At 35.0% G+C, this 59,082-nt stretch overlaps 1 protein-coding gene across 2 annotated transcripts; it reads left to right on the top strand.

Annotated features, from left to right (window-relative positions):
• The first annotated feature begins 14,697 nt into the window (after positions 1-14,697).
• LOC149414230 (mediator of RNA polymerase II transcription subunit 28-like) lies at positions 14,698-56,237 on the top strand. 2 transcript variants are annotated; one of them, XM_089644259.1, is made up of 8 exons: positions 14,698-14,787; positions 19,061-19,137; positions 20,782-20,974; positions 26,900-27,034; positions 30,736-30,876; positions 51,331-51,439; positions 53,231-53,314; positions 54,648-56,237. In XM_089644259.1, the coding sequence occupies exons 1-7, from the start codon at positions 14,704-14,706 to the stop codon at positions 53,260-53,262; spliced, it is 771 nt and encodes a 256-aa protein (XP_089500385.1). In that variant the 5' UTR covers positions 14,698-14,703; the 3' UTR covers positions 53,263-53,314; positions 54,648-56,237. The 2 variants fall into 2 exon arrangements, with proteins under 2 accessions (XP_089500385.1, XP_089500386.1); XM_089644260.1 differs by lacking the exon at positions 30,736-30,876.
• Positions 56,238-59,082: the final 2,845 nt, after the last annotated feature.

The following is a 59,082-nucleotide window of genomic DNA, read 5'->3' as shown; positions in this document are numbered from 1 at the left end:
GCAACGTCCCTATATATACACTTATACATGCGCCACGATACACCCTACCTACATAGACAACAATCCTACATCACACATACTTGCAGCCTCTCAGAGTCGATCGATCGGAATCTAATAATATTGAGGTAGATCGCCAGCAGTTCAAGTTTGAGCACCCCTGAATTCTAGTCAATCAACATTATGTAAGTGCATTATTTAAGCAAAATAAATACAAAACAATACAAGAACAACACGTCAACTCACTAGAGATCAAATGGGAAAATAATTCACCGACTCCAGATATTTTCATATCAGAGGGTTCGGCTCGGTAGAACTTCTAACAGGGCCTATAAATCCTACTGATCCCTCAACATAAATATTCAAAAAATCTTTTGTTATCCTACATGTATTCAAAATGACCGACTTTTGCATCTTTATATATAATTTTATTGATAGATCTAATACGCCTAAATTTTTAATTAGAGAGCTAGGTATAATGCCAGTAGCCGAAATAACGAATGGTAATATTTTTATAGTCTGAGAATGCCAAATTCTTTTTATTTCATTTCCTAAATCTGTGTATTTTCTTATTTTTTCACTAACAGATTTTTGATTTTTTTTTTTTTTTTTAAACATCCGATTTTGTTGTCCGGGTTAAATCTTCCCCAAAGGAAAAACTTAACCCTTCCACTCACTTTTCCACAAATGATCATCTAGTCAATCAACATTATGTAAGTGCATTATATAAGCAAAATAAATACAAAACAATACAAGAACAACACGTCAACTCACCAGAGATCAAATGGGAAAATAATTCACCGACTCCAGATATTTTCATATCAGAGGGTTCGGCTCGGTAGAACTTCTAACAGGGCCTATAAATCCTACTGATCCCTCAACATAAATATTCAAAAAATCTTTTGTTATCCTACATGTATTCAAAATGACCGACTTTTGCATCTTTATATATAATTTTTTTGATAGATCTAATACGCCTAAATTTTTAATTAGAGAGCTAGGTATAATGCCAGTAGCCGAAATAACGAATGGTAATATTTTTATAGTCTGAGAATGCCAAATTCTTTTTATTTCATTTCCTAAATCTGTGTATTTTCTTATTTTTTCACTAACAGATTTTTGAATTTTTTTTTTTTTTTAAACATCCGATTTTGTTGTCCGGGTTAAATCTTCCCCAAAGGAAAAACTTAACTCTTCCACTCACTTTTCCACAAATGATCATCTAGTCAATCAACATTATGTAAGTGCATTATATAAGCAAAATAAATACAAAACAATACAAGAACAACACGTCAACTCACCAGAGATCAAATGGGAAAATAATTCACCGACTCCAGATATTTTCATATCAGAGGGTTCGGCTCGGTAGAACTTCTAACAGGGCCTATAAATCCTACTGATCCCTCAACATAAATATTCAAAAAATCTTTTGTTATCCTACATGTATTCAAAATGACCGACTTTTGCATCTTTATATATAATTTTTTTGATAGATCTAATACGCCTAAATTTTTAATTAGAGAGCTAGGTATAATGCCAGTAGCCGAAATAACGAATGGTAATATTTTTATAGTCTGAGAATGCCAAATTCTTTTTATTTCATTTCCTAAATCTGTGTATTTTCTTATTTTTTCACTAACAGATTTTTGAATTTTTTTTTTTTTTTAAACATCCGATTTTGTTGTCCGGGTTAAATCTTCCCCAAAGGAAAAACTTAACCCTTCCACTCACTTTTCCACAAATGATCATCTAGTCAATCAACATTATGTAAGTGCATTATATAAGCAAAATAAATACAAAACAATACAAGAACAACACGTCAACTCATCAGAGATCAAATGGGAAAATAATTCACCGTCTCCAGATATTTTCATATCAGAGGGTTCGGCTCGGTAGAACTTCTAACATGGCCTATAAATCCTACTGATTCCTCAACATAAATATTTAAAAAATCTTTTGTTATTTTTTTTTAACCCTAGAATGCTAAACATCGCCTGTGAGGCGAAGCAATTTTTTTTTGGAGTGATATCTCCTGATCGCTCACTCGTATCAAAGCATGCGCTCGCGCCAACTCAGTTGAGTGTTGTACGAGCTAGCGCACAGACGTTTTTTGGATTTGCTCGGCTGCGTTGTTGAGATACAGACACGTGTGGCGCCTGTGAGGCGAAGTTTAGCATTAAAGGTAATTTTTTTGTACATATATGTTTGTGGTTTTTTTTTTGATTTTTTGCTAAAAATTAAAGTTTGAGTATAATTTTTATAGTTTTATGAAATGGCAACGTCTGAAGCGCAGCTACTTAAATGGCTGGAGGAAATATCGGTAGATGGAAGTGAAGAGGACGACGATTTAGGAGCGGATTTTGATTCAGATGACAGTGTGGATGACCCCAATTACGTCACTGAGTTAGACGATGACTTGCAGAATATTCATGTATCAAATCAAATTCATGTCGATGTACAATCCACACCGACTCATGTTCAGGAAGCTTTAGCCACGGCGCAAAATAGGGAGCAGCCGGCTTGTGAGAATCGGATAATTACGCCATCGGCATCGATTATGAGGGGAAAGAACAAATATATTTGGTCCTCAGAACCTTCTTCGTCACAACAAAAATCGAACAGAACTCCTTCGAGAAACATAGTCCATATTGTGCCAGGCCCAAAAGAAGGCGCCAAGGGCATTGTTGATCCCATGAAATGTTTTGAACTGTTTTTTACTTCGGAGTTGATGGACGAAGTACTTTTGCGGACTAATGAATATATTATACAAACAGCTACCAAGTATAAAATTCAGAATACTACTACATCACAGGTCAGAATAGAAGAGCTTCGTGCGCTTCTTGGCATATTTATCTTGAGCGGAGCGTTGAAAAATAATCACTTGACAACAAATGAGCTGTTTGATCCTACGATTTGTGGATCCCAAAATTTAGCTGCAATGAGCTGTGAACGGTTTGAGTTCCTTGTAAAGTGTCTGCGTTTCGATGATCGTAACACTCGAGACGACAGAAAAAAAACTGATAAGTTTGCGCCTATCCGAAATATTTGGGAAATTTTTATCAAGCAATGTAGAGATCTGTATAAACCAAGCTCATACGTGACAATAGATGAACAACTTTTGGCATTCAGGGGACGATGTCCATTCCGTATGTATATTCCTAATAAGCCGGCCAAATACGGAATAAAGATTGTTTTAGTGTGCGATGTTAGATCAAAATATATGTTTGATGCCTCACCGTATTTGGGAAAAAACCTCGGTACAGCTATAAACGAACCATTAGGCTCTTACTATTGTAAGCTGCTTACAAATACTATACATGGCACAAATCGTAATTTAACTGCCGATAACTGGTTTACTTCTATACCGCTAGCTGAGCAATTGCTTCGACCACCATACAACCTTACTCTTATTGGAACAATTCGAAATAATAAGCAAGAAATTCCACCAGAGTTCAAACATAATTCATCACGCCCTGTTGGGACATCTCTTTTTGGATTCCACGAAAAGCTCACTCTTGTTAGCTACAAGCCAAAACCTCAAAAGACCGTTCTTTTGCTCTCTACGATGCACGACAAGCCTTCTGTTGACTCCGTTTCCGGTAAGCCGACAATAATTCATTCTTATAACGAAACAAAAGGTGCTGTGGATACTTTTGACCAGATGTGTGGTCACTCAAGCTGTAGCCGTAAAACTAGGCGTTGGCCACTTTGCATGTTCTATGGAATGTTGAATATGGCTCTACTCAATAGCTTTGTAATTTATGTATCCAATTGCGAAGCTTTGAAAATAAAGCCAATGTCAAGAAGAGAATTTCTCAAGATATTAAGCAAGAACCTATGCAGCGACTGGTGCGCCATCCGTTTGGAAGAAAGGCCACGTATGCAGAAAAGAGTCCGTTCTGCAATTCATGACGTGGTTGGTCATAATACTGACACTGATTCAGATGAACCATGCATAAAAAAGGGAAAAAGATCAATGTGTGACTTCTGCCCCCCGAAATTGAGGCGTATGAGTATTTATTTCTGCGCAAAATGCAAGTTAACATACTGCTTAGAACACCGGTCTCCAAACTGTTGCAAATGCGACAAAAAAAAGTAGGTGGAAAAAACCGAAACTTTATTTTGGTCTCAATGAATATTTTTAAGTTGTAAGCTGTGAAATATATTTTTATAGACTTAGTACATCTCAGGTCTATAAGACCCAGAAGTTTTTTTTTTTATTTCCAATTGTGAATTTTTTTGATTTTTTTTTTGTAAAAGATCTCTGTATACCACGAAACAAAATATATGATCTTAAAATAAGCTTTTAATATATTTAATGTATTTAAAAAATGAATTGTGTTATTTTTTTTTTGTTACCCAATATGTAATAAAAGTGTTTTTGTTTTTGTTTTAATATATTGTATTTTTTTTAAGTAAAATATGTTTTTTTTTTATAAAAGTCGCCTCACAGGCGAAGTTTAGCATTAATGGGCTAAAAAATATGTTTAGTATTCTAGGGTTAAACATCCGATTTTGTTGTCCGGGTTAAATCTTCCCCAAAGGAAAAACTTAACCCTTCCACTCACTTTTCCACAAATGATCATCTAGTCAATCAACATTATGTAAGTGCATTATATAAGCAAAATAAATACAAAACTATACAAGAACAACACGTCAACTCACCAGAGATCAAATGGGAAAATAATTCACCGTCTCCAGATATTTTCATATCAGAGGATTCGGCTCGGTAGAACTTCTAACAGGGCCTATAAATCCTACTGATTCCTCAAAATTTAAAAAATCTTTTGTTATCCTACATGTATTCAAAATGACCGACTTTTGCATCTTTATATATCATTTTTTTGATAGATCTAATACGCCTAAATTTTTAATTAGAGAGCTAGGTATAATGCCAGTAGCCGAAATAACGGATGGTAATATTTTTATAGTCTGAGAATGCCAAATTCTTTTTATTTCATTTCCTAAATCTGTGTATTTTCTTATTTTTTCACTAACAGATTTTTGAATATTACAGGAATTTGGAATAGCGACATCAATGATATAAGTTATTTTTTTAAATTTTGTCATGTAATACTATATCGGGTCTATTATGACTAATCGCTCGGTCTGTTAGTATAGTTTTATCATAATATATTTTATAAAATTCGTTTTCTAAAAATGAATTTGGTTCGTATTCATAATATGGTACTACATTACGGCAGTCAATCAATTTATTTTTAATTACCAAATTTTGTTAAATTATTTTTAAAACTTTATTGTGCCTAAATGTATACTCGGACGGTGCTAATATAGAACATCCCGATATAATATGTTCTATATTTTCCGGAAAAGCCAAACATTTTCTACACAAATCATCAATTTGATTTGTATCTTTGATTATATGCTTTCTATAATTTTTAGTATTAATGACTCTATCCTGAATGGCAAGCATAAATCCTTCTATTTCTGCGCTCAACTCTCCAATACTCCACCTTTTTTTTAACAAATTTTGTCAACATACGTTTGGTTGAGATAATTGAAGTGTTTTGCGTGTAAAATTTTATTTGACCAGGAATCTAATAATTCCTGGTTGGGATTTATAAAAATGTTGGCATTCTCATCGTATAAATTTAAAGGTGTAATATTTATATCTGCCTTGCAAATTATTTTGTGGATTTCTGAGCTATGAGCTTTCCTATGGAAAAAAGTTCTTAGCATTTCTACCTGATTATGTTTCAAAGAAGTTATTTTGACTATACCTCTACCTCCTAAATTTCTAGGTTAATTAACTCGTTCTATAGCTGAATTTGGATGATGGCAATTAAACTTTGTTAGCGTAGTTCTAATTAATCTTTCTAAGTTATCTAAATCTGTATTAGACCATTTAATTATGCCAAATGAGTACGTTAATAGAGGTATTGCCCAAGTATTTATTGCTTTTACTAAATTTTTAGTAGATAGATTGCATTTTAAAATTTTCCTGATCCTAGTTTGAAATTTAATCCTAATATCATTTTTAATACTACTATGGTCTAATCTATTTGATTGTGGGTATCCTAAATATGTATTTAGGATATTTATGTTTATATATATATATTTATTTTTATATATATTTATATTTATTTATTTATATTTATTTATATTTATATATTTATCCTTATAAATTTATTATTATTTTTATTATTATTATTATTATTGACACTCGTGTTTATACACACCCTAACACCGAGGGAAACGTTGCAAAATAGTGCAGTATGGTGGCGACATATTACGCTATTCGCATTAAAGTTTTAAACACTATATGGCTCGCCAAATCCCATACAGACCTGTCACACCTGACATTGAAGGTACACCCACCCTGTCCCACCCCGGTATAGGTGACTTATGGTCACCCCTTCGGAGCTCTCGCATGAATCTAATTTTTTTGAATAAACGGCTCTACAATTTATATAAATGAAGCTAGGCCTTCAATGTCCCCGCATACGGTGTTATGAAGCGGTATGCAAGCGCTTACAAGTACTAAACTAAGGACAACACAGAAAAATAAACAACAAAACAATCAAGTTCAAGTGTCAGGCAGATAGTTGGTGGAGGGGACCCACACTCCAGTACCTGTAAACACATAAAAGTAAAGAAAACAATAGAGTGACGGGGGAGTTTCGCCGAACCACGACTGGCAGTCCTGTTGAGAAATTGGTGGTGGTTGGGGCGACTGGTGCAGGTCAGGACTTCCACACCCCTTAGCCGACCACCCGGTGGTGCCCTGACATATGATGTGTTATAAGTGTAGGCGTGACAATGATGATATGCCTTGATCTGCTAGCCAGGCGATATTTATAGTATGGCGTAATGTGTCGCCACCCTTAGGCTTTACACGATGATGTCAACACAGGGCAGGCCTTACGCAAGCGCAATTGGAGCAGTCATTTCCGTACGCTGATTCGCTAAGGAGTCAAGATGCTGAACTGTTGATATGACATTTTTCTTATTATTTACAAGCTGTACCCCGCTACGAGTTGCTTTGGCTCAGTCTGTCTGTGAAGATAGAGAAACAATAGCGCGTGTTGCTTTTTCAAGTCCAACAGACAATGCGTTTTGCTATTACGTCCAACAGATGGAGCTGTGGACCCTTTCTCCTGCCGCACAGTCGGCTGAAAATCGCCTTTCATAGACATAGAAACTTGAATTTTCAAGGGTATTTTTTTTAGGCTAGAAATGGATTCTGCTGATCTGCTGGTCTGATTTGGTATGCTTTGTCTAGTTTACAATATTTTATTTACACTGCAAGCCTACTCATATGTAAAGCATAAAGAATTAAAATGAAACATTAAAAAGTGTTTTTTTCAACTTTGAGGATTTAAAAAAAAAATCGCAAGTTGCGCCACAATACGAAGTATGTCAAAAAAATACAAATAAATAGTAGTATATCTGTGTGTAAGGATAGAATGGCCAATCTTATGATTCCAGAGATAGCCTAATTTTTAATGTCAGTGCCATACAAATTTTTCTTAAAAAAATGATAACTCCTTCATTTGTACACGCAATTGATTCGTACGAAATTTTATAGCATAGTAATGATCAGCAGAATCCATTTCTAGCCAAAAAAAATACCCTTGAAAATTCAAGTCTCTATGTCTATGAAAGGTGATTTTCAGCTCACTGTGTGCCGAACAGGAAAAGGGGTCAGAACAGTTTACGAAGTGCCGTAATTCCGCGGCTGTCATTTGTCAAAGTGACAGATCCCATACAAATAAATGATATTCGACGGCAGTTTCCCAATTGATCCGACCTCCTCTCCTGAGGAAGATTTTAGCTTAGTGTGCCAACATATAATACGTATAAATTTTTAAATTCTTTATTTAGGTACAATATCTTACATTTCTTAGTAAAATTTAGTAATTTTGGCCTCACTGGGTAACTTACCCGTGCTGAGGCCTCCATTTTAAAATACAAAAAATATTCATAATATTTAAGGAAAATAATATAAAATGTTGGTGAAGAATAAAAAACATAAAATTAAGATAAATTTAAACTAAAAATATAATATTTTTTGTGTTTTATATTGGTTTTGTGTGTTACGTGTAGGTTTTATTATTTTATGTTTTGAAATTTTGGTAATATTGTTATTTTGTTCTTTAATACATTTTGTAATTTTGTGTCTGAATTTATTTTTGTTTTCCTCAATTTTATTTCAAGTTTTAGACCGTTGAAAGCTTATATAGCATGGTATTGATAGTGTCATTGTCCAAAGCTTGTATTTACCGTCGGAGTTTTTTTTTATGTTTTCTTTGTACGCCATATTTATATGCCATAATATAGCGTAATATTTCTAAGCCTTTATTGTATTGCTTTCGATTTCGTAGTTTTAGTACCAAGTACTGCCACGCGTCTCGTAAGGTCGTGTGCTACCTCTAAGAAAAATACACTGTGTAATGAGAAATTATTTTCATGTCCTGGCAAACACTAGTAAAAGCCAATAAATAAGATTTCATTCGTAAATGCACCTAAATTAATTTATTATTACAATAATTAATTTGTTCCCCGAATATTTTCAGCGCCATTACAAAAAGTATGATTAGGTTAGTTATTGGCCAGGTACAACAGTTGATTTGTTTGTATGGAAAAAATAATATTACTCTATGCAAAAATATTTTTATATGAAAAAAAAACAACAGAATGTAGCGACACACAAATATAAGAAAGACAACCTAATAGCAGTAGTCTCATACAGTATTCCGTGTTCGTCTTATAGTGGAAGCGAGTAAGCGTACCTATCTAGTTATCTCAGTCACACACGTGATGTTTGTTTTGTTCATTTGCACATAAACAACGTTTGCATTAAAAATTTACTGAAAACATAAGTGTGTCTCTTACTTGCCACATTTTATCTTGTGTTTCTGAGACAATAACAAGTAGATGTATTGTAAAGTCATTGATGGTAACAGGATAAACACCTTTGTACGACAATATAACTAATGTAGACCCGTGAAAAATCACAAGATATTATAAGGGTCATTCCGCCGTTTCGTTCAAATCGCATGTTCTTGCAAAAAAGTCATATGAAAAATAATGTTTTTCAAGAAAGTTTTATTGGAAAATGTAGTTATTTAAAAAAGGAAAAAGTAGTATTTACCGGATTAGGCATTTGTTACTTAATAACTTTATGGTATACAAAAAACATGCTAAAATCTCATTACCTTCCCCGTGTAAATGAGGGACCGGTAAATTGATCAATAAATAAGAAAATTTTACACTAGTAAAATCACTACATTCATTAATCGACCTGAATGTACAACTAATTTTGCATATTTATTTGTGTTTAATTTATTTTTAAAGTTACTGTATCATAGAAAAAATTGAGATTTTGTTTTTGTCCAGAAAAAATCGCTGTCGTCTTCCGCCAAAGCGGTAATTAAAATTGTGACCGTGTTTGTCTCTGTTCGTCAGCTGTACCCCACCCCGCGCCTCCGTTACTAATCAGTGTACCGCTATATCTGGATGGGGGAGGACGTGCGTCGCTGAATAAAGAAATATCTGCGATCTCCGTGCTCGAAAACGACTTTGTCACCGACCAGGCATCATTACCTTCCAGCATTTTTTAAAGTAAGTACATGTTTTAAAAATTCGAATCATGAACCTATAAACTATAATTAGTCGGACTATTTTTTATTGAAACATAAAGATTTGTAATGTCATTATTAAGCGAGTTATTAAGGAAAGATTGTCAAAACCTCATTACCCTCCGTCTCATTACCTTCCGTATCGTAAATTTTTTTGCCGGATGGTAATTTAGAGGTGTGGAGGGTAATGATAAATTTGTAAGGGTTATTTTTACGTGCATCTGGGACCATGTTTGGGGGTTCATAAAAGTTAATATTATCAATAAAAGCAGTTTCTTGCGTTCTAGCGTCGGACAATTTCAGTTTTGGTGAAATACATATTTTCGTTTTATCTATTTACTGATATGGAAAAACAATCTGTTAAAATTTACCCTGCGAATTTTTATTTGAAAATCGATTTTTTTATTCAATGATATAATTATAATTATTCAAATGTAAACGAATAATATATTAAACAAATGGTTTAACTATTCCCCTACAGTCACAATTATTTTCATTACTTATCTTCATTACTTCAGTTGTCTATTAAAACAGATGAATTTTTACAAAATTTCAAGTTTCTAAACAAATCCAGATTTGAACAAAAATCTATATAAAGGGCATTATTAAGAGTCCAACGCAAATTTCTTGATTAAAAAACCATATCATTACTGTTAGATTTTAAATCATTTAGGGAAAAAAAATATTAAACAAAGATATAAAAGTAGTGTAACAATTTTTGGGCTCTCCTGTAAAAGTAACGAAATTGAAATTATCCATATTTGTCATTCAACTTCTCACTTGATCCGATACTTATGATAATTTTTCTTTATTATTTGTTACAGGCTAAACACCATAATCCACAATGGCAAAGTTAAATAAAAAACTGAAAAAAGAAGAAAAGTTATCCAAGGACAGGCTGCGTAAGCAACAAAAATATGCTGAGATTAAAAACAATCCGGAACTGTACAGTCTTCAGAAAGCGAAAGAAAAAAAAAGATACTTAATGCGAAAAGCGCAAAAAAAGATTTGCAGCATTGAAGATATGAGTGAAAGAGCCCAGAGAGAGCAAAGACGAAGATGGCGAAAGAACTCTGTAAATTATTGGAAGAAAAAAGAGGAGCAGCGTAAAATAGAAACGATTACAGTAGAAAATTTGCCTCCAATTCATGAAAATGTCAAGGAAGTACCCAATAATGTGCAAAATACTCTAGATCCTGACCCTCTCGCAGTCGAGAATGAACAACAAATCATTAAAAAAAATGTGCGTGGTCTAACGAATGTTAGAAAATTGAGGTATAGATCATTGAAAATCATTAAGACGTTACAGGACCAGATAAGCAAACTCAGGAACGAGAAAAGAAACGAACAAAAGAAATTGAAGGCGTTGCAGCTACAAAACGTAAATAGACCAATCGAAGATATAGTAGAGAAAAAAGTAAGTAATAGTACGCAAGAATTCAATCCTTTCGATCAATGTGAGTTCGAGAAGTTCATCCGATCCCTAAGAGTAGAATATCCTGATTTCGATGAATCAAAACAGCAGTCCGCCAAAACTGTGGAACTCCCACACATGGACATTAACGAGGAAACCAACAAAGAGGATAAGGAGGCGCCATTCAAATACTACTTAGATGACTGGATAATGGTTCAATATAAAATAACTAACACGACAAATCATTTCATTGGGAAAATTATTGGAAAACATGAGTACACACTAGAGTACAAAGTAATTTTTTTGAAAAAAGCTCAAGGGAATTCCAAAAAATTTGTCTGGCCAACAATTAGTGACGACGATTTCATTTTGGAATCACAAATTCTTCAGCGCTTGCAAGATCCAGATGAGAATGAAAGAGGACAATTCACTTTCAAAAATTTGCCGAACTTTGATTTGAAATAGTTTTCCAGCAAAAACTTTCACAAGAATGATCTCAAGTTCCATATTATGTTCCTATTTAGATGTAAGACCTTTATCTTGTACTTATTAGTTACATATGTTGTGTTTGTTTTAAGTATCTCTGATTTTATTTTAAACTGCATTTCAATTGACTTCTGATTTTTTCTTATTTTTAATTATTATTTTTATTATTTCTATTTTTCAAATATTACAATGTTTGCTTAGGAATGTGAAAATTTTGTATTTCTTGTGTACAAACCTACTTATAAAACGTAATTATAAAGAATTTGACTATTCCTTATAATTTCTGGGTAAGTAGTATAATAGGAAAATTTTAGTTGTGTTGGGTTTGATGTTCCAGCTGCCTTTTCTTAATTTGTATTTTGATATTTTTTTCCATTATTTTTTAACAATTCATACAGATATTGCAAAAGCATAAGTAAGCAGAACTGATTACGTATGAAAAAATGTATTTCTTGTCTCCAATGTTCAAAAGTCTGAATAAAGCATTTAGTTTTTCACTATAATAGGTTTTTCTTCTTTTTCCTAATCCGCTCACCACGTCAAATGATACTTAGCATGATTTGAAATCTATTTTATTATTCAATTTCTATTCAAATTTCATTATTCACAGACATTTTAAGAACCTTAAACATGTTCACTACCATCTATTAATATTTCATTACCAAACTTCATTTCCATCCAAATGTTTAAATGACCATCCAACAGTTTTTCATTACCATCCACACCTTCATTACCTTCCATCAATTTTCTTCGAATCCAAGTGTCGCACAAAGGTGCCCTTTTCACTTTTATACATCTGATAGGTACGGGAACCCATTTCTATAAAAATATATAGTAAAAAGGCAAAAAAAAAAAAATCCGCGGAAACAGGCAAATTTGAACGAAACGGCGGAATGACCCATAACCATGAGATTTGTGAGGCTGAAAGCATTTATTAACCCTAGAAGCCTTATCTATTTTATAGGTACATAAAGCCTTAACATACGTCTCAGAGGCGTACACATGTAAATGACAACTAGTAGGCCAAAATGTACCTACTTGTGCCTTATTTTTGGATGGAAAGTTAAGGTTGGTATGTAAACTAATAATAAAACAAGTTTTATCGATGAGAACTACTATCACAGGTATTTATTACAACGAATCAAAACATTATGCTTATATTCAAACAAAAAATCATCTTCTTTAAAATCAACTTTAACATATGTTTTTTTTTAATTATCACATATTTTTTTAAGATTAATTTCTTATTCTTAGGGCAAACATTAAAATTAATCATGCTTTTAATTACTAGCTATAATTTTAGAGCAATCTACACAGACATCAACTTTGTGCTCAGAAAATACTGACTTTTTGCACTTACAGCACACTAATTTCGACATTCTCTTTTTTTAGCAGCAAAAAGCTGAGTATTTACGTTTTTTGGGCTCTGGTTCTCCTGCCGGAAGTTCATTACACGAATCAGTAGGTTTTCCGAGAATTTGGCTTATATTTTTAAGTCGGAGCTTCAAGTTTGAATCCAAGGCTTGACCGAATCTGTGCTGAGTTTTTAATGAATTCTCTGTTGTTTGAGAGTTTATTTGATCATGTTGTGGCTATAAATTACAGCAGAATTGACAAAAGCCATGTTTCCGAGATCCCATAGAAAACAGCCATTGACCATCTATTAGTTTTGCGGCTGCACGACATTTAGGCACACATTTGATCAAATGAATCCACTCCTCCTTTTGCTTGGTTCTAAAGATAAATCATGTCTGGTTTGCCACTTGAATCATTAATTATTGCATTTTCATCACAAAAAAATAAAAGGTAAACCATATTTGCAGGTTTTGGCTTGTACGACAGAAGTGTCAGAGAGCCATCAAAACAAAACGTAGAACTGCCAACAGGTCTAGATCTCGAGTTCTTTTTTTTGCATTTCCCGCTTATTTGATCGAATAGTGCCCAATAGATTTAATTTGTGATTTGAGCTGGTCCTCGAGAGGTGCGGATTTTATTCATAGCTGAAGTTCTGTGAGATGATTGACTTTTATTTGTTGACCAAACATCCCGCGTCCATTCTTACCGCGAAGAGTATTTCCAGGAACAAGATAAATTCACCCTGATTTGCAGATTGCGAAGCATGAGCAGAATCAGATGCTAGGTCAGCTTTTGAAATTTTGAGTCGGCTTCTTCAGTGGGAGAAGATTCAAGTAAAGGGAAAGAGTTACATAGTAACATAGTTATTCTCATCTTCGCTTTAAATTTCGTCCAAACTGGCTGTCCTCGTCTTCAGAAGCTGATTCTCCCAGAGAAAGACTATCTTCATGATCTAAGATTTTCAAAATATTGTTACTGTTTAATATATTAGGCCATGACATGTTGGTATCTGAAACAATGCCAAAATAAACATAAAATGGACGAAAAATTAACGAAAGTAAAAACAAAAAACTTAGTTAAAAATTACACAAAGCCTAAATATACGTCTCGCAGGCGTACTATACCTTAAAAATGGCTGGACTTACCTTTATAATACAGGTACCATCGGTGAGCTCTCGTCGGTCACTGGGTTGGTTAAAGAGCACGAGGCGCTAACTTCAACCGTTAAAAAGAGAAATAGAATTTAAGATTGTGTGTACGCCTTGCAGGCGTAGATAAGACTGCTAGGGTTAAATATTGTCCTCAGTTTCATTGCCAATCAAAAATAAATATTTTCAATTTTATTTAAAGATTTTTTTTTTTTTTTTTTTTTTTTTTTTTTAAACATACAACAAACAATTAATAATGTTTTTGTTGAAAAATAATTAAAGAGTCGAACAGAACCGTTCGAATAAACATCGTCAATAAAATAATAATAAAATAAAAATATAATATAAAATTATAATAATAAAATAAAAATATAATAATATAATAAAATAATAACAATAAAATAATTTTGGTACCTACTTTATCGCCTGCCAGATAAAATAAAATGTAGTTAAATAAAAGTTAATTGCAGTTGAAAAATATAACGCATTACGCAAGAATATTTCACATTGCTTATCCATGCACCAACAACCGAAATTAGTATTATAATAATTTATAATAGTTAAGAAATACGGGCATCTCAATTAACTGCAGTAAATTCTGTAGTCATAAATTCTTCTCTTTTACTTACTGGCAATGCGGCAGAAAAAATGTTGTGTCAAAAAAAATCTCCATAGACAAATCAGAAGCAATCAGGAAGCGATGCAGTCAACAACTCTACCAAATATGGCGGCTCCGTCTAACGACGCCGGGAACTTGGTGGAGGAATTCGAGGAATCCTTTCAGGTAACTAACACTTTTTCTCATCTCAAAATCTTGTTTATAGTTTGAAGCTACTATTTATCGAAAATCTGTCTTTTTTTGAGTCGTCTCGACCGTATGCCGCGTCTTTGAACATGTGACATTTTCTTTGTTGATGTCGTCTGCTATCGATCTGTTTGTTGCCGTGCATTTTCAAACATACAAGACGATAGTTGATGTAACCGAGTGAACGATTGCTTAAGGTTTCCACTGCGTTGTGGCGGGTACAATTTCTCTGTTAGATAAGTCCTCCATCATTGCTCAAGCGTCACTTTACCATTATAATGATGGTGGCGTCATGATTTCAAATATTGTCAGGATATTCGTAACCGAATGTTTGTTTATGTTTTTTTAAATATGTTGGAATGTTTGTTGGAAGAAATTGCGGTAAAATTTCGATCGCGCTGGCCTCGCTTATTATGAATATTTTTTAGATAAAACCTTTAGATTCACCTTAATTACTGTACGACACAACTTTTAACCTTCGGGGAGGTGGAAAATATTGCAATAAAAATTTCAATTACGTAAAATTAAAATTAGCTTTCGTATTGTGAAACGAGACCGTCCATTTTCAAACTTTACTGTCAAACGTCATTTTGTTTTGTTGGTATTTCTGTTACTATGGGGCGAAACGAACGGCTAGAAGTGGCTAGATACATAACCGCGCGGGCGTTTTTTTTAATATTAAAAAATTCCGTCAAATTAGTATTTACCTAATATGCATGCATTGTGTGCGTTGTGATTGAATTTTATTAGCTGGATTTTATTTTTTTACGTTCAAATTTTATTTAAGTAAACTATTTCTGCGATGTTGAGCGGCTACGCTAAGTTTTTGTAACATGGTTTATGATGAAAAAGAAAATGCCCCTTTATACCGCCTGCTCGCGTCAATGCAAGAAAAACATCCCAGTTTTCAATTAGTTTAGCGGCTACGCTAGGTTTGTGTAACATGGTTTGTGATTCAAAAGAAAGTGTCCCTTTTATACCGCCTGCTCGCGTCAAGGCAAGAAAAACATCCCAGTTTTCAATTAGTTTAGCGGCTACGCTAGGTTTGTGTAACATGGTTTTTGAGATATATATATATATATCTATATAAAATATATATCTATATATATATATATATAAAACTACAACAAACCTAGCGTAGCCGCTAAACTATTTTAAAACTGGGATGTTTTTTTTGCCTTGACGCGAGCAGGCGGTATAAAAGGGACACTTTTTTTGAATCACAAACCATGTTACACAAACCTAGCGTAGCCGCTAAACTAATTGAAAACTGGGATGTTTTTCTTGCCTTGACGCGAGCAGGCGCTATAAAAGGGGCACTTTTTTTTGTATTACAAACTTAGCGTAGCCGCTCAACATCGCAGATATAGTTTACTTAAATAAAATTTGAACGTAAAAAAATAAAATCCAGCTAATAAATTTCAATCACAACGCACATAATGCATGCATATTAGGTAAATACTAATTTGACGGAATTTTTTAACATTAAAAAAACGCCCGCGCGATTGTCTCTAGCTACTTCTAGCCGTTCGTTTTGTCCTATAGTAACAGAAATACCAACAAAACAAAATGACATTTGACAATAAACAAATAAAAGTTTGAAAATGGACGGTCTCGTTTCACAAAACGAAAGCTGATTTTAGTTTTACGTAATTGAAATTTTTATTGCAACATTTTCCACCTCCCCGAAGGTTAAAAGTTTTGTCGTACAGTAATTAAGGTGAATCTAAAGGTTTTATCTAAAAAATATTCATAATAAGCGAGGCCAGCGCGATCGAAATTTTACCGAAATTGCCACCATGTCCACCTGTAGTATTACGTTGTGTAACGTATGTTATGTCAGTAAATAAATAAATTACTCCTATTCGCAATTACGCTATTCTTTCAATGTCTTATCTTTGAACATGTGACATTTTCGTGGTAATTATTTCCCTAAACTCCGCACTTTTAGGCACAGATTATGGAAATTACACATTGTTCCACTTTGATTGTATATAAATGGAATTACAATGCATCTTTCACCACATATCCCGACGTAAATCGTGGTTTCTTGTAGTAATTCAGTTAAAACGAAGTGTAATTTCCATAATCGGTGCTTATTAAAAGTGTGAATTAAATCGGCACCAAAACTCGGATTTATTGCGCCTAAACTGCGCCAACAGAGCGTTGGAAATGTTCATTCTAACACGTTTTTGGTCTAACGTTATCAAACGCGGCACCTAACGCGCGGACAACTTTCTCATGTCTAAATCTTGATTTAATATGTGACAGACACGTTCTTTGGACATTTTCATAACCTCTGCTATCTCTCTCACTTTAATTCGGCGGTCGTCTAACACTATTTGGTGAAGTTTAGCAATGTTATCGTCAGTTTTTGGACGTCCCGAACGTTCATCGTCTCCCAAGCTCTTACGGCCACGTTTAAATTTAGCTGCCCAAAATTTCACTGTGTTAAATGATGGTGCAGAGTCCCCGTACACAGAGTCCAACTCATCTTTGATTTGCGTAGGCGTCTTGCCTTTCAAAAACAAAAATCTAATAACATCTCGCTACTCAATTTTTTCCATTTTCACAAAAACACACACATCGACTCATTCAAACGACTGTCAACTAAAAACTGCACGTACAAAATGGCCAAAACTTTGGTGAGTAACTGTCAAAAGATGCATAACTACATTCACTAGCTTTTATTGACGAGGTCGGAAACTTTTCAGACCACCCTCGTTAATATGTATATTTACCATATTATTCAATTAAGGCGATGCACTACGTCGTGTAATATTTTAAATCGAGCCGCCATCAATAACACTCCTTACGTAGATGGCGATAAAGCTTAAATTCCCGCTTAACACCATCCAGCTGTTTTGATTTAGGCGAGAAAAAAACATGGCCAAAAAGTGCCTTCTTATTTTTTTTTTGGATGTTCAGGTATAAATATTTAAATGTTTTCCGATCATTTTATAAATAACTTAATTTGCCAAATTATACAGTAAAACTATAACCGAAAATGGGTTCGTAAGTAGGAGATTTTGAACTTTAAAGCAGTTTTCGTAGGCCTTATAAATTTCTTTTTTCTGGGCTTATAAAAAGACTTACAGATGTAAAAAATACTCGATTATTTCAAAGGCCAAGATGTATTCTACTCGCAGTATTTAATTAAAGCATCTGAAACATTTCTAGGCGACCAAATTTTCAAACCAAAAACACATGATTTTGCATTACTACGTAGTGCATCGCCTTAATATCATTTCCCAAAATATTAATATGGAAACGTATGAACATTGCTTACTGCGATTTTGCTTACAGCCAATGAATCCACCTATATTTGAGGACAATGCAATATTCCGGGAGCATAGAATAAAGAAAAACACAAGAAGTTCCTTGTAGGCAGTGTTGCCAACTCAACTACTTCAAAATATGCTAGAGTGATGGGAAAAATATGCCAGAAATATGCTAAATTCCTTTAAAAAATGCCAAAAAAAGCTAACATAAATTTAATTTAGAAATAAAATCAGTGAAATAAAATATCAATATCTTCATCTTCTTCTTCTTCATTAACAGCAGCTGATGTGGAAGGCTAAGAGACGGAGTCGTAACTTTCCTTGGTCCCAATGCAGCGTAGTACTTCGTCAGGAACAGTGTAAGAATAACAGCACTTTCCTGCTCTCTTTAGGCCAAATCTCACGTACAAAATGGGTTCTCACCGCCAAACGATTTCGGAGTTTTGTTTTGACCAAACTCATTTGGCTAAATACATGTTCAATGTCCGCATTTGAATGCGGCAATGTTAAAATAGACATTGCAAACTGACATAAATCACCGAAGGGGTTATTATTAGCTGCATCTTTATATTGCATGACTTCATTCCAAAACTCTACAGTGGAAGTCAAGGATTCCCATTTAACGTGAACTATGTTTCTCCATTGAGACACCAGTTTTTCAATCAATATCATTTTTGTTAGTTAAAAAATCGGTTTATACTATTTTAATTTTTCTCTAAAAATAAGCCAAATAAATATGCTATTTGCTAAAAGCATAATAGTTATGCTAAACATGGAGTAATTATGCCAAATTTAGCATATAATATGCTAACTTGGCAACACTGCTTGTAGGCGTGTTTCGTGATCCAAATATTTGCCTAATCGAGGCTTAAATTTCCAATTCAAAACTGTGTTAGATATACATTGGCCTTTTGCATTCTTCAACGCAAATATACATATTTTTAATGAAATCTTTTTTATATTTTTTTCAGTCATGCCTGAATGTCCTGACCAAGCAGGAGGCTGGACCTTGCGTGGAAAAAGAGGAGGTTAAAGTTGAAGTGGAAAGGTATTATTATTAGCTCATATTTCAATTTGGGAGGCAGGTATGGGTACCGTCGCCCCGGGAACCATTTATTGAATAACCCACACCTCTGCCATAGGTCACTCAAAGTGGCAAGCTACGGCAGGTGGCAGGGTTTCACGGGGTGAGGTTTGTCCGGGTCTTGGTGACAGATGCGTCTGCCCACCAACTGCGTGGGAGACCTTTTGACCTCTCCAGCAAGACTCTCTCGAAACATCGACTTGCTCCGCAGTGGGAGGGATAGAATCATACTTCCGTCACTCCTGGACACACTGACCCCCAGATGCCTATCAGCTCTTCATATCTTTTCTTTCCCAGAACTTTCGACATCTCCAAAGATGACATAGACCGGGCCTCCTGTGCGGAGTCAATGTAAAAAAATCTACTGAATGATAATCGCATATTGCTGGGATCATCAAAAGACCAAATGTAATAATGTACTTAATCATGAAAGCCTTTCTTGATATAACTCTCTAAAAAATATAGAAAACATACACTGAGACGATTTACAAAAATACCAGGTGGGTTGAAATACGAGCCATATGAAATTAGACTCATGAAGCTAAGATAACCAACCTTAAAAAAAAGAAGAACGAGGGGTGACTTGATTGAGACTTTCAAAATTTTATCTGGACATTAAGGTTGCTCTGGTATTCAAGAAATCTTCCCCACTAACACAAATGTAAATCTTCGTGGACACCCTTTGCAGCCAATCCTGAGAAATACTTCCTTGCAAATAGGGTTGTGGAAGCATGGAATTAACTTCCACTACATGTCATCCATTCTACTAACATAGAGCAGTGGAAGCATGGAACTAACTTCCAGAACATGTCATCCATTCTACTAACATAGAGTATTAGAAGCATGGAATTAAAATCCACAACATGTCATCCATTCTGCCAACATAGAGTAGTGGAGGCATGGAACTAACTTCCACAACATATCATCCATTCTACTAACATAGATTAGTGGAAGCATGGAATTAACATCCACAACATGTCATCAATTCTACTAATATAGAGTAGTGGAAGCATGGAACAAACTTCCACAACATGTCATCCATTCCACTAACATAGAGTAGTGGAAGCATGGAACTAACTTCCCATCCATTCTACTAATATTGAGTAGTGGAAGCATGCAACTAACTTCCACAACATGTCATCCATGCTATGTACTAATATAAATCTATTTAAATATCCATTGGATTCTCATTTGGAGAGAAGAAATGATTGACTTATTGTGAAATTAATGAGTGCATCAGCAGAATATAGAGTAACTTATTGTGAATCTTATTTCAATTCAGTTGAGTTGATCTAAATTCTTGGGGCACCACACTCCTTGCCTCATTCACATTCATACATCTTCTCATACATACTCTTCTATTATTCTGTCTCTTTACATGGCCCGACTCAAGTATGTAGTTCACTTGATTTACTTTTATTGACTTACACTCCTTTGTTCATTCGCTTTACATGCCCACATCATCTGAGCATTCCTTTCTTAATCTTCATTCTTTGCGAATCTCGTGGTTTTACCCCACATACGCCTCAAGGATCTCATTTCCACAGCATTCAGTCGACTTTCGTCCTTCCTCTGCCAATTCCATTAATATCGATATTAACATTCCAGGTTCATAGAGCTGGCCCGTCAGATGGAGGCGTTCTTCCTGCAGAAGCGCTTCCTCCTGTCGGCGCTGAAGCCCGAGCTGCTGGTGAAGGAGGACAACAATGAGCTGCGGCTCGAGCTGGCCCGGAAGGACGAGCTCCTGAAGCGCCACTACGAGAAGATCGCCGTCTGGCAGAATCTCCTGGCCGACCTGCAGGTGAGTGTCCTTAAGAAAAAACTTCAGTAGAATCCAAATTAGTACATTTTATGACCGTGGAAAAAATGTTAATTCCGAGTACCTATGTTGTGACACTTGTTATGGTTTATGATTGTTTACTGTTGATCTTCTAAAACCTTCAATGGGATGCTGACACAGAGTAAGGAATAGATCCTGCCCATAAGGGCGAGGGGTACAAGCCAAGTGGCACGAAGCAGGGAGAGTTTAGTGGGCGTCTCCCTATTAGTGATTTATCTATAAAGGAATCTGACAGTATACAAGCACCTCACACTGTAATATCACCATTTAATGCGTGAAAGTAAAATCTGCTTATGAATTGACAATGGCGCGAAAATCGCTGGCTGCGTTTGATTGATCTTTGTAACAAATTGGTGTACATTATGAATACCAAAAAATATACTTTAGATAAATTGAAGGTTTTCCTATCGTTTCGCTTGAGTAGAATACAAATAAAATAATAAATTACTCAATAAAAAATATAAATGTAAACTACTAAAAATAATATTTTTTCAATAGAAATGTATGAACGACTTAAAAAAAAAAACAATATTATAGCTAAGATTATCTGTGACAGTTTCACTTGATTAACTTTTTTGCTTTTTTATAAAATTATTTATGTACAAAATAAATAAAAACCAGTTTTGTGCTTGAAATCGAACGTTTCTAGACTCCGTTTGTCAAGCGATTTTAATGCCTATTACCTACAATATAAGGTATACCAAGAATATACACATTTTTGGCTTGTAGCTTCCTCTTAACTACATATGTATTTATGTTCGTGCTTGTTTCCAAAATTTAATATTTTTACAAATGTCTTATAATTTACCCACCGCACTAGTTAGTTAGTTCAAAAACACACATTCAAATCCTGTGTAGACAAGTCCCACATTTATTATAACCTGTTGTATGCTCGGAAATTCCAAGCTTTTTTGAAAAAAACCGCGCGCAAATTACTCTCCTGCCTTTTGGTCAAACATCCGTTTAAAAACAAAGAAATTGTTTATTTTGCGATTGTTTTCTGTTTATCAGATAATGTATCTTATTATTCATATATATTACATGATAATATTGTTACAAGTTTTCCCAGAATAGCTAACTTTAACAAAAAAAATGTGTAAAAATTTTCCCATTCGGCAAACAAATGTAAAAAAAATATATTCATAAGAAAATTAACTGATTTTTTTATTTCTACACAAACCTGAATAGACACCCCTCGTGAAAAAAATAATCCAAAGGTTTTTTCGAAGAAGTAATGCCATTGACACTTCTTTGAAAATGTAAAATATTTTCATTTATTCAAAAAAAAAATCAAACGTCAAGTGTCCACTTAAAATTTTTTTGTGTCGTATTTTATAAGTATATGATAACAATTCTTCCAGATTTCGGTAGTTTATACAACTGTTGTTACTAATAATATTATTTTGTACAAGAAACCTGTAAATAAATAATGCTAATAATAAAACTATTCATTAGGACGTAAAAATTTTGACATTTCTTACGAAGTAAATTTTCATCACTTTTCTTGGGTGAAATATTATAAAAATTACATCAAAATAATGTAGATAAAACTATCTTTCTGATGATACCTCAAATCTATTATGTCCACAATCAATTTATATCAAAAATAATGAAAGAAGTAAGAGTTTACCTTAGAAGAATTCGCGATCTTTTTGCATTGCTCTGAATTCGGTTGCGGACAATGGCGGCCAGCCCATGTATACAGATGTGTTTGAAAGAACAGGGTGACAAAAAAATCATGACTCGGGGAATAAAAATAAAATTTTCTAATATTTTTTTTATTAATATTTATTTATTTATTTAAATGCGTTTTTTAAATTCAGATACTGTGTGGTTCAAAAATAAATAAGAAAAAAATTTCATCATATTTATTTCAGTTTTAGAACAGGTACATGAAACACGTTTTTTTAATCTTTGGTCGAGAGACTGCGAAAAAAATCATTTTTCACATACATAAATTTATTATTATAATATTCAAATTTTTAGACACTGTTTCTGTCCTCCTCAAAAGTGGAAGATACAATGAATGGAAACGAAAATTCAAACAATGCAAAGATGCACAATGCACTTGTTTCAGTAAACATTTTTATTCAAATAATGCACAAATACACCCATTCAATAAATAATTAAAACCATAAATAACAACAACCAGTACCAAATTACAATCACAGATAACAAAATCCAAGTAACAAATGATAACACACATTCAACAAATAACCAAAACCATAAACAACAACACATAAGAAGACGTCATATGGAGATGTAGCGACTGTCGGAGGGAACACGTCGGGTGATGGGCCAGGCTGTAGGACGGCATAATGCTCACGCTGACCCGTGAAGGTGGAGAAATCCTCGGACCAGGTGAAGGTCTGCTCCTCTGGATTCTCCTCCTCCCCCTCCTCCAAAGGCTCCAACTCATCCTCCATCCATAACATCCATTTCCACCATTGACGGAAGTTCTACATCACCGGCGAGGGATTCATCCTCGCTATCAGTGAATCCGTAGAACTCCGCAACGACGTGGTCGGTTTCCTATAGACAGAAAGAAAAGAAAAAAAATCAATACGCGAATAAATATTTTATACCTAAACAAAAAAAAAGTTTGTTAGTACTTTTTTGCACACCCTATATAACTGATCTAATTTTGTGATATTTATTACCATTTTTATAAATAAAAAATAATATTTCTAATAAATATTATTAGAAATAAATATTTCTAATAAATCATGTATTTTGTAAGAACCCTGTAGCTCCCATACAAAATTTGAATTTGTAAAAATCGTTCATATTTGCGCGCGCAGATCGAAGTGCGTTTTACGCAGGCGCGGATATGATTTCAAGATGGCCTCTCACACATACATATAAACAGTTCACGTGTATTTGTGCAGGTTTCCGATGTCTCGTATTTATTTAATTAAAAAATATTAACTAAATATTGACGAAACTAGGGCTTTTATACACAATCTCAGTAGTTTTCTTTACATAATAATGTACAATCCTTATAAGATTAGGCAATATTTACGTGAATATTGATGGAGAAACGTCAAAAAATTTCTCGGACACTTTTTTAGCGCGGAGGACATTAGAATATTATTTTTTGTAAAATATTAACTAAATATGGACAAATCAAAGGCTGTGATATATGTTCTCAATTGATTTATCTGCAAAATGAGATACGAAACAAAGCAAATCACACAATATATGATGGAACATAGCTAGAAATAAAACGAACATTTTTATCACGAAGACATGGCGTATACTTTGACGTAATATTTTGTCGGTTATTTTGAGTTTTCGTATTTTAAATTTACCGAAACACATGCCGTGAACAATAAACTATGTATAAAAAAAACATTACTTACGTTTTATTGATAAATTACTTCGTTTTGGCACTTTAAAATAGAACCGCGATGTTTCACTTTGACCTGCTTTGACCGTTATTTTTGGTTGAGTTGGCATCCCACAGAAAAATTTAAAATTAGATGTGGAAGAAGCTTCAAGTGTTTCTGAAATATGATGCGTAAAGAACGAGAATAGCTCAAGCGATTAAGACCTTGTTCTCCATACAAATTCTTTGTACATTAGGGTTAAAATCGCATATAAATTTTTTTTTTTTTTTTTTTTTTTTAAATTTGTATGGGCCGCGCATATGCGGGCCCGGCATACGAGGTGTTAATGAACTTTATCACCTTTCTGCGCAGGTTCTGGTTATTTTAATGTGTGCTCTTCGGCTTTCAACGTACGACGGATGTCGTAGATTATTCAAAACATTCTCGTACCCTCACCGTGCCAAAATAACGTCACATTATTGGTCGCCAGCTTGCCAAAATGATAACCAGATGTGGCAGGGTGAGTATGTGTGTATGAGAGCTATGCTTATTTGTAATTAACGGTGGCTGCCCGAACCGTAAATTGTGTTCAGGAGATGGGAGATTGAAACGAGTGACTGCACAATTAATTTAGTTTATTCGTGAGGACGAATATTACAATTTTACAGAACGCGGAGACGGTGGCAGAAAGAGTAGAGAGAGTGGCGGTAGGATCGAAGGTTGAAACAGGAATGGAGATTTCTCTTCTCCAGCTCGCTTGCGTCTAGCAGCGGATTAATTCACGATAGTACTGCCACATGTGGGAGGAAATAAAGTAGTCCCACACAGATTTCATTTTAGGGCAAATCTATTAATTTGAATGTGTTTGAATTTGAATAAAGCAAATATACCCTGGTTGAATATGATTTAAGATTTTCACGGTCAAAAGTGTTTTTATTATAATTATGTGCAGAGCAGGCAGCATTCTGCTGATGCGCTCATATCTGATTTGACAACAAGTTTGCCAGTAATTGAGTTGTTTTAAGTTGAACTAAGTCCTTTCTTCTCTCCAAATGTGAATCCAATAGAGCTTTGAATTGATTTATATTTGTTGCATCGATGACATGTTGTGGGAGTTTGTTCCAAGCATCCACTACTCTATTTGCAAGGAAGTGTTTTCTAGGATTAGATGCAAAAGGCGTTTTGGTAATAGTGTCCGCGGAGATTTATATTTTTATTAGTAGTGAAGATTTGTTGGACGCTAGGGCAACTGTAATGTCCAGATAAAAGTCTCGATCATGTCACCCCTTTCTCTTCTTTCTTGTAAGGTTGGTAATCTTAGTTCCTTGAGTCTATCTTCGTATCGTAGATCTTTCAGAGCTCTTGGTATTTTGTCTCTGTACTCTCTCTAACAGATTTATATTTTTGTTATTTGTTTTTGGGGTGTTATGCCGGGTTGCGCTAACTCCTTCTTTAGCCAACGTTTACGGACAACGTTACAGTGGCAGATGTCATCAGAGCAGATGATACGAGCACTGACGGTTCCATGATAACTCAACAAAGTGACTATTCAACACACTTTTAAAAAGTGATATAAAGTCATTAAAAACGATGAAATTTTTTTTTTTTAATCCATTGGCCTCAAACGACGCCGTCCCGGCGTGTGTACGGCGATGTGTCTTAAAATCAAACGACGCCGTCCCGGCGGGTCTGATGTCTGTCGGCTTAAAAACGAAAAAGGGATACATTATTGACATCTGTGTTTAAAATTTTAAATGCCAATTGCTCTGTAGATAATTAAGCATTTATTTCGTTGTAATTGGCAGGACTCCGTTAGTACAATTTTTTCCTGATATTTACGATTGAAATTTTGTTATATTTCAGCTTCATTGAATTTTTTCAAAATGGCATGTGTTTCGGGAATTGACAAGCTTAACAAGCAAAACGAATGGTGAGCGGCTAACAAGAGCTCAAATGGCAAAAAATATATATTATGGTAATAAGTATGATTAATGTACAACTATTCTTAATCCAATTATAAAAAATTAAGAAATATATTTTTTTTAATAAATTTTTTTTTCATATCCTCGTTTAATCATATTTTTATTATTTTTTAAAACAATACATATATTTTTTACGTACCTTGATTCAATGCACAGGTAAATTAAAAAAGATTGTTTCGTTTGCACTTTTAGTTTAAAAGTTATGAAAGATTTAGTACACCACTGTACTTAAAACTTTTGGTACAAAATTAATTCGGATGTGAAGGACAATTTTTTAGCCAAACAATTCGGATGCCAATGGGTTAACCTGACCTAACCTAGCCTACTTAACCCAGTTAATAAAGTTTTTGTTTCATCACTTTCCATGACTTTATATAACTTTAAAGATGTGATGAATTATCATTTTGATGATTTATCCCGTCACCATCCATCACTGACACCCGACGTTTGGGAGCAGTTGGTAGTCTTGTTGGAGTTTTGGGATTTCTTACGAATTTAAAATAAAATACTTGTACTGCGTAAATTATTATGCACTTATTTTTGGTTCAGTAAAATCAACGTGTCTCCCTTTCCAGGGCTACGCCAAGTGCGGTGGCCAGACCGGCGCCAGCACCCCGGCCACCGTCGGCGTGGCGTCCCCCTCGCCGGTGCCCCAGCAGCAGGTGGCGGCCCTGCAGCAGCAGATGCAGCCTCACAACAACGCCATGCAGGTGGGTCACTAGTCTGACGTGTGCCATGACGAGTGGAAAGGGAACTGAAAGCACAAAAAATGCATTATTTAATTGCGTATCGGCATATATAAAAAATGTTAAAATGCGTGGTCATTTTGCTGCCTAATGATGTATTTTAAAACATTAAAAACAATAGTATTTTTTCATCATACGTCGCCTAGCCGGTCACGTACAGACGAGACAAAGCACACATCACGTGATTCGTTGCGATGTGTGATTTAAAAATTATTTTTGTTGGTTTTAAATTGAAAAAAATATATTTTCGGATGGCAAAATTTCATCTACATTTTAAACTCCAAATATGCTCGGGAATCACATGATGATACATCCTGAATATAACTAACTAACTAATCATCACGCCAGTTTTAGCACACACTCCTTGCCTCATTCACATTCATACATACTCTTCTATTGTTCTGACTCTTGACATGGCCCGACTCAAGTATCTGATTCACTTGATCGTGCCATGTCTTCCTCGGGCGTCCCCGACTTCTGCTACCATTCACATTTGCATCGTATAATATTCTCCTTACACTCCTTTCTTCGCTCATTCGCTCTACATGCCCAAACCATCTAAGCGTCCCTTTCTTGATCTTACTCATTACGCTTACATCAGCCTTGCACTCTTTGCGGATCTCCACATTCCTCACACGATCATACATGGTGATCTCATTTCAACAGCATTTAATCTACTTTCATCCTTTCTTTGCCAGTTCCATGCCTCACTTCCATACATCATCTAACTTCGCTTCTTTGGACAATTTTTTGTTAGCGCCGACGGCGTTCAGTCCTCCATTAATGGAGTCACCTGCATTTATCCTTCTTTCAATATCTCTGTCAGCCTTCCCATCTCTCTAGAACATACTTCCTAAATACACAAACTCATCCACCTGCTCCAAGTATTCCTCATTCACAACTATATTGCACACTGTTTTCGTACTCTCTCTTTCAAACACCATTACTTTAGATTTACTTACATTCATCATTAACTCATTCTTCATGCATACTTTGTATATTGTTTGTTTATATGACGATTTCGAATCAAAACATTTTTACGAAAGCATATTAGGACGGTCGTCGATGACTTCATACAATCTCTCTTTGGGAATACTATACTTACCAAAATGTTTACAATAGGTGCAGTTTGTATTTAATTCTCTTCTCATAAGTCATGGGAAGAATGTGTAATACAAAGTTGCATGGCATCCCATATTCTCTGCCTATCTCTGTGGAGAAAGGCTAAAAATGAACAAACACAATTATTTAGCAGTATACTTTAAAATAAATAACAATGATACCATAATCTTTTTAATACAGGGTTTTCCAATAAGAGGTGTTATTTTGAATATCCCGCTATTTCGGTAGATGTTACTTTTGAAGCTGTCATTTTTCGACATTTGACAAGTAGAAACTACGCCATTAATAAAAACAGAACGATACACGCTTCAACAACGCATTGAAATTATTAAAATTCACTTGAGTGAATCAAATGCAAATCATCTTGAGTGATGAGGCCCATTTCCACCTCGGTGGCTTCGTCAACAAGCAAAATTGTCGCATCTGGGGCTCGGAAAACCCAAGAGTCATTCTTGAAAAGCCTCTCTATCCTCAACGTGTAACTGTTTGGTGCGGTTTATGGTCCGGCGTAATTGGACCTTACTTTTTCGAAAATGAGGCTGGAGCAACAGTTACGGTGAATGGATTGCGCTATCGAGAGATGATTAATGATTTTTTATGGCCGGAATTGGATGGTATTGATCTGGACAACGTTTACTTTCGACAAGACTGCGCTACGTGCCACACAAGCAACGAAACCATTGATCTTTTACGATCGGATATCATAATAACACCTCTTATTGGAAAACCGTGTATATAAAAATTTTGCCTGCGTTTATTTGTGCTCACAAATCTCGTAAAGTAGTCGACCGATATCGTTGAATTAAAGTCGATGTAAATGAAAGCACCACTTGTAGGATCCGAGCCGGCCGTAGAAGTAGCAGCTTGCCACACAAAACTACATATTGATAGGTGGGTCAAATCCCAGCACCGCAAAGAATGGGAGAGGGCATCTGGAACGAGACAATCCAAAGCACTCATGAAAGGACCAGACCCTAGACGAACCAAGAAACTACTCGATATGGACAGAAACTCACTGAGGGAACTGGTAGGACTACTAACGGGACACTGCCATCTCAGGAGACACATGCAGATATTGGGAGTGGAAAACACCAATAGATGCAGGAAATGTGAAGAGGATGAAGAGACTCCAATTCACCGATGGTGCCAATGTCCTGCCCTGGTGGGAACTAGGCGCAGATACCTGGGGAGACTTACAGTAGAACCAGAATAAAATAATAATAAATAAATAAAAACCAGTTTTGTGCTTGAAATCGAACGTTTCTAGACTCCGTTTGTCAAGTGATTTTAATGCCTTTTACCTACAATATAAGGTATACCAAGAATATACTCATTTTTGGCTTGTAGCTTCCTCTTAACCACTCAGAACATTAGAACGTCAAAAGACGTAAATATGATAATAGCGGTCAAGACATTAGAACGTCTTTTCACGTAAACGCGCGAGATTTTACAAAAATCGATTTATTTCCATCACTAGTATACGGATTGCCATGATTTAAAAAACAGAGTATCGATAATGAATAACGCTACGCGTCTGTATTCAACAATATCTATGGAAAGTAGAAATGCATTATCTAAGCCGATTGAATCTGTCATCTTGTTCGTTCATAATTTATTGCGTTTCTAAATAATTTATTAAAAATATTTTAGTTTGGACGGTTAATATTTTGAGGTGACTAATAGTTTTTAATTATATTTCTTCAATATATAAAGTGTTATTTCTTTATGATACTCAGAAAAAAGTACATTTTTCACGGCTTTGAAATAATTGTAAGCGATTCTTACATATTTTTGACGTTTTCATAAAATATATATTTAGAAACGCAAATATTTACTTATAATAACACAATGCGATAGTCGATTTCATAATCTTTCCAAAACATTTTTTAGAATGAGGCTACGTTTCCCAAGACGTGAGTTATGATGCTTTTAGCAAAACTCGTAAATAACACAAAAATTATCACGTTTTGACAATTCTCAAAGGAACACATAGTATATAAATGTCTTTGTCTGAGAGGTTAATGGTGTTCTTCAATACCGCTAAGACCGTGGTTAAAATCTACTGTTTTCAGTTGTTTAATTAACAGTTATTAAAATTTGGAACAGAGGTTAACCACATGCAGTATTGTCTACTACTGTCAGTATTGCCTTGGTGAAAGACCACCATTCCGAATCAAAACTTTAGCCGTGTTTGGTGAACAGATCGAAATACTCGGGTTTTTTTCAACCTTCCTTTTCACAAACTCATCTCTTTTATGGTTTTAGTTACATCGCGGATTAAAAACCATGGCCTTAGAACCACTCTAAAAAAGAGAGAATGGAAAGTTTTAAACCTTAACAATACTGACAGTATCATGCTTAAATTCCTTCCCAATGTGTTTTAACTCTGATTTTTATACTAACCTCACTTTACAGTCGACAGAGGTTAAGTAAGTACTCTACTTAAATGTTACATTGACTGTATTTTATGTATTGTTGGTATATAGTGTTCGGCACCGTCCGCTTCAGGAGCAACTCTATGCTAGTGTCTCTCTCTCTCGCAGGGTCAACAACAACAACAGCAGCAGCAACAAGTGGGGCAGCTGCAGCAGCAACAACAGCAACAACAGCAACAGCAGCAACAGCAGATGGCGCAGCTACAGCAGTTGCAACAGCTGCATCAGCAGCAGCACGCCATGCAGCAGGTCAGGGAGCCATTATGACTGTTGGCACTGATGATGATTGTCGCGTAATGACAGTGGTCACTTGTAATGGTGATTGTCTCTCGTAACGACAGTTGTTGTCACACATAACAATGTTCATTGTCTCTCATAATGATGATTATTTCTTGTAATAGTGATTGTCTCTCGTAATGACAGCTATCACACATAATTTCCATTGTATTTCGTAATTATAACTGTCTTTCTTAATGATATTTGTGTCTCGTAATGGTAATTGTCTCTCCATAATGACAGTTGTCACTTCTACTGATGATTGTCTCTCGTAATGACAGTTGTCACACGTAATATTCACTGTCTCTCATAATGAAGGTGGTCGCTCGTAACCACGGTTGTTTCTCGTAATGATTCTTGCAATTTTTAATTATGCTATTGGCTAACTAACGATGACCATTTTTAATTATTAGCTCGTAGCACTATTTTTACAAGCAGCCCTATATTATTATTTTAATCTACATATTGTTTAAGTATAATATTTATTTTTTAGCACTGTTATCAGCACCTTATGTTTTCTCTCTAGACCATTTATCAACACTTTATTATGATTTTTTCTACATGTTTTGGTATCATTCTTGTTTTTTAGCACCGTAATCGTCACCTTTTGTTATGAAACATGCCAACGGCACCACTTAAACATCTAAATAATATGCCGTTTTGTTTTCTTCTTCTTTAGGCTGGTATCAACGATACTTTTACAAAGAGATCAGCATAGCCCCATTTAAATGGTGTCGTTGGCACCATTAATGGCGCTATTGTCCCCGTTATCATGAATCACCAATAACAAGCTTATCACCGATTTTGTTTAAATAAGTGCCGAAGGATCTGTGTTATGAACAATGGTTCAAATGTTATTACCGTAGCTATTACGGAACAAACAATGCTATAACGAACCAGAGTGTTGTAAATAGTGCTATCAGGTTGTTTAGTTGTTATTGCCGTAGCTGTTATCGGAATGCCATGCTATCAAACAATGCTATTACGAATCTAATATGATATAAAAATTGCTTTTGGGTCTTGTATTATTTTTAGCACTCGCTGAATAGATCAACTGATCGAACTGTGATCGATTCAAAAGAAAACGTGATTAACGTGTCGCCTATTTTACATGGATTTTAAGAACTAGTGAGCTTTCGAGAATTATACAAAAAAAGCATGAAATAACAGTAAACTGAATATGAAACAATATTAATTAATCATGTAACAGTAACATAAAATAATATAGAAACTAGAACAGTACTACATATAAGACAAATCAGTAAAACTACATTACAAACGCTACTCTAATTTGTAGGATTCAACAAAGCGCTGGTATAGATTACGCTTTCTACTATAAATGGAGTCAATAAATATATCAATAGTACTCCCAAACTTGTTGCCCAGATCGTGCATCCTATTGGTCAGTGAGTGTGTCTGATGGTGTATGTATTGCAGAAGAATGTTATATTCAGAGATGTGCAAAATGGGTACCCAAAACCATTTGAAATGCAAAATGGAAATGGGTCAAAACTTTTCCATTTGAAAATGCAAAATGCAAAATGGTTTTTAGAAAAGCATTTCAAATGCAAAATGCAAAATACCTATTTTCAAAATGCATTGAAAATGCAAAATGGTTTCTCAGGTCAAACAATCAAAATAATTATAGAATTTTTAAACAATTTTGTCATTTAATAATGGACATCAATGTAGAACAAACATATTACATGATGGTAAATCCAAAAACACCACGACTACGGATTATGAAACCACAAAAAATTTGCGCAGGACTAATGTTGCCAACTTAAAAACATAGAAACTGCTATCTAACATTTAATATTACAGCGTCATGGCCCCATGTTCAGTATTTGAATCAGTATTTTTTGTAATGGTATCACTCAATTGCCAGGGCTCCTACCAGGGAGCAACTTGACAAATGTAAATTATCTCTCATAGCGAGGTTGAGGACCGACTGATATTTGGGGCTTATGAAAAAAAGATGAGTGGAGATAGTAGGAAGAATGTTGCAAAAAAGCATTTAAAATGGAAAATGCATTGAGAAAAGCATTTAAAATGCATAATGGTTTTTAGAAAAGCATTTAAAATGCAAAATGGAAAATACCCATTTTGCATTTTGCATTTCCATTTGAAATGGATTTATTTGAAATAAAGCACATCTCTGGTTATATAGTGGCAACGATGGCAGGACTGTCAATTAAGTTGTTAATGACTCTGTGTAACACAACCAGGTTTTGTATAAGACCTATCAACTCCTAAGTCCCAAACAACTGAATTTGATCATCTGTTATTATTTGGTCAATTTCAACTAAAGTAAGATAAAATTGCACTTAAATCTGATATATGGACACGCTAACAATACACTTGCTTCGGTTAATCTATTCAGTGTGGCTTTGCTAATTTTATCTGTGTTTTCTGATTAATAATGCTATCAATACAAATATTTTTGTACAATATATTTAATTTTTATATTTTTACTAACATTAGTCGATATTATTTTTACAGTGTGGTATTTTTTCTTGTTGTAAATAATTTATACTCAAAAAAATTAATTAAGAATTGATTAAAAAATTTATTATTATACAGGGTTTTCCAATAAGAGGTGTTATTTTGATATTCGATCGTAAAAGATCAATGGTTTCGTTGCTTGTGTGGCACGTAGCGCCGTCTTGTTGAAAGTAAACATTGTCCAGATCAATACCATCCAATTCCGGCCATAAAAAATCATTAATCATCTCTCGATAGCGTAATCCATTCACCGTAACTGTTGCTCCAGCCTCATTTTCGAAAAAGTAAGGTCCAATGACTCTGCCGGACTATAAATCGCACCAGTCACACAATAACTCTTGGGTTTTCCGAGTACAGATGCGACAATTTTGCTTGTTGACGAAGCCACCGAGGTGGAAATGGGCCTCATCATTCAAGATGATTTTTCGATGGAATTTTAATAATTAATAACAGTGGATTTTAATAATTTCCATGCGTTGTTGAAGCGTGTATCGTTCCATTTTTATTAATGGCGTAGTTTCTACTTGTCAAATGTCAAAAAAAAGACAGCATCAAAAGTAACATCTACCGAAATAGCGGGCTATTCAAAATAACACCTCTTATTGGAAAACCCTGTATAATTAAAATCACACTTAAGGCGATGCACCACGTCGTGTAACATTCGGAATCAGGTCACTAACAATAACAGTGCTTACGCAGATGGCGATAAGGTTGAAAAAAGCGTGTTTTATTTTATTTTGTGAAGTTGAGACACAAATATTACAATGTTTTCTGATCATTGTCTCAAAAGGGTGTTCGAAAGTAGGTGATTTTACACTTTTACCTTTCAGTACTTGTTTGCAATGTTTTCGGTGTATTTAAAATGCGCTATATATATCTTATTTTTTAATTTTCAGTAAAAAAAAATACTGTTTTAGAAACTAGATAAAATTATTTTTAAGGTGTACGCATTTAAAATAAACATTCATTTTTCTAAATAATTAAATTTTATTATCAATCGTGAAAAAGGTTGTCAAAAACGCTAACCACATTTTGATTGAGAGAACTCGATATTTTAACAGAATCGTTTTGTTTGGGGAATTTTGTAAGAAAACTGTACCTTCATTTTTAACTCGTTCATATAATAAATACATAATAAGAAATAATTTTTAAAGTTAAACCGATTGTTACGATAGCGGCGCGAAATATGAATTATTAATTTTGGCTATTTTAAGGATTTTATTAATGAATCCAATATAAATATTTGAGGCAAATTATCGAGTTTTTTAAAGGTCAAGGATGTTTTTTGCGCAACATGTGATAATAACCAAAAACATATGATTTAGCATCACTTCGCAGTGCGTCGCCTTGAAATAATTTACTTTCTAATTTTTGCTTTATTTATATTTTGATATCTTTTTTTTTTTTGTATAACTGCTGAAGAGTGTCAATTTCTAAAAGCCAGTGGGATTATGGTACCTTTGGGAATGTTTTGGGGACAGATAGGAGATTGGTTCTTTTTCACCAGGGTGATACTGGAAGTATCTACATATCTCTCCCACTAGAATGAAATCCAAATAAAAAAAATTATCTGCAGTATTTATTTTGTCTCGTAATGGATTATTTTTTTTATATTTGTATATTATGCTTTTTTTTTTTTAATGGATTATTTACGTTTTTTTTCTGATTTGTATTAGTGAGCTTAAATTGTCTTATTTTGTTAATATATTGGAAGTACATACATATTTCTTTTTTATTATTAATAACAACAACAATTTTATCACTAAACATAGCTAAAGCCATTTAAGGAATTGTTTTAATTCTGATTTGATGTGATTGTCTCTTACCAGGGAAATTCTACTCCCTGTAGTTGAAAAATATTGAAATATGACTTTTTCCAAAAATATGTCAATATTTGACATTTTGAGATTTGTGTAATTATTTTTAGCTTTATAAAATGTATGTACAGGCAAATCATTTTAAAGAGGACACGTTTAAATATATTTGTGTATCTCAGTCCCCTCTTACGCTGTAAATGCACAAAAATACTGGGTGCGTAGCGACACGCTTGTCAATTACATTTAAATTCAAATTCGCGATTCAATTCGACAATTCAGCTTGCTAACAAAAACAAAATTGATACTAAATTTAATTTTTTTTTGATACATCCAGTACGCCACTTCACTAACAAGGGTCTCTTTAAAATGCTTTTCCTGCACCACCTATTATGTAAAATATATTTTTTTGCTTTGGTTCAAAATAGACTACACTGACGTGTAATTAATTGACTCATTTTTTTCTTTATAAAATGAGTGTATCTTGACAGCAATTTTAATTTTTTAAATTAAGTTACAAGCAAGATTTTAACTGACTGGAGCTAGTGGATCTATTACACACCTGTTTGGGGATTGCTGTGAGGTTGAATTAAGAAGAAAGAGGAAGATTAGGCGTTCCTGACTAGTACCTAATCTGCAAACTAAACACGGCTGTATCTATTTCAATCAACATTTCATTTTTTAGTGTTGGTTTATAAAGGTTTTTGAGGTTTTTATCCTAATTTTCATAAAGATTGACTTCGAAAAAGAATTTTTGCTGTGATTTTTTTTATTTCTTCAAACTTTGGCCATTAAATCGCATCATTAACTGCGACTACTTGACGGTTAACGTCTTAACATATGAGACGGCACCGTAGTACAAAATTGCGCGAACAAATAGTGCCGCACAATATTGTCGTCATGCCAGAACGTGTCAACGGCTTAAAAAATTAACAGATAAGTACAGGATGGGGCAAAAGTAATCACCCTATTGGAAAACGCTATTACTTTTGCAAATGGCGCCAAATGTCAATTCGGTTTTGAAATTTGTGAAGTAAACAAACGCAGAATACAAATCGACAAGACATGAATCGATTATGGATTAAATAAACAAATTTCACAAGCAGTACCAAAGTTTATCATAAAAAAAAATTACAGCACAAATACATTGTGTGATTACTTTTGCCCCACCCTGTACGAATCTAGCAAAATCAATTTGTCCTTTGACGAGGATATAAATTTTTTCATCCATCTGAAAATTTGCAATCGTAATTTTTGGAATCCAACAAAATTTGTCTCGCGATCGACCGTTTGGGAAAAGTTTTATTAAAATGCAAATGCAAAATAATTTATCTGATACTCTCGACGATTCAAGTATTTTGACGACTACCGCCGTACATCTTTACGGAGATTTGTACGCAGGCACACTTTGCCCACATTTTGGCGCACTCGTTGGCGAGACCGCTCCCATCGCGGAGACATTGAACACGGCGAAGCAATTAATAAACATTATAGTCTCATCGTTACTCGTGTCGGCCATTTTGTAACAATGCGTTTACTTTAGACCAATGCTAGGAACAAAATAGTCGACAAATTGTCGACTATTTTGGACAGATCTTGTTCTGAGATATTAGTGTCAAAGTTTGCAAAGACCATTTCTCATAATCTATTTACCGATTTCTGATTTATGCCTGAACATGCAAATAGAACCATAAGCAAAGAACTAGGGCATAATAATTCATTGCTTAAGGTTCTAACTACATATCCCTAATGCCATTCCAGGATGGGACCACTTTCTAATCAAATATTTTCTTTTAAAATATGTTTTACTGAAGTTATGAGAAATCGTCTTTGCAAACATTGACTCCTCGGAACATGGTGAGGCGAAATTAGAAGCCTGTTCAGCCTAATGTCAGTTATAATCTTGTACAACTGAGGTGACGAATTGATTGACAGCTACAGCAGCAAAAGGGATCCAAATGATAATCTAGTCTCCTTCAACGGAAGCAATCTTCCGAACAGGCCTTCCATTGATATGCTTGGTGTAACTATAAGTGACCAGCTCAGGTACGGGGGCTCCATCGAAGCCAGAGTAAAGTTGGCCTCTCAGAAGCTGGGCGTACTGTACAGGGCCCGCAGATACTTTAATAGTACACAACTGCTGACCCTGTACAAATCGCAAGTGCGCCCTACTGTCGAATTCGGCAGCCATCTCTGGTCCGGAGCCCCTAAATACCTGAAAAAAACCCTTGACTCTGTGCAAAAACGGGCGGTCCGTTTGATAGATTCCCCAATCTTAACAAACGGACTGCAATCTTTAGAGCACAGGCGTCAGGTAGGTATGCTGTCCTTGTTCTATCGGTATTACAATGGAAGATGCTCTGAGGAACTAGCGTCATTGATCCCTTCGGCACCGGTGCGTAGTCGGGATACACGCCAAACGCGCGCCCAACATTTGTACACGGTTGACATTTGTCACATGAGAACGGGTCGCTTCTACGATTCCTTCTTAAGTTCAACAGCTCGGCTGTGGAACGAACTGCCGGCCTCTGTGTTTCCTCCCTCCTACAACATGGGACTCTTCAAGACCCATGTTCACTCCTTCCTCTCCACAAAAAGACCCTCCACACAGCATCCCCAAAGATGACATAGGCCCTGAGGGAAATTATTTTCTTCAGGGCCTCCTGTGTGGAGTTAATATAAAAAAAAAGTGATGTAGTGAAAGCTAGTTTTGACGTTTGGAGAGGTGATGGCGACGCGGGCCTCCTTGTTTCGGTAGCCGCTTGTACGGACCGTGCCCGCCAAGTTGTTTGCGACGTGAATACACGACGTCAGTATCGGATACATATAAATTAAATACACATTCTAAGTCTATTTTGAACCAAATCGTATTATTGTGTAAATTAATTGAAATTGAATGGAAACCTGTAAGACTGATTATTTAAAAAAAAATTGTTCATTTATGTGTTTAAAAGTTGAGATTAGGTATTTTGTTTATATATGTATGTAAATTATGTTATTGTAAAAGGATCAACGTAATACTCGATTGAACGAGTGCGAATGTATCAATGAAATATATTAAACTAGTTTAACCAATTATATCTACGCTGTCGCGTAAATGATCCATCGGCGGAATGGTACGGTACCCGGATATCGCATATGCGATCCATGGAGTTTTGCTGCAACAAATTGTGTCAAAACCTGCCTCATTCTGCGATAGATTTTGTAGAAAAGGCCAGCGTTGTAAAGGTTTAGTTGATATGGAAAAATGTGTGCAAGATTGTTTGTGTGCTTTTCGACATAGAAATGTTGCATTGTAATTGAGGTGTTAGTTGACATAGAACTGTGCAAGTTGTCATTCAGGTGTTAGTTGGCATAGCACTGTGCAAGTTGTCATTATAGTGCTGATTGACGTAGAAATGTGTAGGTTGTCATTAAGGTGTTAGTTGGCATAGAACTGTGCAAGTAGTGCTGATTGACATAGAAACGTGCAGGTTGTCATTGAGGTGCTAGTTGACATAGAACTGTGCAAGTTGTCATTATGGTGCTGATTGACATAGAAATACGCAAGTTGTCACTATGGTGCTGATTGACATATAAATGTGCAAGTTGTCATTAAGGTGCTAGTTGACATAGAACTGTGCGAGTTGTCATTATGGTGCTGATTGACATAGAAATACGCAAGTTGTCACTATGGTGATGATTGACATATAAATGTGCAGGTTGTCATTAAGGTGCTAGTTGACATAGAACTGTGCAAGTTGTCACTATGGTGCTGGTTGACATAGAAACATGCAATGGTTACATGTCATGAAGGTGCTAGTTGCCATTTAGGTGCTAGGTGATATAGACATGTGTAGGTAGACATATGTTACAAAGATGACAAATGTGCACGGTTGACATTAATGACAGAAATGTATAAGTTATCTGTTTTTAGATGGCAAATGTTACAAGTTGACATAGATAACGATATATAAGATGACATAAAAGTCTTTGTTGTATAGTAGATTTTACAAGCTGGCATAAATAAATATTTAGGTGTAAAATTACATTAAATATTTATAGATAGTAAATATTGCAAGTTGACATAGATAAATAGGTATAGGATTTCGTCTATGCAAGTTCAATATCGGAGTATATATATATTTTTTGGCACTTTCAGTTGAACAGTACATGAACAGTACTTTCAGAACAGTACAGCATTGATTGGTGCCTTTAAATTTTGAAATTATACATTATTATACTAAAATTATACATGCATATCTAGATGGTCCTTGCTGGATATTTTTATTAATATTTCTTCCTTAGTACTGGACTTAACACTGACGATGTCATAAAAGGCTTTGATAGATGACTGTTTGTATATGTTAAAAGTTGGCATAAATGACTACATAGTTATAAGATGACATAAAACTTGTATGTAGATAATGAATTAGTATATATATATATATATATATTTGACATTCTATCCTCGCAGAATACAACAAGCACTGGGGTAAGTCTGTTTTACCTAATGCTTTTCTAATTTGCTTTGTAATTAATATCCAACTAAATGTGCTTTTTTATATTAATAATTTGTGCTTTTTTTTAAACAATCTTTTTATTTTATATGTTTTAATTTGATCTGGGAAATTACATTGATAAAATTTGACATGCAGAAGTTACTAGTCGTTACCTGTGAAAAATCAGAGGATGCAACTTGACTAGCAAAGTGAAATTGACAAATTTTGTTTTTACACTTTCGAAACGTGTTTATTATGCATATGTAACCTGTGAAAAATCAGAGGATGCAACTTGACTAGCAAAGTGAAATTGACAAATTTTGTTTTTACACTTTCGAAACGTGTTTATTATGCATTATTACATGTTTCAAATATAGAATAAAAATAATCTTGTAAGCAACGTTCCCTCTATTTTTTTCATTCTGTGCGCGGCCTGTAACATACCTGTAATATGAAAGGAAGAAAGAGGCTAGTGCGCAAATACGCACAATCGTGCGCAGATAAAATTAAGTAATCAAGTTGATGTACCACAAAACAATAAATTTACATTATGCAACGACTATTTTCCTTATCCGATAATGTTTCTTCATATTGGAGATTCTTCAAGGTTTGTGCGGAAGATGCAAACATGTGTACGGACAATTCTTAACAGATGTGCGGCCACACACCCGCACTAGTCTTAGAGGGAACATTGCTTGTAAGATATATTATTGTAGATAGGTACTTTATCGCTTGTCTGGATTTGAAAGTATAATTTTCAAAACATGCGTCAGTTCCAATTTTGAAAATGTCAATTTTGAAGGCTTTATCAAAATGGTGTCTTTCTACAGATCAAAATTTTATTTCATATATGTTTTTAGTATGTAAGTTTATTAATATTTTTTTGTATTTTTGATTTTTTAAATATATTTTTTTGCATAAAATGCTTTTGTTTTTTTTTTCTGCTTTTTTATTTTATGTTGGTTTTGGAATCTTGCTTCCTGTGGTAACACTGCTTTATAAAAGTATTATGTATATAGTTTTCTACACAAGTTTATTTATATTATGTTCGTTAGTTTTGCACTATAATTTTTTGGATTCATATTTCTTTTTTATTTTATGAATTTGGGACAGTCAATAACACTATTATTGAGATGTGTAAATATTCTCATCTTAAGGCGATGCACTACGTCGTGTAATATTTTAAATTGAGCCGCTATCAATAACAACCCTTACGTAGATGGCGATAAGGTTTAAATTCCCGCTTAACACCATCCGCCTGTTTAGATTTATCCAAGAAAAAAACATGTCCAAAAAGTGCCTTTTATTTTATTTTGTGGATGTTCAGGCATAAATATTAAATTTTTTTTCGATCATTTTATAAATAACTTAATTTGCCACATTATACAATAAAATCATAACCGAAAATGGGTTCGTAAGTAGGAGATTTTGAACTTTAAAGCAGTTTGCATAGGCCTTATACATTATATTTTTCTGGGCTTATAAAAAGACTTATGTAAAAAATACTCGATTATTTCAAAGGCCAAGATGTATTCTACTCGCAGTATTTAATTAAAGCATCTGAAAAATTTCTAGGCGACCAAATTTTCAAACCAAAAACACATGATTTTGCATTAGGGGCCGTTCAAGTATTACGTAAGCAGATTTATTACAATTATTTACCCCCTCTTCCCCCTTGTCACCAAAAGTAAGCAAAGCTCTTACCCCCCCCACCCCACTCGCATGCTTACGTAAAAATTGGTACCTATATGCATTTTTCTGTTAATGTATTCTGTTTTTTAAGCGAGTACCTAAACGTATTAATTATTTGTGGGAATCCCCGACTATGTATTCGGTTTTCAAACATAGACAATGTGTGGGTTGCCAATGTGTAAAAAAAAATAACTACTGCTGAGCAGTGCTGACGTAATCACTATCTCGACCCCCCCGCCCCCCCATGTCATCAAAAATAAGCAAAGCAAAGACCCCCCTGCCCCCCTATAGTGCTTACATAATACTTGAACGGCCCCTTACTACGTGTGGTATCGCCTTAATTGAGATCAGTTGCGGATTTCGCTAAAGCGCGTTAGTGTAGTGATCTCTCATAAAACAATTAACCCGTGAAAATTACCATAATATTAATATTTTAAAACTTTTGGCTGAGGATTGAACGGTCCTACCCGTAAACTGAAGTCGAAAACTCTACACCAACCTCGACAAATGCCGATCGGGTATGACCGACATTTATTTAGTATTATCGCCAATTTAAATGGGTTGTTGGCTAAATGATTCTGTGGTTCTCCAATCCGCAGAATCCAAGGTTGCGTGATTACTCTCGGTGTGCAATAATGAGAATTCCGATATCTTCAATTTAGTTTTTATTTTAACAAAACTCACATTACAATAATTTTATGAACAAAACAGATCGCGTGCGTTAGAGGAGATTTTAGGGCTAAACCGGCGGCTAGACCACTGGAGATAGAATGAATTATTTGCCGCGAGAGGTATTGCGCGCAGGTTCACAGTGATACCAGCCACACAAGAATGTGGGTAAAAGTAATGTTGTCATTATTTTCGGGAGATGTAAACTCCCTATAATTTACCCTACAGTATATTAACTGTTGTAATGTCGTCTGATTTCGGAGAAATACGTATGTCTGCGTGTGTGTGCGTGATTGCCACCAAACGTTGATAGAATGCATTATTATCGATGACGAGTCTTTCTGTCGAGTTTCAGCTCGATCAGATGTTGGGAAGTGGGTTAATTTCCGCTTCCAAGATTAAAGAAAATTTACATTACCTTAAACAAAAGTCAAATTCAAATAGATCTGTTTAACTTTTCCCTTACTGTGCTAAAAAAATCCACGCGTTCCGGTGCTGTGTAGTCAATACACATCACAAAATAAGCGATTTAATATCGGAAAAATATGAATAGTCATTGCTAATCGATTATGTTTATTATATTTTATATCAAAAGGGATGATAATTGTAATTTAATTGCTGAAAACATGAAAAAACCATCGGCAGATGCTAAAAAAACGTGCGAGGGGTCCACATCTAACAACGGTCCGCGTCCGACTGTCTGGCGGCTGGCACACACACAGCTATGCGGTCGTAAGTAACGATGGTCTAAATCAAAATACAACTGCGGACGTGTGGATTTCTCATGTTCCCGCATAGCGAACTAAAGCGGGACATCAATAGCGTGTCATTTTCTCGCACACTCTTCGCGTAGCAGTGTCACACGGTTGATTGTATTGGTGTTTTTGTTTCTGATTTTTAACAAAAATCTAATTTTTAATTGAATTTGAAAACTATGTAAAATATTATTTTTTAATTCAGTGCATAAATGTATAACGGAGGAATACCTAAAATCTGAACCCAGAATTTATTATATTTATAGAGTTATTAAAGTTATTAAAAGCAATGTGTAGTAAATACACACCACAGATAAGAAAGGTTAAAAGAGAAAATAAAATCAGACTAAATAGTATTACAATTTTACCACACTTTAAACAACGCGCTATTTAAATTCCGTGCTGAAAAATTCTCCCGTTCGTTTAACACTGCCTGAAAGCGAGTCTGAAATAAATCCCATATTTGCATTCATTATGAATTCTGCGACTACGGGACTTTCAATTCTAAGTAATAGTACGAAACATACTCGTGGAGCATTACCGGTAAAACGTTGGAGTTTGCAAATCTTAGGAATCTGCTAGCTGCCCAGGTGAGCAGCTACTATGAGAATTATTAACGTCGAATATGTACGGAATAGTATTTTGAAAGAATCGATAGATTTTTTTTAATGATTATCGTGTCCATGTTATTATTAAAATTAGTTATTTACTGAAGATGTTGCGTTTTCTATTTAAGTCTTTTACAGTTTTATGCGTACGTAGAGATTTTTTAAAATATAAAACAACTATTATATTATAGTCTTTAACCTTTCCTTATCTGTGGTGTGTATTTACTACATTGCTTCTAATAACTTTAATAACTCTATAAATATAATAAATTCTGGTTTCAGATTTTAGGTATTTTATATATTTACGTTCACTGAATTAAAAAATAATATTTTACATAGTTTTCAAATTCAATTAAAAATCAAAAGTGTTTTGTTAAAAATCGGGAACAAATACACCAATACAATCAACCGTGTGACAATGCTACGCGAAGAGTGTGCGAGGAAATGACACGCTATTGATGTCCCGCTTTAGTTCGCTATGCGGGAACATGTGAAATCCACACGTCCGCAGTTGTATTTAGACCATCGATACCTACGACCGCATAGCTGTGTGTGTGCGTCCAGCGCCCATCCATCACCTGCAGCCAGTCGGTCGCGGACCGTCGTTAGATGTGGACTCCTCACACGTTTGTTTAGCATCTGCCGATGGTTTTTTTATGTTTTCAGCAATTAAATTACAATTATTATCACTCTTGATATAAAATATAATAAACATAAGCGATTAGCTATGAATATTCATATTTTTCCGATATTAAATCGCTTATTTTGAGATGTGTATTGACTACACAACACCGGAACGCGTGGATTTTTATAGCACAGTAAGGGGAAGTTTAACAGTTTTATGCGTATGTATAAGTTTATAAATTTTACAACTATTTATAAAAATCATGCTGAGGTCCTGTGTTCTATTCCTAGCTAGATGCTGCCAAATCTTTTTCTATTTCACATTGTCTTCAATGTTTAAATATTACATTTTTTGGTTTTCTCGTAAGTTATCCAAAAATATTCATCCTAGACGTAGAAAAAGTCAATAGATACATTTATCTAAGCCATATACATTATACACTACTAATAAAAATATAAATCTCCGTGGACACTATTACCAAAACGCCTTTTGCATCTAATCCTAGAAAACACTTCCTTGCAAATAGAGTAGTGGATGCTTGGAACAAACTCCCACAACATGTCATCGATGCAACAAATATAAATCAATTCAAAGGTCTATTGGATTCACATTTGGAGAGAAGAAAGGACTTAGTTCAAACTTAAAACAACTCAATTACTGGCAAACTTGTTGTCAAATCAGATATGAGCGCATCAGCAGAATGCTGCCTGCTCTGCACATTATAATAATAATTATCTAAATTGCATTTAGTACGTGTAGAATTATGAAACGGTTAAATGTGACCGAAGTGGTGACCAGATAACTCGTCAAAATGACAATTCAACACACCTATAAAAAGTGTTATAAAGTGATGAAACAAAAACTAGGTTAACAGGGTGGCCACAGACCTGGAAAACCGGGAAAACCGGGAATTATCAGGGAATTTTACCGAACCGGGAATTATCAGGGAAATGTCAGGGAATTTCAAAATATTCTTAAAATATCAGGGAATTCCAAAAATAAAACGAAATTCGTTATTTATGATTTGTGAAGTCCCAAAGTTGTGTTTTATTACTTTTACTTGCGGCGTGTGTAACAAAAGATATGCCGACAAAGACAAACTAGATAAGTAGGTATTTTTTTATTATTATTTTCGTAAATAGCCCTTGCAATACAATCATGTCGTAAACCACCCGCTTTGGTTTTTCCCCCATACTATGTAGGTGCGAAATCTGTAAAGAAAAAGCTAGTAAAGTTACAACAAAGTGTCAAAAGGGTCGGACACCCAGTACGGTCGTAATAAAATTTAAAGATCATCATTACCAACATTTTTACAAAGTGTCAATACAGTAGATCCTCGTTAATTCGAAATCCACGGGACATCAAAAATCAATTTTCGAATTAACGAATATTCATATTTTTATGAAAAAAAATACGCCGAAAATCGATTTTCTCGGCCGCCTCTTCAAATCCGGGTGGTATTTTAGTTGTAAATTCGTATTAATACCAATTATTTCTTTATTTTCGCGGCCGATTACCATAGCGGCGGGCCCTTTAAATTCAGATATTCGCAATAAATTCGTAAAAATGCTAGATATTTACGCGTAAATCGAGATTTCGCTGCCGATTTCGGTCGCGGCCTACCCTTTAAATTGAGATATTCGTAAACATACGATATATTTCCGCGTAAATCGAGATTTCGCGGTAATATCCGTCGCGGCCGGCCCTTTATTTCAAATATCTGAATTTAAATTCGTAAAAATACGATATATTTCCGCGTTAAACGAGAATTCGCGGCCGTATTCAGTCGCGGCCGGCTCTTTAAATGCAGATATTCGAAATAAATTCGCAAAAATACGATATATTTCCGTGTAAATCGAGAATGCGGGGCCGATTTCCGTCGCGGCCGACCCTTTAAATTAAGATATTTGATGTAAATTCGTAAAAATATGAAATATTTCCGCGTAAATCGAATTTTTTCGGCAGTTTTTCGTCGCGGCCGGCGTTTTAAGTTCAGATATTTGAAGTAAATTCGTAAAAATATGTCATATTTCGGCGTGATTTCCGTCGCGCCGTATTTTTTAACTCGGATATTCGAAGTAAAGTTAGTAAAAATACGATATATTTCCGCGTAAATTGAAATTTCGCGTCCGATTTCCGTCGCGGCGGGCCCTTTAAAATTCAGATATTCGAAATAAATTCGTAAAAATACGATATATTTACGCGTAAATCGAGATTTCGCGGCCGATTTCAGTCGCAGCGGGCAATTTAAATTCAAATATTCGAAATAAATTCGTAAATATACGATACATTTACGCGTAAATCCAAATTTCGTGGCCGAGTTTCGTCGCGGCCGACCCTTTAAATACAGATATTTGGTGTAAACTCGTAAAACTACGACATATATCCGCGTAAAACGTATTTTCTCGGCCCTTCAAACTCGGATATTCGAAATAAATTTGAAAAAATACAACATTCCAGTGTAAATCGATTCAGATTTACAAAATAATAATACTAATTAGGACGATGTATAACCACGTAAAAATACATTTTTTGGCGTTTTACCGCCACGGCTGACTTTTAGATTCAGATTTACGAAATATTATGATTTATTTTCGCAAATTTTTGTGCGCGGACCAAAATAAATTTCTAACTAACTAACTAACCATCACGCCTTTCCCCCGAAGGGGTAGGCAGAGAGGACGGACCGCCAAACAACTCTGTCTTGGCATACACTCCTTGCCTCATTCACATTCATACATCGTCTCATACATCCTCTTCTATTGTTCTGACTCTTGACATGGCCCGACTCAAGTATCTGATTCACTTGGTCGTGCCATGTCTTCCTCGGGCGTCCCCGACTTCTGCTACCATTCACACTTGCATCGTATATTCTCCTTACACTCCTTTCTTCGCTCATTCGCTCTACATGCCCAAACCATCTAAGCGTCCCTTTCTTAATCTTACTCATTACGCTTACATCAGCCTTGCACTCTTTGCGGATATCCACATTCCTCACACGATCATACATGGTTTTACCACACATACGCCTCAGTGATCTCATTTCAACAGCATTCAATCTACTTTCATCCTTTCTTTGCCAGTTCCATGCCTCACTTCCATACATCAGGGTAGGTACCAGCACTCTATTGTGGACTGCTAACTTCGCTTCTTTGGACAATTTTTTGTTAGCGCCAACTGCGTTCAGTCCTCCATTAATGGAGTTACCTGCATTTACTCTTCTTTCAATATCTCTGTCAGCCTTCCCATCTCTCGTAAACATGCTTCCTAAATACACAAATTCATCCACCTGCTCCAAGTATTCCCCATTCACAGCTATATTTCACACTGTTTTCGTACTTTCTCTTTCAAACACCACTACTTTAGACTAACTTACTTACATCATTAACTCATTCTTCACGCATACTTCGTTCATCCTAGACACGAGAGACTGCAGATCATCCATACTATTAGCAATCAGCACCGCATCATCAGCATACAACAGGCAACATACTTTCAGATTACTCAAATTCGCGCCCAATCCCACCTCTTTCAATTCTTGCATACAATTATCCATGTATAGATTGAATAACCACGGTGACATTACGCAGCCTTGTTTAACACCTTTTGTGATATCAAACCACCCCGTAAAACCACCGTTTACCCTAACACATGCAACGCTTCGCTCATATAGAGACGCAATTGCCTGAGTCAGATTCGCATTCACTCCATACTTGGACAACACCTTCCATAGCTTTTTCCTGTCGACTTGGTCGTATGCTTTTTGTATATCTACAAAGGCACAGAAAAGTTTCTGGTTTTTTGCCAGAAACTTCTCGGTGAGCATACGCAATGAGAATATCTGGTCCATGCACCCCCTTCCACTCATAAAAGCACCTTGCACATCCCATATTTTATCCATTACGAATTAACGAATTTCGAATTAAAAAAAATTTTGTATAAAAAAAAAAATTCTGCCGAAATTTTTTTGGCGAAAATTTCGAATTACGCGTTTTTTTTTCGAATTATCGGGGTTCTACTGTACTTACTTTTGTTTATTTGTCTATCTTTGTCTGGTCTTTTCATTTGTACACAAATTGTCTTCAGGCGAAATATCATAAATTTGTAATAAGTGTATTTTGTTTTGAATAGATCATTGTGGTGCAAGGAAATAATAAATGCTTTAGATGACGGAATTCCCTTTATTTATGTATCTGTTCTAATTTTCTGGCGTAGATGAAAATCGTGTTTCAAAAATAACATTTTGAACGATATGTCCTTATACCAAATAAAACATATCAGGGAAAAATATAAAAACTGCCCTGGAAAACCTGGAATTATCAGGGAATTTTGAAATCCGTTTTTTGTGGCCACCCTGGTTAAACTAACTAAGAGCGTATTTAATTCACTCTCCTTCATAAATAAGCCAGTTATTTTGCATAACGAATGATATTATCCAAAAAGTCGTGCATATTGACAGCTTATGCAACGTCTTGGGGTCCGCGCTAAAAGTAGCGGCTTTTGTACACCGCCTGTCGGAATCATATTCTGGCCGTGCTCGCAAATATTTCGTCAGTATCGTAATGACATGGGGCTTTATCGATCATCCGTGCTAGACCTCAAGAGATTTTTCTTCTTCCCATCAAAGCTGTGTTTGGGAGGCGTGTAAGGGTACCACAGATCTGGGAATCATCCGTTGGATTACCAACACCTTTATCACAGGTCACTCAGAGTGGCAAGCTTTGGCCGGTGATTTATCAGGGTTTATAGGGCGAGGGTGGTCCAGGTCAGGTCAGTTAGAGAGGCTCTTTGACCTCTCCAGTCAGATTCTCAACCCATCACACTGCACCTGCAGTGGGAGGGATGGATTCTTAACCCTTTCAGCCCCACTGTTAATTCAAATTAACATGAACTTTGTGAATTTTTTTACTGTAACTGTAGCGATTTAGAAAAGCCATGTTTTCGTTTTCTTATAGTTTGTAGTCTTTTCTGTGGCGTCTATTTTTTCCGCTCTGTTGAAATCCTTATTCCCTCCACAACAACTATAAATATTTTGACATCTGCTGATTGTGAGTTTCATAGAATTTCTGCTGTCATTGATTACTTCATTTAAGGTGAGATATCAATATTTTATACTCGAATTACAAATACTTTAACGCATTAAGATGTGTTATATAATAATAACATCAGTTCAATTCACATTTCCCAGAGTATTGAAAATAAATTTCAATGTTCATTAAAATTAACACTGGTAGTGACGGACATGTTTTCGACTAGTATGAATTTTTAAAGATTTATTATCCTAGATTATTTCTTTATTTATGAATGAATTTTAATTAAAATGTTATTTGTTTGTACCTTAGAGATTATCACTACATTGTCAATGTGCATTTTTGACATGAAACAGTTATTTGTATTACTTTTCTGTTATGTTTGTTTTACGTTACTATTTTAAAAATACACTCTGACGCCCAATGTTAATCCAAATTAACATAGAAAAATTTCAAAAAAAAAAAAAAAATTTTCGACAAAAATTTTCTGAGGTATTATCAAGCATTACATATTTTATATGTGTGAAAACAATAATGCGGGTGTTAAAGGGTTAAGTCACTGATAAGTAGACTTTTGTCTTTGTTAGCAAGAAAACAACATCAGACATCAAGTGCAGGTATACCTACGTTGATCGATTTTGAATATTTCAGAAGTTTTCCAGTTAATTATTTTAAAATAACAAGTCATTTGAGATATTTTTAATTTTTAATGTAAATACCTGCTCCTAACCGTCTGGAGCCAGTGAGACTATGGCATCCCCAACTGAGGTATGTTGTGAGGCTGAAGGTAGTACGGTAGGAAGGAGATGGAGGAGTACCTGGCTATTCAGATGTGGTCACCAAAAACGGCTAAGGCCATTTCAATTCTGAATGATTGTCTTACACCGTATCTTTCACCCTGGAATGTGCCGCAAGTATACAATATATCATTTTAAATTAACACATTGCAGTCGGGCGCTTCAAACAATAGACTCTAGCCTATAGCGGGTGTTTTTCGCGATTAGCGCATAAACATATCGCTTTCCTAAAATTGACACAATTTCTAAACCAAATAATATTTTCAATTGAAATTTTCAAAGAAATCATATATATATATATATATATGACATTTGATCATCAAAAATAAATTATAATTGCTTTGATTACATCATAATTTCACCACATTTCAAAGCTGAATATAAAAACCTGATATTAATTCAGTAAATAGCATTCAATATTCAATATTTGAAAATTCCAAGTAAAACATAACATGTTTATTCATATCATATAGTTATATAATAAATAATAATATATATATTTGCCATGCCCGCAATTTTACAATCGCTGGATGTGTGAAATCTGATAGCGTAAATTGAACAGTGTCGCCTAAGGTCGAAGGCGCACACTCAATAACTCATAAGTTTAACTGCTTCTTGTCAAAAAAGAGTCTTTTGCCGTTGTCTCGCCTAATTGAAGAGCCCATTCCACTTATGAATCATAGTATTTCAAGCTCAGAAGACAGTTCAAGACACAAGACTTTCACGACAGTCGACAAAAACGGCATTTGCCGTGTCCCGACGACAATGTGTTAACAAAATAAAATTTACCTGCACACGCCAGGAGTTGAACCCGCGATCATCGGATTGCTAGTCGACAGACTTACCCCTCGACTGCGGAGACCGTCGAAGTGATGTATGTGAGATCTATGTTGGGTAAACTCTGGTTGCGATACCTACACTGCACAAGAGCTCTAATTGCCTGGAACCAGTGGAATTACATCATTCTGAAGTGTTGGGTATGGGAACGTTCTGATTGAGTGGGTGTTCAGGGAATTTATGCCTCGCTAAACGTAGCTACTACCAGTTTGTCTTCCACGCTGGAATGATGTGCAAATTTACTATGTGTTGTACCTTATCTATGTGGCTGTCCATGGGCTAGACGACTTACAGATTGAGACACATGCGTACTCTACATAAGCATCTCCCGCACATTCCATCGACACTGGTTCCGTTCCTAGATTTATTTTCTGTCAGGTTTTAAAAGACAAATTCAATTGCCATTAGTAAATTTGAGTGGTTTGTGATAAATGTTAGAGCCAGGATACCGGATAGTAACTGGATATCCGTTACATCTCTAATATAGACCATCTCTATCAGTCTGTTTGGAGTAGAGAGTATCGGCTTTACATTTCTGTTTGTGTTGTGGGAACCCCCGTTTTGCTGGTCTCCAGCGAGTGTCTGTACGCCTCCCCCCTGTCTGTTTGTTGCAGATGGCCGGGGTGAACCAGGGCATGTTCATGCAGCAGGGGGGCCCCTTCCAGCCCCCCGGAGCCCTGCAGGGCCCCCTTGCCTACCTGGAGAAGACCACCACCAATATAGGTAATTATCTCATACTTAAATCTGGTAACATTGATGACATTAAAATTACGACTAACCATGTAAAATCTTCCCTATTGGTTACAATCAAAATCAATATCAATCAAACCCTGAAACTTTTCATATTCCTTTCCAAAGAATCAAACCTTCTCCCATCCTCTTGTGTGAATGTGTCAACTATATAGCATCCACTGTACTGGCAAGATTTCGGAGTGTTGCCTACAGAACTTTTCAAAATATCACGAATCACTTTTTTAACTTTGATTTTATTGTCTCTTGTTTTTCTTTTTGTTTTATATACAGAGTTTTCCAATAAGAGGTGTTCTTTTGAATAGCCCGCTATTTCGGTAGATGTTACTTTTGAAGCTGTCATTTTTTTACATTTGACAAGTAGAAACTACGCCATTGATAAAAATGGAACGATACACGTTTCAACAACGCATTGAAATTATTAAAATTCACTATTATTAATTATTAGAATTCCATCGAAAAATCATCTTGAGTGATGAGGCCCATTTCCACCTCGGTGGCTTCGTCAACAAGCAAAATTGTCGCATCTGGGGCTCGGAAAACCCAAGAGTTATTGTTGAAAAGCCTCTCTATCCTCAACGTTTGACTGTTTGGTGCGGTTTATGGTCCGGCGGAGTCATTGGACCTTACTTTTTCGAAAATGAGGCTGGAGCAACAGTTACGGTGAATGGATTGCGCTATCGAGAGATGATTAATGATTTTTTATGGCCGGAATTGGATGGTATTGATCTGGACAACGTTTACTTTCAACAAGATGGCGCTACGTGCCACACAAGCAACGAAACCATTGATCTTTTACGATCGAATATCAAAATAACACCTCTTATTGGAAACCCTGTACAATCAAACCTTACTCAATGACGTTAGAATATATATTGACAGACGCGCTGTAGAAATCTGAAAGTGGCAAGCTAAAAGTAAAAGTCAATTGTAGTGCTTTCGATTTCGTAGTTTTAGTATTAAACTACCACGTCTAAGGTTTCAATAAGATTTCATTTGTAAATACACACAAATAATTTTATTATTAATTATTTTCCCATTTGATCTCTGGTGAGTTGACGTGTTGTTTTTGTATTGTTTTGTATTTATTTTGCTTACATAATGCACTTGCATAATGTTGATTGACTAGATGACCATTTGTGGAAAAGTGAGTGGAAGGGTTTAGTTTTTCCTAAGGGGAAGATTTAACCCGGACATAAAATCGGAAGTAAAAAAAAAAAAAAAATACAATTATTTCGATTGTTTCTAAACGTTCAGAACCATTAGAGAAAGTGAGATAGCGACCGTAGCAACATATAAGTATGAGATGGATAACCTAATAGCAGTAGGTCGTCTCAGCGATTCAGCGTATCTTGTTATCTCAGTCACACCCGTGATGTAGAAGCAACACTGTATTGACTGTGTGTTATAATTTACCCACCTCACTCATTTTTGCATCGCTACCCGATATGTAGGTGGTTTGGTCAAAAACGAACATTCAGACACTGCGCAGAAAAGTCCCACAATGGACTGCGCTGAAAACTGTTGCCTTTCTTTAGCAAACTTTACTTTTCTGCTCAGGGTCTGGATATTTCAATGTGTGCTCTTCGGCGGTCAACGCACAACTTATATTGTGGTTTATTCATTCATTAAGCATCGATCTATGAACTTGAATAATTTTACACATTAAGCGGGAATACAATTTCAAATAATGCACACACCCGCGCACCGACAGATGAAATAAGTAAAAATAGTGTATAATTTTAGTTGTGTTTGGTGTTGCAGATCTGGTGGGAATGGGCGATGGGAGAAGGTGACGGGGACGAGGGAGGGGTAGGGGACGCGGCCGCGGCAGAGGACGGGGCAGAGGTGAGTGCCGAGCAACTAAACAACCCTTCTCCACCCCGCCCACCCCACGGGAACACACTTCCTGTGGGAAGAGTAGTTCTACCTTATACGCCGGTCCTACTCGATTGGCTGTAGAGGAATAATTCTATATAAATATTGTATACCAATCTTTTGTGCAGGTCCTAGTTATAAATATGTATATTTATCAGAGATGTGCTTTATTTCAAATAAATCCATTTCAAATGGAAATGCAAAATGGGTATTTTCCATTTTAAATGCTTTTTTGCAACATTCTTCCCATCTTTTTTTCATAAGCCCCAAATATCAGTCGGTCCTCAACCTCGCTATGAGAGATAATTTCCATTTGTCAAGTTGCTCCCTGGTAGGAGCCCTGGCAATTGAGTGATACCATTACAAAAAATACTGATTCAAATACTGAACATGGGACCATGACGCTGTAATATTAAATGTTAGATAGCAGTTTCTATGTTTTTACGTTGGCAACATTAGTCCTGCGCAAATTTTTTGTGGTTTGATTATCTGTAGTCGTGGTGTTTTTGGATTTACCATCATGTAATATGTTTGTTCTACATTGATGTCCATTATTAAATGACAAAATTGTTTAAAAATTCTATAATTATTTTAATTGTTTGACCTGAGAAACCATTTTGCATTTTCAATGCATTTTGAAAATAGGTATTTTGCATTTTGCATTTGAAATGCTTTTCTAAAAACCATTTTGCATTTTCAAATGCAAAAGTTTTGACCCATTTCCATTTTGCATTTCAAATGGTTTTGGGTACCCATTTTGCACATCTCTGATATTTATACAAGATGATGCAAGTCTCCCATTTAGTTATCTTCCTGTCTCTTGTGTGGAAGAATATTTAATTAAAAGGAAATATACTAAACCTTTGCCTGCAGAGCGGGGAATAACATTTATACACTTACGGTGCTGGAGATGCGGAAATCATTACAAAATAGGCTTTAATTTCGTACAGTACTTTTATAGTTGCGGTGTGATGACTACTACGTAAAAAAATAAATTTAAGTGTATGTATAATTTTAAAAGATACGGGACGATATTTTCGTCTGCTTGAAACACATAAATCTGCCTGTCCAACTGGCTAGTATGAAAATCTGTTCATAGGAGCGGAATCTGAAAAGCACCTATGAAAAGATAATTCCTATGAAACATTTCATACGAACAATGTTCTGTCTCTTAGAGTGAGAGGAACATACCTCTCTATTTCCAGGGCCAAAATGTTCGTATTTTGTCGCAGCGCACCATCCACTAGCATTTTTAACATACATTGTGCATTATTGAAGTAATTGTTGTGTTTTCTGCTTGCAGGTCGTGGAACGTCCCCCGAATATGGCGGCAGCAGCATGACGCCTCCCTAGTAGAGACCCCTCCCTCCGTCTCTCTCACACCACCCAATACACCCAGAACAACACCCCACCCCACCCTCCCCCACCTTCACATACACAACCTCAACCTTAACCAATGTAACCCAATTCAACCAAGCTTAGGTTAGGTTACGTAACTAACTATTTTTTAGGTTATTATGCTGTGTTGCGATTTCTCTTTCTTTAGCCAACATTTTGGACAGCGTTACACTGTCCATCATCAGATCAGATGTGTTGATTGTAGCGAAGTGAATGTTTATCTATGTAGAAGTGATACCGTGTTGCAGGCGTCAATCTTACGGCCGGAATTTCAGCATAATAATTAATTGAAATTAATGTGGTTTTCGGCGTTTAGTTTAGGTGTAGCCGTCAAGTACCGGATACCAAGGACTGTTAAGCTTAGACCCGTTGTCTCTATTCATATTAATGGCACGTATAGTGAGTACATATGCCAACACGGCAAAATAACCCAAAAATAAATCACGATAATCTAAGCTCAACTAAACCAATGTAACCTAACCTAACCCTATCAAGTCAACCCAACAACCAACCTAACATAACCTATGGACCCATCGCTGAAAGTTCAATTCTAACCTCTCTTTTTGCTAGATGCGTCTTTAACCCTTTAGCCACACCTGGGGCACATGTATGTGATTTGGAAAATAGAGCCCATTCTACTGCCATCACATAAGCGAATTAAATTAACACCATCTGTGAACGCGTAGATTACAAAGTATTTTACGTTTAACTTAAAGTGCCGCTCATTCTTAGTCTATTGACATCTGTAGATATAATCAAAAAGGAATGTATTATTTTTTATTCAGATATGTGAAAAAAATATAATGATGAAATTAGAATGTCAAAATCGAGATGCGCAGAGTTGAACTCTGATGTTACAGCGGAGCTCGCACTAAACCTCACCTAACCTAACCTCAAGCCACCTTTCCTATCCTCACCTGAACCAATAGTGTCCCTGGACTGATTGTGATAGTTAACACGAAATCTGAAAGTATGAACATTTGCATTATTGTTTTTTGGATTCACAGTGATTTGTTGATTGAAATATGTTTATAAAATATATTGTTGTACCGATTTTATTTTGTAAATTTTCTATTTTATATACTGTATAGATATTTAAAACTTATTATAATTTCAGACATTTATTGAACTCAACTGTTGTGGACAATTCATGTTTTCAAAGCTATTTCGAAGGTTGTGTGTTTGAAAACAACTGTTGTAGACAATTCAAGTTTTGAATACTGTCTTTCATTACCTGTGTTTCGACCATTGTGTCTTTGAACACACCTGTTGTGGACAATTCATGTTTTGTACACTGTGTTTCAAACGTTGGAACACAACAGTTGTGGACAATTCATGTTTTGAACACTATCTTTCGTATGTTGTGTGCTTGAATACAACTTATGTGGACAATTCATGTTTTGAACACTGTGTTTCGGATGTTGTGTGTTTTAACACAATTTTTGTGGACAATTCATGTTTTGAACACTATTTCCGACATTTTATATTTGAACACAACTGTGTTTCGGACATTGTGTGTTTGAACACAACAGTTTTGGACAATGTAATTTGAACATATGATAACTAGTAAATACGTTATTGATTGCGATTCGAGCTGATGCGAACAATACGTACTTCAGATTGCATGTATTGGTGCGTATGTTTACCTTCACTTCTCACAGCGATGTCCTCGCCAAATGTAACGTAGAAACAGCCTATTGCGTGCTATTTTTAATATATGAAAAATTCAGTCTTTTTTTTTCATATTCAAGCGATGCATCAGCGTGAGTACAGTGTTCGCATCAACATCTTCTGCGATACCATATACATTTTGTACATTACTTCTTCTGTTTAATGTAAATATATTTTTATCTACTTCTACACTACTCTCTCACTTATCTGTCATCCCAAAAACCAGGCAAATGTTCCAATTAGTAAAAGCGTTGGATTATAGTGCCTACTTACTAAATATGCTAAAATTAAAACAGGAATTTTGTAAAACCAAACAAACCTCTCTATCGATCTTTCGCAAAATTTCCTTTTTTTTTGGAATCCGGCTGCTAACAATAACACTATCAAAATCAAAATTATCAAATTTGATTTAATTTTGCTAATTTCAGGCATAAATATGTAAATGTTTTATGATCATTTTCTGAAGAACTTAATTTGTCACATTATACAATAAGATCATAACCGTAAAGGGGTTTGTAAGTAGGAGATTTTTAACTTTAATAGGCTTGATACTTTATTTTTTTCCAGGCTTATAAAAAGACTTGTTTACAGAATAGTTCCATTATTTTATTGGCCAAGATGTGTTCTAATCGCAGTATTTAATTAAAACTTCTAAAATATTTCTAATTGATCAAATTTTCAAGCCAAGAATACACGATTTTGCACGAGTTCGTAGTACTTCTCTTGTGAGAAGATTCCATTTTGTAAACTTATTCAAACACAAAATGTGGCAGAACGAAACAAACAGAAACACATGCGACAGTTGAAAGAATACACGGAGGACTAACAGAAATGTCCTGCAACAACAATAATGAACCCTCGTGACTGGTAAAATTGTCAGCTCCAGCAAGAAAGACTCGAAGGTATAGAGACTGCGTGTGAACGAGTAAGATAACTAGTGCAAGCGTACTTGGCTTTGCCCTCCATTCTAGGCATATGGCAGACTACTGAATTTGACATACAAATATCTGCTTATTATAGAGCTTGATTTTGTGATTTCAACTAGTCAAAATATTGGCGGATTGTAGTAATTGTCAGTTTACTGAGAGAGGACTGTATTTAATTTAGCCGCAAAAACCCTTTTGGAAAATATTTTTCTAACGAAATGTAAAGTTACATACATGGATAGTTTGAAATATAGATCGATATATTTATAAATAAATGAAATATCTGTAGGTTTTAATTCCCATGTATTGTCACTTTCAATGATGACTGTATCGTCAGCATAAGAGGTTATATTACCATACAAGTGTTTGAGAAAATACCGTGTTTACATATAATATGAATAATATTGGACCCAGTACCGTACCTTGTGGGATTCCATAATTAGATGTAACTTCGTTGCTGTACACAGCTCCTCTCTAAATATTTATAATAACTCTTAGTTTATAATTATTAAAATATGATGCGTAATTATAAAACAAATTTCTTGTTACTTTTATATTAATTGTTTATATTTATTATTTCACCTCCTCCTAGTGACTTAATCGAAGGACTTTAATCACAGGATTAAGAAGAACGGCTGCGTTGCCTTCTTCATACAAAACTTAAATTTGGAATTGAGGCCAAAAAACTTGAACAAACTAAACTGCACGATTTTAGATGCAACTTTTGAAAATTTTTTGTGAGTTAATGATTATTAAAAATTATTTAAAAAAATATATGTAAATAAAATGAATATAAATTAAAGAATAAAACATTGTAAAACGGGGTTTTTTGTGTGGGAATTTAAAATTTATGCAAGACAAATCTGTGTTCCAATATAAATTGGTCCTTTGAAAATTAAATTCAAACTCATCAAAATAGTTTTTTTTAAATATTTTGTGTTGTTTTATTTTATATCTCACTGTATTTGAATTGTAAAAATGGGAACCATTAAGTCACAAATAGTTGTCAAACTTGACACTAAAATCGTAAATAATTGATTTCTTAATTTGCCCATATTTTGCAATTTGAAAGACAAATAAACAAAATATCACATATCCGTACTAGATTTTTGTTCTATCCTTTGATTAACACTATATGGTCGCTCATTTTACGGCCAAATTGGGGCGAAACGCGGGTGTTTTTTTAAATTTTAGTGCCAAAATTAAACTTTCCGCAAAATATTCATATCTTATGATCTATTTGATATTTTTCGATGAAACTTTTAGTGTTTTACTTTAAAAAGATGTCTCTGTTTATTTACTTAGCAATGTATGTGTAATTCCTTTTTTTATGAACAAAAACTTTCTACTTTCTTGGGAATCATAGAAAAAACACTATTTCACAATCGAAATAACATATCGAAATTTATTCATACAAAATTACAAGATTATTTAGAAATTTTCAATACATATAAAAAAAAAACTACAACCTAATAGTGCTTCAATGTGTGATAGCGTTCAAAACACTTTCCTTTATGCAGGGGCACATTGCAAAACTTGCACATGTACCGCGTTTCACTGCGTAGTTTGTGAGCGGAACATACGCGACAACGATTTAATTTTTTTGTTGTGTTTCAAACTCATTGTATTGACAGGTAGATAGATCGGGCACCGCCGACAATAGAAAACACATGACCACGCACCCATTTAGAACCCCTTGTTTACAAGTTTCCCGCTCCTTACCGCTTTCCGTAACAAAATGAG

Source organism: Hesperophylax consimilis, chromosome 20 (genome assembly GCF_061612785.1).
Source record: "Hesperophylax consimilis isolate HC1 chromosome 20, BYU_Hcon_1.0, whole genome shotgun sequence".
Classification (NCBI taxonomy): domain Eukaryota; kingdom Metazoa; phylum Arthropoda; class Insecta; order Trichoptera; family Limnephilidae; genus Hesperophylax; species Hesperophylax consimilis.
Note: the sequence above shows the minus strand (reverse complement) of the source record. Positions and strands in the feature narration are given on the sequence as shown.

Excerpts from the sequence above, each read along its gene's own strand:
- LOC149414230 (XM_089644259.1), top strand. The coding sequence starts at position 14,704 with ATGCAGTCAACAACTCTACCAAATATGGCGGCTCCGTCTAACGACGCC. Across the intron at positions 14,788-19,060 it reads AATTCGAGGAATCCTTTCAG|TCATGCCTGAATGTCCTGAC; the intron begins GTAACTAACACT and ends TATTTTTTTCAG. Across the intron at positions 19,138-20,781 it reads GTTAAAGTTGAAGTGGAAAG|GTTCATAGAGCTGGCCCGTC; the intron begins GTATTATTATTA and ends TTAACATTCCAG.